Source organism: Panicum virgatum, chromosome 8K, assembly GCF_016808335.1.
Source record: "Panicum virgatum strain AP13 chromosome 8K, P.virgatum_v5, whole genome shotgun sequence".
Classification (NCBI taxonomy): Eukaryota; Viridiplantae; Streptophyta; class Magnoliopsida; order Poales; family Poaceae; genus Panicum; species Panicum virgatum.
The window spans coordinates 10,968,683-11,039,894 of NC_053143.1; the positions used below are offsets into that span (position 1 = coordinate 10,968,683).

The 71,212-nt window shown below is 45.0% G+C and overlaps 4 protein-coding genes across 6 annotated transcripts; 3 read left to right on the forward strand and 1 right to left on the reverse strand.

Annotated features, from left to right (window-relative positions):
* Positions 1–935: 935 nt before the first annotated feature.
* LOC120646150 (translation initiation factor IF-2-like) lies at positions 936–1,963 on the forward strand. Its single transcript, XM_039922850.1, has 2 exons — positions 936–1,595; positions 1,678–1,963. Exons 1-2 carry the CDS (start codon positions 1,080–1,082, stop codon positions 1,864–1,866), a joined length of 705 nt encoding a protein of 234 aa, XP_039778784.1. The 5' UTR covers positions 936–1,079; the 3' UTR covers positions 1,867–1,963.
* A 1,421-nt stretch (positions 1,964–3,384) lies between these two features.
* On the forward strand, positions 3,385–12,411 carry LOC120643917 (transcriptional corepressor SEUSS-like). The gene is made up of 9 exons (XM_039920431.1): positions 3,385–4,936; positions 5,037–5,156; positions 5,298–5,346; positions 5,559–5,773; positions 5,872–5,940; positions 6,062–6,156; positions 8,202–8,295; positions 8,605–8,674; positions 10,534–12,411. The coding sequence occupies exons 1-9, from the start codon at positions 3,761–3,763 to the stop codon at positions 11,454–11,456; spliced, it is 2,811 nt and encodes a 936-aa protein (XP_039776365.1). The 5' UTR covers positions 3,385–3,760; the 3' UTR covers positions 11,457–12,411.
* Positions 12,412–18,425: 6,014 nt separating this feature from the next.
* LOC120643918 (probable serine/threonine-protein kinase At1g01540) lies at positions 18,426–29,650 on the forward strand. 3 transcript variants are annotated; one of them, XM_039920432.1, is made up of 9 exons: positions 18,426–18,569; positions 19,967–20,121; positions 20,235–20,490; positions 20,853–21,075; positions 21,182–21,305; positions 24,760–24,930; positions 26,149–26,319; positions 27,291–27,836; positions 29,210–29,650. In XM_039920432.1, exons 2-9 carry the CDS (start codon positions 19,969–19,971, stop codon positions 29,390–29,392), a joined length of 1,827 nt encoding a protein of 608 aa, XP_039776366.1. In that variant the 5' UTR covers positions 18,426–18,569; positions 19,967–19,968; the 3' UTR covers positions 29,393–29,650. The 3 variants fall into 3 exon arrangements, with proteins under 3 accessions (XP_039776366.1, XP_039776367.1, XP_039776368.1); XM_039920433.1 differs by lacking the exon at positions 26,149–26,319; XM_039920434.1 differs by lacking the exons at positions 19,967–20,121; positions 20,235–20,490.
* A 1,248-nt stretch (positions 29,651–30,898) lies between these two features.
* LOC120643919 (F-box/LRR-repeat protein 12-like) lies at positions 30,899–34,520 on the reverse strand. The gene is made up of 2 exons (XM_039920435.1): positions 34,260–34,520; positions 30,899–32,667 (listed from the first exon to the last, which is right to left on the reverse strand). The coding sequence occupies exon 2, from the start codon at positions 32,300–32,302 to the stop codon at positions 31,142–31,144; it is 1,161 nt and encodes a 386-aa protein (XP_039776369.1). The 5' UTR covers positions 32,303–32,667; positions 34,260–34,520; the 3' UTR covers positions 30,899–31,141.
* Positions 34,521–71,212: the final 36,692 nt, after the last annotated feature.

A 71,212-nucleotide genomic window follows, 5' to 3' on the forward strand; every position in this document is an offset into this window, starting at 1 on the left:
CACTCTTTGTGCTAAGAGATGGAAAATATATAAACACTAGTTACATGTATCGTTATGACATTAAGACCTTCAAATAGAAGATCACACATAACAAAAGATAGAAACACAACAAGATGCAGACAAAACAAATTACCAACGAACACAGGTGTAAAACTTCTCTACAATAGCGAGAGAAAAAAAAGGAAAACTTTGGCTATGGCACGATGTCTTCTAGATTTTTTTTTCATGTGTCATGTGAGAAGGGAGTGTAACTCTATTTTGTTCATAAACTGGCACAGTTTGCTCGGCATGTAGTAGTGTCGACACTTTTTTTCACGTGTCCGTGTGTATTTTTCTTCTTAATTTGCTGCTCATGATATAAATAAACTTAATTTCTATGTAATCAATAAAGCACCTTTCCCGTTGCAAAAGGTCTTCTCTAGAAACCTTTTTGGATCTACCCACAAAAAAAGAAACCTTTTTGGATCTAGTTAGTCGAATCCACCAATCAACACAGCTCTACTACCCCAGAGTTTACAACCGCTTCTTCCTCTTACACGCCTTTATATTGTCGCGACGCATCCTTGCTGCGTGCGCGCACACCTCCACCAACACCAATCCCACGCCTAACCACAAGCTTGTAAACAGCTGGATCCGTAGCTAGCTTATCGTCGCGCTACGCCTGCCCGCTCATTCGCTACACATCTTAGCCATCTTATCACCCCCTTCCGCGCCGAGTACCTTTCCTCGCTATCTTTTGCTCGCCGTCACGGTTAAACACTAATATATATATATATATAACCTAAAATATACATACTCGGTGATGTCTAAACCTCAAGGCTCTACCAACTCGCTCTTTACAGGCAAAAGAATTTTCTTTCCAAGTTTGTCAAAACCCACATCGAGTCGAAAAAACTTGAGAGAAACAAGCCACAAAACCCCCCTTGAAAGTATAGATGGCCATTTGGCCCGATACCCATGGGGGCCCGAAGCCCGGCCCATATTAGCCCGACCCGAGCACGGCACGGGCCCGAATATTATTGGGCTCGGGCCGGCACGAGCACGATAGACGGGCCGTGCCTGGGCCTCAATCCCGGCCCATGGACACATCCAAGCACGGCCCGAAAAAAGCCGGCCCGATCGGCCCGATGGGCAGCACGGTGGCCCAGGCCCGGCCCACGGCCCGCTCCCAGGCCAGGCCAGCAAAAGAGCCGTTGGAGGCCTGCTGCCGGCCCTGCCCAGCGGAGCGGGTATATAAGGGGCGCCGGCCGCTGCCCCCGGCCACCCCCCGGCCTCCATTCGCTCGCCCCGCCCCCGACCCCTCTCCGCTCCCCTCGCATAACCCTAACCCTAGATCGAGCCTCGACCCCTCTACAGCTCCGCTCCCCTCCCGTCTTCGTCTCGATCTGACCGTCTTCTCCAACTCCAATCGCCGGCTCGCCGCCGTTGGCCGTCCACTCTACCCTCTTCTCTTTGTTTTCCTCCCTACTTTTGCATCTTCACCGGTCGACTCGCTTCCTCAACTCAAATCCGTCCCCAAACCCGGTCATCCCTCTATAAATCTCGTAGATCCGGCCATCCTCGATCTCGCCGGCGTCCTTGGTGCTCCGGATCTGGTAAGTCCCTAAACCCTAACGTGTTTTTTTCAGTTTTTTTATTTCTTTCTCCTGTTCTGATCTTTTTGACCTCTCTGCGCAGTTGCTCGGCCGATGCAAAGCCGTTGGGGTACCTGGGGGGCTGGATCTGGGGTCTTTGGACCCTAACCGGCAGCTCGGTTCCCTCGGTTTTGCCGGCCGACGCGAAGCCATGACGTGCCGAAGGCCTGACCTGCCCTCCAGGCCATGGACGACGACGAGGGCCACACCATCAACGATGAGTTGCGGATGATGGGCCTGGAGGGGGACGACGAGGACGGTATGGAGGAGGAACGGGAGGAGCTTTTTGGTCGGCGTGGTAATGTGGAAGTAATCATGCCCCCTCCCCTCTCGTTGGTGGTGCCGGTGCGGGTGCTGATGCTGGTGTAGATGCCGGTGCTGGTGCCGGTGCTGATACTGGCGCTGGTGGTGCAGCTGACGGTGCCGCGCCGGACTCTGTCAGCCACGCCTGCGAGAAGCGGGGACGGCCCTGCAGCTCCAAGGTGTGGGACGAGGACGAGCCTCGTGACTCGTGCCTGGGCACTTGGGCGGCACGAGCACAGCGGGTGGCATGGCACGGCACGGCCCGAAAGGGTTTAGTACCGTGCCTGGGCCTCAAGTGCACGCTGGGCGGCACAGCATGGCACGAAAGTCTTTTCGTGCCCAAACGTGCCGTGTCTAGTCGTGCCGTGACTAAGCGTGTCTGGACCGGGCCGTGCCGTGCCGCCTATTTAGCCATCTCTACTTGAAAGTGCCTGGATGCTGGAAAACAAGCAGGAGATCCGGCGGCCGTTGTGCCCTTGTCCCGGAAGAAGCAGCCTCTCTCCTCTTCCTAGCGTTGGCCACGGCCCCCTCCCTTCCTTTCTGACTTCTTTTCGCATCCCCCGGCACACACCAGAATACAATAATGAATAAACTAACCGCCGCGGAACCAAAACAAAAAAAATCCAGCGGCACCGTGATCCGACCCCTCCCTCCCCCCACCGCGCCCCCTCTCGCCTCCACGCGGGCCCCGCTCCCCCGGCCCCACGCGTCAGTAACCGGGGGCGGGGCTACGGCGGGTGGGCGGGCCGCCGCTCTTAATCAAATCCAATGGAATTCTGACGTCCGCAAGGACAAAGTCGCAGCGTTTTCTCCCCCCTTCCCTCATCTCTCTCTCTCTCCTTCGCTTTCTCTCTCCTCTCTCTCTCTCTCTACTCCGCCTTCTTCCCCACAGCGCAGCAGCACAGCGGGGAGAAGCCCCCACCGGGCCGAGACCCAATCCCATCCGCCAGCCGGATAACAAACCGGGCCAACGGATTTTTTTGGCCGCGGCCGTCGCGGGCGCGTGGTGTGGTGTCCTCCCCAACCCTGTTGCTGCGACGCCGAGGCCCGGCTCGCGCGCCCCGGCGGCGGCGTGGATAAACCCTAGCCGGAGCTCGGCGCCCGCTTGCTCGCGAAGGGAGCTCGCCGCCGCCGCTTTCTCGGGCCAGTGCGGGGGGCCCGGCCGCGATTGGCGCGCGGGGCGAGCAGCGGATCGCCCGGATTCGAGCTCCGGCGCTACGGGGGGGGGGGGGGGGGGGGGGACACGAGCTCCGCGCCGCGGAGGTAAGTGTGTGTGTGTGTGTGTGTGTCTGTGGAGTTGCTGCGGGGCGTCTCGTCGGGATGGCTGCCGCTTAATTCCGCTCGGTCGCGTGCTAATTTTGCGGCCGCGGGGGGAGTTCGTGGGCTCGCGCTGGCTGTAATTTGGTCGATTTTCTCGTGCCCGCCGGGGTGGGAGTTCTCGCCTTCTCGGGGGAAGGATTTGGTGCTCGCGCTCTTGCTTGGTCGCGGGTGGGTGGATTTGAGGAGGACAAGTTCGCTTTCGCCGCCTTGCTCCGCTGTTTCGTGCTCGCTGCCTGTTGTGTTGCGTGGTTTGCGTGGCGGTTCTCTTGCAGATTCGCGCGGGGGGCTAATGGCGCAGATCCCACACTCGCGTCGCTGACTCGTTGTGTGTCTCCGGTTGTTCACAGGGGGGTTGTCGCTCGGCGGTTCCCGCTCGATTCCCGCGGATCTCGCCGGCGTGCCGGGGGGCTGAGGCGATGGCGAGGTGAGTTGCTGAGCAAAGGCCGCCCGCGATCTCGGCAGCGGTTGGTGGTGCGGGGTGGAGGAGGAGGTGTGTCCTCAGGATGATGCCGTCGGGCCCGCCCAACCCGATGGGGCCCGGGCAGCCGGTGGGCGGCGCGGCAGCGTCGCTGCTCCGGACGAGCTCCAGCTTGCTCAGTGGCGGCGGCGGCCAGCTGGGGATGGGCGGAGGCGGCGGGGGCATGCTTTCTGCTCAGTCGCCCTTCTCGTCCCTGGTCTCGCAGCGCACGCAGTTTGGCGGCAATGGGCTGCTTGGGGGTGCCTCGAGCATGTCCTCCTTGCTCAACCGGCAGTCGTTTGGGAATGGGGGCCATATGCATGGTCCAGGATCGATGATGCAAGGTGGTGGGATGCCGATGAACACTCTCCAGCAGAGAGGGGGGATGGATGGTGGTGGTGATTCCATTGGTGCGGGAGGGTCGGATCCTCTGTCGTTCGCGTCCTCCTCACAAGTTAGTCTGGGCAATCAGATGGGTTCAGAGAACCTGCAGTCGACTTCACATCAGCAGCAGATGGATACTGTGCAGGATATGCAGCAGCAGCAGCAACTGCCAATGTCTTACAACCAGCAGCAGCTGCCACCGCAATCTTCGCAGCAGCTCCAGCAGCCACAGGCTACAGTGAAGTTGGAGATTGGAGGAAGCATGGTTGGCATCAAAGCAGAACAGCAGATGGGGCAAGCTGACCAGAATGGTCCAGCCCAGATGATGCGAAGTGCTGGTGGTGTGAAACTTGAGCCGCAGCAGTTGCAGGCCCAGATGATGAGGAGTTTGAGTTCGGTCAAGATGGAGCAACAGAGTTCAGACTCATCAGCTTTCTTGCAGCAGCAGCAACAGCAGCAGCAGCAGCAGCAACAACAGCATTTGTTGCAGCTGACAAAGCAGATTCGAAATTGTCCAGATCTTGTATCAATGGGTGGACCAAACACAATGGCAAACCCTCAAGCTGCTGCGGCTGCTCAACTTAGCCTCTTGCAACAACAACGGCTCCTGCATATGCAACAGCAGCAGCAGCAACAGCAACAACAGATTCTAAAAAACTTGCCTTTACAGAGAAATCATTTGCAGCAACAGCAGCAGCAGCAGCAACAACAACAGCAGCAGTTACTTCGACAACAAAGTCTAAACATGAGAACTCCAGGAAAATCACCTCCTTACGAGCCAGGAACCTGTGCAAAGAGATTGACTCATTACATGTATCATCAACAGAACAGACCACAAGTAAGTTTTTTAGTGTTGCTTGTTGGAATGAGTAATTCAGAGCTCCAAATTAAGGCCAGGTGCTTACAACATGGTATATCAACTTGTTCCTCTGATGCAGGATAACAATATTGAGTACTGGAGAAACTTTGTCAATGAGTATTTTGCTCCAAATGCTAAAAAAAGGTGGTGTGTCTCGCTGTATGGAAGTGGTCGTCAAACGACTGGAGTTTTCCCTCAGGTATAGTGCATGTCTGCTATGGAAACTCGGGACTTTATTTTCTTTAAAAATTGAACCTTGACTACGAAATTTGAGAATGGTCTAGCATCTAATATGTTTTGCTTGTGAAATTGGATTTGTCATATGGCTCTTCTCTTGCAGGATGTCTGGCACTGTGAGATTTGCAATCGGAAACCTGGCCGTGGTTTCGGTAAGCATCATTTTCTTTTTTTTATACAACAACAACAACAACAACAACATAGCTTTTTTTCCCAAGCAAGTTGGGGTAGGCTAGAGATGAAACCCGAAAGAAATAAGTTCAAGGTTCAGGCACTCTTTTTTTATATATATAATATAAATATATAAATCAATCCTTTATTCTCTTTCTCATGCTTTCATTTGATCTTGTGTTACTTTTTATAGAAACAACAGTTGAGGTACTACCACGATTATGTCAAATAAAGTATGCCAGTGGTACATTGGAGGAACTTTTGTACATCGACATGCCACGTGAGTCCCAGAATCCATCTGGTCAGATTATTTTGGACTACACGAAAGCAATACAGGAAAGTGTCTTTGAGCAATTGCGTGTGGTTCGTGAGGGGCATCTAAGGATAGTCTTTAATCCAGACCTCAAGGTAATGTGATTTAATTTTCCAATTGTTCATTTTACATTATTCTTTGATACCTTTTGGGCTAAAACACAAATCTTTGCTCTCTTATTTTTCTTTTCAAGATTGCATCTTGGGAGTTCTGTGCTAGGCGTCATGAGGAACTTATTCCACGGAGATCTATAATACCACAGGTATGAGGCGTTTCCAGTAAAAATAGACAGCTCAGTTAACAGGTCATAAACCATATTTGCAATTTTGAATCTTGTGACAAGAATTTTCATATACCTCGGCATCCTTGATGTGTATATGCAGGTTAGTAATCTTGGCGCGGTTGTACAGAAGTACCAGGCTGCAGCCCAAAATTCAACGAGTGTGTCGGCTCAGGAAATGCAGAATAATTGCAACTCGTAAGGACATAGGCCCTTGATGTGCTACATTCTTCTATTTCATTTTCAGATCTTTGCTATCATCAAATGGCTAATGGCTGTCCACCCTTCCCAACATGCATATCTTTGTTTTGTTTTGAAACTTGCTATCTGCCTTGGTACAGAAGTCATTTTAAAGGTGGACCCACTTGTTGACTTCTTATATGTGTGCAGTTCTTGAATCTTGATGCATTAGCGTACAACAACACATGATTCAAGTTTACTTCAGCTTGATTCTAGGATAGATTAGTGATACAGGTTCCAGTGAGTTCAAACCATCAACTTGCACATGTGGAGACAAACCAAATGGGCTACCGAGTCCATTGATCATTTTGGTGGGTGTTGGCTATCCTTGTGCTGTCACCCACAAAGTCACAAACTATCCGCAAACATAAGGAATCATTGTGGTTTTCATCTTGAAGTATTACAAGATATGATATTTCCATTTGGAAACCTTAATTATCAACAAGATACCAGATTTTAGCAAATGCCTATGTGTCACATATGAATTGGTTGTAGATTATGGTCCTTATCAAGTGGCTGTAGTGATACAGAGGGTAACTATGCGTCGTGTGGAAACTTTACCTAGGTGGCTCTCAACAGTCTAGCACAATTCTCAGATATGTGAAATGGATTTGTCCTAGAAGAGGTCTAAGTGACTGCAGCTGCGGTTGGAGTATTTTTGTGACTGCATATGAGTAGTCACCGTACATGAAGTTTGTTAGTTGTCAGTGTGCAACTGATGAGCTTACAATTGGACATCAATTATACTGTAAGTGTTCCAAATAGTCTTACCCTGCATTATCGGGTAATATCACCTTGTGCTTCATATAGGATAAGACACCCTTAACACGATTCAAGGTCAATAGGCTCACCATATGTGCCTAATTAACAATGCTTACGACTGTCAATGTCTGGTTAAGCTGGTACCGCTTTAACGCACACTAGAAAGTAATTACAATATGCCTTCATTTTTAGTCTGTTGAATGGAGTGAACATTGAATATACAAGTATTTACTTGAATGAAAGGAAATGTGCAGAAGTAGCCACTGGATTTAAATGAGAACATTCTATTTGACAACATAAATGGTGTATGGAGCTTGACACCTAGCAAAATGGACTAATACAGTGAGATTTAAGATTTAATATGGTGCTGAAATTGTGAGCAGACTCCAAGTCACCAACTTTAATCTCAGAAGAATAACATAGTTGATCGAGGCCAAAAGGAACTTTATGTAATGCAATTATTTATGACTTACCAACTCACCTAAAAGCTTATGCTGTTTGGTGAAGAGTAGTAACTTATTAATTCAACGGTTGTGCTTTTGTTCCATAGAAAAATGGAAAATGCTACTCTGAATCACTGATTATGTGCCCCATTTTGAAGCATCTTGCATTCCTGGCATGATTTTCATTGTTGATTTGTGGTATTTTGCTGGGCTGTAAATGTAATGGATCCGAACTAAATTAATACATTGGTCATTTGATTCTGGGAAGTAGCAAATTGAGTAATGGGATTCTGGTTGAATATCAAGGTGTTTCTAGAAGAGTGGAGCAAAGGGACTAGTTTTGCGATGATAATGATAGCATTTTAATTGAATATGAGGTTGGGGCTGCATGGAGAATACTAGATATTATAATGGTGTTAAACTGATGCAGATGCTCTTATGCATGTGGCCTTGTGTTGGCAAATAATATTTCTATATTATCTAGCACTGCATGCCAGTTGCTGCCAGTTAACATGAAAAGGAGTTGCTAAAACATATTTGGACAATATTTTGCTTATATGTGCAGATACACTGCTTTAAATAGTTTATGATCTAATTTTGGGCACATTATCTTCTGCTTCAATGTTCATAACATCTGTTACCTAAAAGAACTTATCACGGTTGAGGTATAATGATTCTTAGCTTAGGTCATAATTACATCCATATTCATGTTGCTAACTAACGCTTCACTATCTCATCAACTTTTTCATACTTTTGAAGTTCATACAAATTATATTTTAACGTCATTTTATATTTTAGGTTTGTTACGTGTGCCCGTCAGTTGGCTAAAGCCCTGGAGGTGCCTTTGGTAAATGATTTAGGATACACTAAACGATATGTTCGCTGCCTTCAGGTAATCTCTAATCTTACATTGTAGAATCTCATTGCATTTGTTGTTGTTGTTGTTGTTGTTATTATTATTACTCCCTCCATTCCAAATTATTGGTCGTTTTGGCTTTTCTAGATACATAATTTTTACCATGTATCTAGATATAGCGTATATCTTGGCGCATAGAAAAAAACTATGTACCTAGAAAGCCAAAACAACATATAATTTGTGACAGGGAGTATTTTGAAGGCTATAAACTTATCCGATCTTATTGAAGCTCATTATCCCATGCTGATTATTGTATTCTTATAATCCGAATACTTATTCTTCCAGATTGCTGAGGTTGTAAACTGTATGAAAGATTTGATCGATCACAGCAGGAATACTGGATGTGGACCCATTGGTATGGTATTTTAATCTTTTTTTGTGGGGTCATGTCATCCTACACTTTCACAATACTTTCATTAAATTCTTTTAGGCCCTATTTGACAGCCTCATTGCTTTGCTTCTATTAGGAAAGTACAACCAGAGTAAGGTCCCTGTTTGGTTTGTCGTTGCATTTCTTGGAAGGTTTTTGTTCTGACAATCTAGCTTCGTGTGCCTGTCTGCTAAAACTGCCATAAGATTCTCCTAATCAAGCCATATTGTAGCAACGGATTTAATAATTTAACCTCAGGCAATGTTTGTTAAACAATATGACATGTGTTAGCATCCACCATAATCTGTCATCTTTGCATGCTGAATTTATGACCGTGCCCTACATACACTAGGCAATTTAGTAAAAATAAGAGTACATGTGATCAATCCGATAGCACAGTAGTGTGATTCCATGATCTATCGCATCGAGATCTATGATTTCGAACATTCCTGACCCCTCCCAGAACCAGGAACTAGGCAGCTTATGATGTAAAGAACCTGTGTGGTGTGCATGCCCAGACCTACTATCAACTGAGTGAGGGCCCCTTTGTTCATATGCCCCTTCTCTTCAATTTTCATATTTTACTGTGTTAGCTTATAAATGTTTGAAACAAACGTGCTGCATTCCGTCCGTCGTTGGTATCACCTTGGAACTGGCAGGTTTCACTGGTAATATCACCCACACACTCCAAAACGCTGGTGCTGTCCTCACTATTGTAGCTTGGATCTAGGCAGCTTCACACCCTGGCTGGAAATTTCAAATTCTGAACGTATCACAATTGTATCTGTAAGCATACTTCATTGTAAGCCTCAAGACACAGAGTGGTTGTGGCCTGGGATTTCAAACACCCAGTTTCCCACCTTAAAAATTTGGGCTTAAGATCAGATAAAGTCTTTCGTAAAGCTTGGCACTCTGAACCTATGTTACATGGATACGTTTGGGGAGTGGAGTATCCGTATCCGATACGTATCGGATACGGATACACCTTGGATACTCAAATACGTTTTCAGCCGTATCCCAACCAAAAATATGGATACGCATTGGTTTAGATACGTCTATCCAATACGTATGGGACATGTATTTGAGAGGGAAACCATGGGGAGGGAGAGACGAGAGAGTGAGAGGAGGCGGTGCGGCCGCGCGCGAGCCGGAGGCGAGCGGCTGGGCAGCCTCGACGGCGGCGGGATGCGGCCGGAGGGTGCGTTGGAGATAGGGCATGGCGTGGGGGTAGGGGCCAGAGGCGGGACGACGACGCATGAGCCGGAGGCGGGCAGTTGGGTGGGCCTCCTTGGCGGCGGGGTGCGGATGGAGAGCAGCTGGAGGCGTGGCGCATCGCACGAGCCAGAGGTGGTTGCCGGCAGCGGGAGCTGGGCGACAGAGGGATAGAGAGGAGGAGAGCAGAGAGAGCAGAAAAGCAGAGAGGGAGCACAGAGATAAGGTTACTTTTTTTTTTATTTCACTTCAGTGTGGCAGCCTGCTTCACGTGATGTGGGGACAGGTGGTTTTCTCTCCGGTTGAGTAGGACTCTAGCTACTGCAATACTACTAGTTTGATGTAAATGCTACTCTCATGACTCATGAGTGTGATATTTTATATAAAAATTATTAATATTAAATTATTCTAGACATATCCCTGTATCAGTGTTTTTTGAGGAAGTGCGTATCCGCGTATCCGATACGTATCGTATCCGATACCCATCCGATACCCGTACCAGTATCCGAGTAACATAGCTCCGAACCCCCTCCCAAGTAACGAAGCAGCAGCGTTATAATATCTAGTTATTTGAAATGTTGCATGCTATTCTTTCCTGCCTATTTTAACATCCACTGTTATTGTTTGTTCAGATAGCTTGCATAACTTTCCCCGGAGGACTGCTTCAGGGGTCAACCCTCTTCAACCACAGCAGCAACAGCCTGAGGACCAGCAGGCTATTCCCCAGAGTTCAAATCAGAGTGGTCAAAATTCTGCTCCTATGACTGGTGTGCAGCCTTCGGCATCTGCCAATGGTGACGTGACATCAAATAATTCTCTCAGTTGTGCACCCTCTACATCTGCACCTTCACCTTCTGTTGCTGGGCTCTTGCAAAGTTCAATGAATTCTAGACAAGATCATCCGATGAGCAGCACAAATGGTGTTCCATACAACGGTGGAGGAAATGCAACGATTCCCAAGGTGAACTCAACAAGCTCACTGCAGTCAAATCCATCTACCTCTTTCCCTTCCCCAGTACCTACAACATCCAACAACATGATGCCTGCTCCTCAAAATACAAACCAACTAAGCTCCCCGACTACATCGTCAAGCATACCTCCGATGCAGCCACCTGCTAGTCGATCTCAGGAGGCTGAGCCAAGTGAGTCCCAAAGCTCAGTTCAGAAAATCTTGCAAGATTTGATGTCATCACAGATGAACGGAGTTGGTCAGCCAGGGAATGATATGAAGAGACCAAATGGACTAACCCCTGGTGTTAACGGGGTTAATTGCTTTGGCAATGCTGTCACAAATAACTCAGGAATGGGAGGAATGGGGTTTGGGGACATGAGCGGTTTCGGTCATGGGATGAGAACAGCAATGACGAACAACCCAATGGCCATGGGTGCAAGGATGGGAATGAATCACAGTGCACATGATCTATCACAATTGGGTCAACTACATCAGCAGCAACAGCATCATCAGCAGCATGACATAGGAAACCAGCTATTGGGTGGACTTAGGTCAGCAAACAGCTTCAATAACATGCAGTATGACTGGAAACCCTCACAATAGAGTAACCAGGAATGTTACAGTTCCAACGTGATGCTGCATTTGCCCTCCTTGGGCAGATTGCTTATGCAGCATCAGTTATGGTGCCATAACCTCCCCTGGGTCAGAAGCATTTGTTGTTCTCACTGATGCTCTATAAAAAGGGTACCATAAGCGATAGCAAGCATGCCACAGCTGGTAAATGCAAGTCTGTAACTGTCCCTTTAGCTACCTCTGTGTGTGCTACTCCCCCAGTTTTACAATGATTGTCGATTTTACTGGGAGTTGCAGTTTCACAATGTGTCACAATGCTTGTCCACTCTGTACCCCCTCTGTTAATGCTGTGAAAAAGCTGAGTAGATGTAGATTCTAAGGTTGTGGGCATTCCTATCACTCTTAGATTGAGTGCTCCTTAGTCTATGCGTACATGGATGAATATTCATAGACAGATATTGCGGTATGGAGGGACAAGATGCAAGAATGGGGTTGGAACCCACCTGATTTGGGTTCCTGGTGCTGCCTGCTTAGATACCATGCCAGAAGCATCTTTTGGCACCTGCTACCGCCTGTGATAGTGCTTGGTGGTATTTCCTACCTGGAAAAGAAGTTTTCCCAGTCTGTTTTCCTTATTGGATGGCATGTATTACATCTCTGTAATTTATCATCCTGCGCGCCTTTCGAAACCACCTGAGCTGATAGCCTGATATACGGTCTGAGGATTCTGTCTTTGTAGCTTTACTCTCTGTGATTGCCATACTGACTAGAGAAAGAGTACCATTGTTTTGTTAGTCCTTGTGCGCGAGAGACTGGCAAAGTTGTTTTGTTATGAAGCCCTCAGTTCGACGTGCTGTTCGTGCTTGTGGTAAGCAGGTTAATGATGTTTTAGGATGGAGCTGCCTATTGCAACAGTTAAAACTGTATTTGAACATTTGTCATGCATTACGCATCTTGGATATCTATTGCACAGTTTCTGAGTTGATCTGCAGAATTTGGGCTGTGTTTGGATGAGTGGATGAGATCGTGAATTTTTTTCACAAGAAGACAATGTATGCATGGAGTACTAAATGAAGTTTATTTGCGAATTTTTTTTACAAATGGATGTAATTTTTTAGACGAATCTAATGAGTAAAGTTTCATTATGATTGACTATAGTGATGCTACAATAACCGTGCCTAATCATCCCCTAATCATATAGTTAAAGGTCTCGTTAGCTACAGTTTTTATTAGGACGAGTTTTTTCTACACTTGCGTGTAACTACTCTCATCATTAGTATACCGTGAACAAGAATATTTTGTTCATGATGCAATCGTATCTGTTCTTTATGTAGAATTTACTTGTTCGGTATGTGGTGCTATTTTGTTCATATTTGCAGACTAATTTGTTCGCTATGTTAAAATTTGTTTAGTTTGCATAACAAAATATTGGACTAAGAATAATTTGGTTGCAGTTTATTCATGTGTTGATCTATTCTCATCACTTTGTAAACTACTTTGTTGGTGTTGTTAAAAACATAGTTAAGTGTGAATCTTGTTTTGAAGATCTTATCATAAGAAATATAATAGTATAAATTTAATCCGGATTTTTGGTTCAAGAATTATAGTTTTTTAGTTTCATATTTGCATGCATGTAGGCCTCAAGCTACTAATGGTGTTGGTGTTTTACTGGCAAGCCTACCTAGGGATACCTTAAGGTAGTAGAATGTAGGTAGGGAGTCGTCGTGATCAAGAACTCGATGGTGCAAGTAACAAAAGGTTTAGATAGGTTCGAGCCACGAGTTGCGTAATACCCAACGTCCTGTTTGGTGAACCTATTGCTTGAGGGTTGTACATGATTTGGAGCGGTCCCTACTCACTCTTATATAGCATATGGGGACAGGGCCACATGAAATCCTAGATCAATATGAGTTTAGGAGTCTCACGGAGTACTACTCGAATAGTTTTCTTATATACCGACTAGTTCTAAATCTACATGAATAGTTTACATAACGTGTGGGTATAGGACATGCCCATCCCATATTTCTTACAAATTTGTGCCGCATGATGTATCCATGGCCTCGGGTCTGTCAAGCCCCTGAGCTCTTCGTAGCCAAACAGTGCAAGCTCTCGAGTACTTCTGAAGCTGTTTTCGAGTCACTTGAACTTTGCGTAGAACCTTTCGGGGACTTCTTTGGCTGCACCGAGGCTGCATGGTGCTCTTGCTCAAGTAGTCTTGAAGCTTTCATAAATAATTCTTCACATATAGGGTGCGATGGAAAATCACACTCCATATGGAATAGCCCCGAGCCTTAGGTTGAATCAAAGCATTCAGGGCGAAGGCCCATCTTGAATCTTGAACTTTAATCCTCTTTCTTCCAAACAAATTTGAGAAACAAATCTCAGATGACACATACCTAGTATAGCCCCCGAGCCTTAAATCAGAATTCCATTATTTGGAGAAAAGATCCAAGATATTGTGGCATACTTAAAATAATGTGTGTTTATTGTGAAGATGTAATTTGGTTAGAAATTTGAATGCCCTTTTTTTCGGAGTAACATCTCGAAAAAATGGCTAAAATCAAACAACCTTCCAAAAAACTTCTAGAATGACTATTTTGGAAATGAAGAGAATACTGTAAAAAAATGTTTCAACTTCCGTGAATTTATAACATTGCCACCCCATTGATTATTTAACCACGAGGGTGACCTTGGGTAATTCCACACTTTCACTGTTTTCTCTACTCTTCCGTCGCTGCCATTCGCATTGATTTCCCTCCACTTCCCAAAATCTAATCCCCCCCAGCGCGTCTCTTGTCTACTCACTCCTTCCAGCCCCCGAGCGCATGCGTTCAAAGCTGCCTGTGACATTTAGGATGGGGAGGAGCAAGGATAGCAGCGCGGGGAGAACTGGAAGCGTGATGGTCAAGAAGCAGCGAAAGATTTGTCCGCATGGATGGAAAGTAAGTGCTCCGAAGCTGACCTGCTCGACTTGGTAGAGGAAGGCATTATGCAACCATGGAGTTGGTTCAGTGGCGACGGGCGACCTGCAGGGGCAGAATTAGTTCCGTCCGTAGTAGATTCAGAAATTGTTCCTTTCCATCATTTTGTCGAGCGGGGCTTGGCTTTGCCTTCCAGTGATTTCCTGCAGGATCTCTTGCATTATTATGGGATCCAAATCCATCACCTGGACCCGCAATCTATATATCTTGCACATATCTGTATTTGTTCATCTCTGTGAGGCTTTCCTTGCATCGAGCCACATTTCGATCTTTTTCGCCATTTCTCTACTTGGTTCCCCGCCCTTCCCAGTGAACACATCGATTCCATTGGAGGTGCCAGCCTGCAGTTAAGGTCCGGCATGGAGAGTAGCTACATCGAGTGCCTGCCTTATCTTGCAGTCCAGATTGGAAGGAACATTAGTTTTATATTGGAAATCCAGCTCCAGCTCTTCCAAAGACGAAAGGTGAAGCCCCCACGTATGTACTCGAGTGGGTGAGCCAAGGTTCTTCCAGGACGAAGGATCAAATAGATGAGTTGATCAAATTGATCTGGTGTCTGAAAGAAATGAATATGAATGTGTCTTTAACTTGATTCAGCGAAGGATTCAGCCTCTGCACAGGAAAGATCACTTTGGCTTCTTGTACTTTGGAATTGAAGATCGTCCCGATTCTCTATAGAGCCAATGGAGCACACAGAGGCAATGAGGAGGACTTGGACCATCTACTCGGACCTTTACGGTGTGCCATATGTGCCTTCTCTCTTCCGCGCTACCATCAGTCCTTCTGCTTGTGCTGTAAAATCCTTTATCGAGTTCCTCTCACTATTACAGAAATTTTTACGGAGACAGACAAAAAGCATTAACCGAGGTGGTTTTTGCAATCGCCTCGGAGCGAGGATCACAGTTAATCGGACCCTTTATCGATGCAGGTACCTACCCGGTTAATAGAATAAAAAAAAGAAAAAGCCTGTCGAAACCCATCTACAGACCTGCCAAGCCCATTGAGGCTGCGCCGGCTGCCACGCCTGCTGCCCACGGGGCCTGCTGAGCTCTCCCTAAGTCACTCCTCCATGATCTTCAATGATTTCTCTCCCCCTTTGGCTTCAATTTCCAAAAACTTTAGTCATCCAGCGATGACGGAGGTGGTGGTGGAGGGTATAAAGGCTTATGCGGATAGAATGGAGGAGGAGGCACTGAATCTTGATACACTGAGTAGAAATGATTTGTGCGGCCCCGTGAAGGTAGTCTCGAATGTCTCAAAATCCTGCTGCAACTTCTGTTGTCGCTCCATAAGCTACTGGTGGTCCTCTGAGGGTGTCAAGTCATCAAATTTAGAGTCCAAAGCTGCAATATCAGTATGCAAGCGTTCTTGCTAATTGTGCAACCTGGTAATTATGGGCTGATACATGTTATCATGAAGCTACTGCCCAAAAGCCTGAAACCTTGCATTCATCTGACTTTGAAATTACTCTGTATATTTTGAAACCCTAAAGTCAACTGATTTTTCATATAAGTTGCTAAGCCTTCAAACTGAGTGTTGATGCCTAGCTGCATTGCAGCAAAATGTGGATCAAAGTATCTAGCTGGAGGCATCCACTGTGGATGCATAAGAGGAGGTGAAGGAGGCATAGCTTGCTGATCGACATTTTTGGAGCTTGATCTCTAGCAGCGCCGCCATTTTTGTTTTCTTTTCATCACCTTCAACTTGGGCAGCCCGCCAACTCTCTTCCCTCTTTTCTTTCTTCCCCGTCTGCTGGATCTTTCCTCTTTCCCTTTCGTCTTTGTTTCGGCCCGACGATGTCTCCCTTTCCTTCCTTATCTTTTTTAGCCCAGTCGGCAACCCCCCTCTCCCTTTCTTTCTTTCTTTCTTTCACTGATGGGTGGGGCCCGCTTGTCAGCTCCTTCCTCCACCTCAAGTTGAGCTCGACTCGGACTCAACGCCCTAGGCCCACAGTTGCGCGCCGAGACCGGCCTGGATGCGCCCCCTTTTCTCCCCCATGTCTGCTAGCCCTAGCCTAGCACGTGTCGCCTTTCCCCTTGATCTCGCGCCTCGCATACATGCCCGCCGCAACCAACCACATGAGGCGCAGCAGTAGGGCCACAAGACTCAATGTCCTAGGACGGCTAATGAGCACTCTCATAGCAGAAAGGCATGGAGCCAATCAGATGCTTAAGCAGATGTTATTTTTCTAGTTTCAATGCATTTGCATTTATTGAGTATCTAGGGAACAGTTTTCAATTGCAAATGTTGTAGTTAATTAAGGGTAGCATCAATATTAGTAATGTCTCTTCAATTTTCTAAATGAACATTGTGTGGAGTAATGCCCCAATCATCTCTCTCCTTTTTTTAGCATCACTCAAGTAAGATAGATGATTGGGGCATTACTCTACACAATGTGGAAGACTATACTTATTTCAAGCGATGCTAAGAAAATATGGAGCAGGACAGAACTTGCGTCGGTGCCCATTCCATTAAAAAATTATTTCATTGTCCTTGTTAGCTCTCCTCGTAAACTGCTGCTCACAACTTGTCTCATGTCCTGAAAGAGAGAAAAACTAAAAGCAATGCTATTTTATTTGATATGGGTTCCAAGCATATTTGATAGGTTCGATGCCCATTCATCTACACACTGTAGCTCTAGAAAGGTTGATGCATATTCATTCATTTCTGAGACTTTTTTTTTTCAAATCACGACAACATTGTGGAGGGCCTAAAGGGCCCATAGTCTGGCTCGCCCTGGAGCCCTTGAAAACCATGAGCCGGCCTTGATAGTTGACTAGTTCTGTATTGTAGTACTCCTACTATACTATCTAGTGCTTGTGCAAGTTTAATAATGAACAGCAATATATTATTGCGAGCTTGTGCTATCAATTTTATATGCAAGTTTAATAATGAACACCGATATATTATTGCGGGATTCTTTTTCTAAAAAATTCGGAGCCCACCGAATTGGACGAAATTTGGAAAATTCAGACCAGTATCCACTCAAAATTTGAATGAAATTTGAGCAAATTTGAACAAAATTTCTCACTTGAAAATGGATGATTTGTTGTCTGCTATATATAGCTAGTACAAAAGTGTTTTTTGCAAATATACATGTCTAACGTACTCTAAAAAGGCTAGATACTACTTTGCAGATGATCGAGTGTCTAGCATGTAAATTAACAAAAAATAATTGTAATATTAGGGCCCCATTTCTCGTTTTCGCCCCGGGCCACCAAATTCTCGGGACCGGCCTGGTCATACATTTGAAGGTACTGTAGCGCTAAAATATTTTTTATCCAAACACATCCTAAATTATCTAACGTGCAACTGTCAATGTCCAAGGTCATAATGACATGCATTGATGAGTACAGCTGTCGCCGTTTGTTGCAATGTCACATTCTCGCCCCCAACAACCGTCACATGGGATGGGACACTTGACCAGATAACGCTGGACGCCCCTTCGATCGAAGCCAGAGTCTCACATGATCATAGTCTAGTTCGGAAGGCCAGCCAAGTTAAGAACTTGGAGTTGAGCTTAGTTTTTCAGATGTTGTTTACGTCGTCCAACGCACGAAGATCCGAAACGTTTAACTTTGTTAGGTCGTTTTACTGTAGATTCCAACAAAGGCCACATCACCTTTTTAGATTTTGAACCTTAGGCTCCGGCAAAGAAATGTTCTTGAATCTTAGAAGAAGAGTTTGTTTTGCTTGTATCTAATTGTTTCTCACATACACAAAGAGGACTTAGGGAAAAACTGGGATTGTTTTTCACTTTCGGCTGTTATCTCCTAGTTTCACTATACTCGTCAGAATTTCAGATAAGGTCGCAGAATTTATATGAAAAAAATATCCTGAGAAACAAGAATGGTCGTCTAGATCCCGTTCTGGTTGTTACTAGTGGTTAATTATGAATTGAGCATGACGTCAACACAAGCATGGAAATATAGTCAATGGGTGCCTTGGTCAACTCCTCCGCTGCCAGTTTAGTGAAACTTTTTTTAGGGTAAACTTGTAATTTAATACTCCGTACGGTTCCATCTCGATGTACTCTGGGTTGGTTGTCGTCTCCTTCCACTTGCGGCTGCTTCAACTACTTACGCAAGTCATCGTTCCCTTCTCTGGACGGAAGCACCGAGCCGAGGCGCCTGCGTGCAGGTCTTCGTCTCCCAGCATTCAGGTTAGAAACCTAACGATTTTGCTAATGCTTCCCTACGTTCTGCTTTTATTTAAGAACATACTGGTGTCTTTATGCTTGAATATCTGATGGATCTGTGCATGTTTGATTTCTTGAAAAATCGATCACACATGTATATGTATAAATTTCTGGACAAATCGTAGCAGCTATGGATGTGGTGAGCTGATCCTATATATGTGCATGTCAATAAGCTGATGGATCCTAAAGGATAATAGAAGACTATTTTTCCTCTTTGCATTTGGTGATACAAGTATAAACGTTTCCAGCACGTAGATGTCTAAGATTGCAAACTTTATCATGTAATTTACAGTGCCATAAAGATGTCCAGAAAATCAAGTAAGGCTCGAGTCCAAAGCAGTTACTTTGCATCGAAAGTGCATACATGCCTAAGGTCGGAATACATCTAGTTATCCGATTGGTAATCTGCAGTAAAAAAATTCCAGGAAACCTGAATTCTTTGTGCAGTAATCCTACTTACACATAACCAAACTCGAATTCGTACAGCTAGGAACATCTCCAGCCATAGCCCAACAATCAAAAATTTGGGACCCTATTTCTTGAGTATGGGCGTCCCCTACTAGCTCAAAACTCCGGCAACAGCCCTTAAATATAGACATCTACTTTCTTTATGATAGATGGGGCCCATCAGCAGCTCTTCTTTTATTTTTCTCTTGTTTCTTTTATTTTCTCCCTTCCACGATTGCTGCACACCAGCAAGGCTGTGTGATGGTACAGTACCGATCCTCTTTGGTGAACCATGCATGGTTTTTGTTCCTCACAGCCCAAAGTTTGTGAAAGGTGTGGTACCCTACCTTTAGGGTGCAGAAAACGACTCCCTCGATTCGAGGCAAAATCCTTTGGGAAAATTTCATTTTACATCTTTAAAGTTTAAACTATCATAAAAGTTCAAATTTCAATCTTGAATTACAAAATCATATAACAGAGACCATCCAACTACCGAAACCGGAGATATTTGATAGATCCTTGGGGGTGGTTTCAAAGGTATTATTGTAACATTTTTTATGCATCATTCGTTGTTGGTATTGTAATATTTTGTTTGTTATGCATCACAACCTGTCTTTGGGGCAATATCCAATTCACACTAGAAACACCTTTGTCCACCTTAAAATTGTAAAAGAAAATGAAACTGTACGTTACTGTACTCTGTAAAGGAAAATCAGAGAACAATCAGAGAAAGTCGGAAGTACTACTGTATTGTAACAGTAGTTTATTTGATATTTCGTGGAAGTACATAGCATCAACTCGACAGGTCTTCTGCTAATCCTGACCTTTCTTGCTTGTTGGAATAACATGCAGCACTAGTTCATCGAACAAAAATATATGGAAGAAAATTATACAGTACACATTTTGTTTTGCAGAAATGGGTCATCAAGAACATGAAGAGCTGGAGCGTATCTTGATTGAGAAGGATGCAAATGCAATCCCCCTATCATACACATTTTTAGAATATATTACAAATAATTTCTCTAATGATAGAGAGATCGGTCGTGGTGGGTTTGGAATTGTCTACAAGGTAGAATTTAATTTTGTGGGTAGCAATGCTAAAATCATCTTTTGGAAATAGAGCCGGTGAAAACTCACTACTAATGTAAATGCTACTAATATATGGTGGTGTTTTTTAAATAGGGAGTTCTTCGAAATGGGAATGTAGCTGTGAAGAAACTTTTGAGAACAGATGACACTTCTGATAAACAGTTCGAGGATGAACTTTTTTGCTTGATAAGGGTTAAACACAAAAATATAGTGAGGTTTTTAGGATATTGCTCTAATATATCAAGAGAAGTGGTACATCACAATGGGAGAGATATTTTAGCAGATGTCCAACAGAGGTTCCTGTGCTTTGAGTACATACCTAATAAAAACCTACAACAGTATCTCGAAGGTATCACTACAACATTTTTATGTACTGGTTGCTCTATCGTTTATATTTTTATGCTGCTAAAACCGGTGCCAAGTCTTCTATTTTCAGGTGGCTATCGAGTTAGCAAGCTTATTTGACAATCTTTGTTGAAATTTTGAGTATTTTCGTTAGGAATCATTGTCATTCCTTTGGAAGTAATTTTATTACTGAACTAATGAACAGCTTCACACTGAGAAACAGTGTAGTGGAAAATAATTCAGTTGACATGTTTTTTCTGTGGAGCAGAAAACAAGCTTGTTGGATCAATCTTGAAACAAGCTCTGCATTACAGTTTCTTCATTAATTTCTTAAGAGCACTTTACTTAATTATATTACTTGAACAGATAAATCAACTTGTGGACGTGAATGGGAGACACGTTATCACTTGATCGAAGGAATTTGTCATGGTTTGCAATATCTTCACAAAGAACGCATCAATCATTTGGATCTTAAACCGGCAAACATTTTGCTAGACTATGGGATGGTTCCAAAAATAACAGATTTTGGCTTGTCTAGACGCTTTGGAGAACAATCAAGAATCATTACTAGAAATATCTATGGAACACTGTACGAAAAAACCTATTGAGAACTCTAGATCTGTTCATATTTGCGGCATCAAACCTATTGGATTGCTTTATGTGAAGGTGCTTAAAACTATCATTCTGTGATACAGGGGATATCTTGCACCGGAATATTTGAAAAATGGGGAAATATCATTCAAGTCGGACATATATAGTCTGGGCATCATAATCGGAAAAATATTAAGGGGAAATGATGATTACCCTGATTTTGAAAACGTAAGTATTATTTGCGTAACCACTTTTGTACCTTCCATTATATAGGGTTACATTGTTTTTTTATTTTACATTGTAATTGTCTTGAAAACATCCATTAGAAACATTGTCTGCTACACATTTTTGTGGCTGCCACTTTCAAGTCTACTTTAGTCCACAATAGAACTTGTCATTTTTTATTTGTGTTCAACATTTTGGTCACCTATGAGTTGTTATTCTTTGTCACACTCGGTTTTGAAAGAATAAACCGAGCAATAAATTATATATGCGCTAGGATTAAAATTACACAGATATGACGACAATAGTGAATAACATTAGCAATGCCATAAAGTACTGAAGTTAAATTTATTACAAACCAAGCCGAAAGTCATTAACATAAATAAATAAGCGCTTCAGTTCACATTTATTCTAGCAGCGGATACTCCAACTCCGCAGGTAGCTGACTGGGGGAATGTACGCCTAGAAGTCCTGAATATACTCTGGGTACTCCTCAAACTGGCCTTGCTCTGAGTATTGTGGTAATAGCAAGGGTGAGCACATGTCGTACTTAGCAAGTATCTTGGAAAGTAAATGACATGAAAGGCTTATAACAAGGAATAAAGGATGGCTGAATAAAACCGTAAGCATTTTAATTAAATCATTAGCAGCTAATTACTAAGTATGTATGAACCAACCCACATTTATGAAAAGAGGTAGTAAATTTGAATAAACAAAATAACTTGGAACATTTGAATAATTGAATTAAAGCAGTGATTTTCATTAAGTAGAAATGTGAGGGTCCGAGCCGCTCTTGACCGTGAGCACGGCTGATATATCAATTTTCACTCTATATAAGTTGCACACTTTCACCACAAGTCATATCTCCCTTTGTGCCTGAGGTAACTAGCCTCTTAAACACTTTCTTAGGTGTATAGCAGGGATTTACTACAAGGCCTTTACAAAAACTCCCTAACAGTAGTAGCCCGCTGAGGTTTTAACCACTAGGCGAGTGCATCCTCCCCCAAAGTGAGCGTACCATGTAGGCGTACCAAACCCATTTGGCAGGCCGAGTACCCCTCTTGAATGTAGTCCCCCTTGTGACTTTCAGTAAGCTACTAACAAGCTAGAGAAATCTAATTAATCAGTCAAGACCCGAGCCATATAGTCCTTTCGGTTGCGCTGTTTTCCCGGATGGTTCTCCATGGTTGATTTTAATCAAGTTACCAAAACATGATATTACTCCAATGAATATATATTGAAGTCTCAAAAGTAATGTTGTAAACTCACCCATAACCATTGTTCAACGGCTAACAAAACTACCCAAAAGACTTTTATAACAAAAACTCGACTAATGAAGGACAAGGATAATCACATCAATATTAATGCATGCAAGATTAAGTAAATGTTATTTGAGCCAAAAATGATCAAGGAATACACTTGTTTTCCTCAGTCTCTTGCTGCTGGTCAAACTCTTCAAAGTCTTGATCTTGGAAGTTCTCGAACGGCTCCTTGTCTTCTCGTCACAAACAAGCCAAACAATACAAGTACATACAAGAAAACAATGGAAACAAATTAAAACAATACACCAATCACTGAAAACAAAGATAAAAGGCTTAAAAACTGGTCCTACGCGTTACAATGATCATAATGGTACCAAGAACGCTTAAAACAGAGTTAAAACGGTAAAAATACGCTAAAAATAGTGCTGCAAGTACTTGTTTGCGAGAAAAACTATAAAAATGGATTAAAAAGAGATATTTTTGAATAAAGGTGGACGGCTTGTTGATTTTGGGAAACTTCAGGACCTAAATTGCAAAAGAGCCATGGTTGACCGGCGGTTTGGGTTATGCGGTGGCAAGTAAGGGGATCGGCGGCGGCACAACAGAGCTCGAGCGACGGCGGCAGCACACGTGAGCGTGCAGCATACACTAGGGCAAAAATTGGCTAGGGCATGCAGGGGGAAAGGGATCCGAGCCGCGCAGGGGTGACGGGGCGCCGAGTCACGCGGAGGTGAAAAGGGGGCACGATGCGGGCCGTGGAGGCTGAGTTGGCCCCTAGGTGCCCACTCCCGTGGGCCCAGACAGAGGGGGGCGTGTTCAAGCCAGATTCGGTTGGAGGTGAGGGATGACGGGGCACAGACGTCGGTGAGAGGAGGGAAAGGAGAATTGAAAAGAAAAGAAAAGACAAGAGACACTACTAGAAAATGGCTCATTCGTCCCTGGCTGTTTGTACCGGTCATACTTTGGTTCGGTACTAAACTTACCCCGATGCCATTTTAGTACCGGGTCCAATTTTCAAAGCCCACGGAGCCAATTTCGTACCAGGCCAAGCCACCGGCCGGCACTAAATATCGCATTTTAGTACCGGCCGGTGGCTTGGCCCGGTACTAAATGGTTCTCTATGGGTTACTTTAAAAGGAATGCATCTCCCATCCAGTCATAAGTGATGCATAGGTGGGCTGGTAAGGAAGGCTCGCGCAAGGCTGGAAGTTGTGAGTTCGATTTCCACGGACCGCACATGCACATATTACGCGTGAAATTCACGTGAAATGTACCGGTCAAGCGGTACCGGTCAGCCGCCCGGTACTAAACGGGAGTTGCTGACCAGTACAAATGTTAGATTTTATAGCAGTGAGAGGAGGGCGGATGGGCCGGCGTGGGCCGAAAGGAGGAGAAGGGAAGGGAGTTCGGGCTGGTGGAAAAGAAAAGGGGGCCGACGGGCCAGGAAGGAAAATAGAAGAGAAAAGGAAAGTAAAAAGGGAAAGTAAAAGAAAAAGGGATTTTTCTTTGTCCAGAAAATCAGAATCCTTTGTAAAAAATAGAAAAAAGCACAAAAAATTCTAGAAAAGCTTTTTGGAGCTTTAGAAACTCGAGCACAAGTATAGAAAAATAAAATATGCACCAGCATGACTGCAACAAATCAAATTAGAGCCTATGGTGAGTTTTCAAAAGTGTAAAAATAATTCCTTTTTAAGATAGAAAATTGTGGAACTAAGCTAGACTCTTCTAATTTAAAAATTAGGGTGTTACATTCTTTGGCACACAAATGCAAAAAAATTATTATTGCCAATTATATACTCCCTTTATCCCAAATTCATTCTAACTTAATTTTTTTATCTTTGACAAAATTTGTAGAGAAAACAATCAACAATCATGACATTAAGAAACTATATTATGAAAGTATATTTCATGATATATGAATCTAATGATACTTATTTGGTATCAGAATGTAGATACCTTTTTTTATATAAACATGATCAAGTCTCTCAAAATACTGAAGTAAAATTACAAAGTTACTGAACAATGTTCAGTAATAGCTCGCACATTACTAAACTACTGAAAATTTGTTTAGTAAGTCTTCTCATTTTAGCTATTGGTGTGTGTGTGCGCGCTGTGTTTTATTGGATTTATGATTGTCTATTGTGAGCATGGAGAAATATGACACTATTAGTTCCTTAGTTTGAGTCTGAATCTTGCAGTGGCATAAATCACAAGTTATAGAGAATCCACAAGAGAAGAGATGCATCAAAATAGCCCAACTCTGTGTGGACGCCGACGAACATAAAAGACCTACTGTAGATGAAATCATTGGCATGCTGAATAATGAGAGCCACAGGTCAAGAAGTAACTCAGTGACTTCACTAGAAAAGGTAAATTGACTAATGAATTCTTGCTATTACAAATGATATCGTAGCTTAAATGTTACAAGTAAGCTCTGACTCAAGTCAGTACATATTTTTTTTTTGTAGCTAGTAAAATACATGCATGTTTACACTTCTTCTAATTACAAAATAACTCATCCGAAACAAAATTAAGTGCACAACAAAATGCTGCTATATATTCTTATGATGACAGTCTATCAAGGTTCTTTCTAACAATACATGCACAGGTATATTTTAATACATATACTTTACATGCAACTTTAGAATGGTATGTTACACTTTGCCCCCTATCTTTTACTCTTATCTTAACTTAATTACATACTTAGCTACCTTCTTTCTGTATACGGGCACACTTTAGAGAATACTGATATGGATAAGATGGCTGTTTTATTTATCTACCTAATTGGCAATTCTTTTGCCAAATTATGAACAAACAAGTAGACTTCTGACCATTATTAGAATATTATATGGAAAATATGGTTAAAGATTGATTTTTCACTGGCAAACTACATCCTGTAAAATCTAACATAGTGAGGATATATAATAATGCTCTTTATTTGATTAAGTGGTGAATTCATATGTTCCACATTTATTCACCATGTATTTATTCCCTGCTCCCACCACTTATTCAAATCTCACCTGTTGCCTCTCGGGGTCAACCCCCATTAACTGCACAGGAGTAAATTCACACCTCGGAAAATACCGCAATATTTTGACTTCACGTGCTTGTGGATAAAAACTGGCTACATGCAGGAGGGATCGTTTCTTTCCAATATGGAAGCCTAATTTACAATATGGAAACACTAATTGTTGTTTATAACTTATGGAAAACTATGACCTACTCTTAAAATTTGCGTTTCCTTATTAACTGTATAAAGGTGGTATGGTCCTATGTGTGCGTGTGAGAGCAGAGCGAGAATGGCTCGTACTTGTTCAAAAGTTAGTAGAAAACGAGGCTATGATCACTAGTTTGCTAATATATATACAACCATCAATCAATAATAATAACAATCATATAGGTAGGCCGCAGAGCTAGCCCTATTTCCATTGCAATTGTTTTTGAGCCTGGATCCGCCCCCGCACACGGGAAAGCTTACTTTTGTATGCACTGGCCTATAGATGAGATTTGAACAGGAAGGAGTAAGCCTTCAAGCGTAGGAGGAGCACTTAATCTTGCATATTTCCATTTTTTACATTGACCTACAGACGGAAGGCCGGCATACAAAGCCACCACACGTGGCACCAAAGGAGCGTTCGTCCGCTGAACCCATATCAGAGGCAAGGATAGGAACAGAGTGGGATCAAGAGTCAACAAGTGCATCAAGTCAGTCCCAGCCAGTACGTGCAAACAAGGAAGCACAATACACTACCACTCAGGTAGACTCAGTTGTGACTTAACATCCATACTACTTCTTCATACATTTTGTATGTAAAGTCTGACTATTACACACACGAACCTCCATTCACAGATGATAACCTTATTTCAAAATCTGAAAATTTCAAGATTGATAGTCTTATTTGAGCCCACCCACTTGTTGCCTCTCGGGCCCAACCCTCATTAACTGCGTAGCAGTAAATTCGTACCTCCGAAAATAATGCAATATTTTGACTTCGTGTGCTTGTGGATAAAAACTGGCTACATGCAGGAGGGATCGTTTCTTTCCACTAGGTAAATAATGAGGGGATAAGTAGGATTGATAAGCAACATTTTTGCCTTGATCATTGTGCCCATCTCAAATAAGACTATCATCTATGAATGGAAAGAGTAATACACAATTTTACCTCAAGTGAGATGCTATGCCTTCGCCACTTCAAAACTATACTTTATATCATTCCAATTTTATTGGATGCCTACTAAGAAACTTCAAAACTACACTTTGCTATTGAAGTTTTATATATCTTGTTGAGTAAAAGCAATAGCCAGCATGCTGACCACTTAAGACTAATTCAAGTGAACAGTAATTGTATTATGGTGTTATATCCAAGACGACTGACACGTCACTTGAATAATATTTAATAGAAATATAGAAGAAATTACTCTGGAAGACCTCATACTCAAAACTAAACATGTTTTTATACATTTTTCTAGTTTTGGATATCGAATCTCTGAAGTTTTTATATTCATGATATGGTGCAGCCAGAAAGTCAAAATGATTAATAATTTGGACATAAGGATTATCATCTTATAGTTGCCACATTTATTATCTTTGTACATGCCCTCTAAAATAACCTATATATATATGTGGCAAGTAAGATTAATTTTGGTTAGAAGCATAGCTTGTATACATTTTCATAACAGATGTACTTTAGTTGATTTAACCATTCTTTGATAATATTTTTTTATTTAGAAATCCTTTTCCCCAAGAGATGAAAGTGGGTCGTCGTCCCACCGATCATTTGAACCGAAACAAACGGAGAGGGTGGGAGCAAAGGAGACGGCGGAGAACTGCTTTGGTGAAGTAGTGGACGATTACAAGCTGAATGAACTGGTGAGGTACGCGGGCAAGCCCAAGACGCAGGAAGACCGAGCACGGCAGGCCTGGCGTCTTATGAACGAGGATGACAAGAGGAGCAAGGCGCTCAGGTATGTGGACGTCCTAAAAAAAGTGTACGGCAACGGGCAGTCCACGTTGTGCTTAGTCTACAACGCGACCGGCGACACGCTCCACCACGTCGCCAACCACGACTGGTACGGCTACATCAACGACAGCAAACTCGGGTACCCTGCCGAGATAGGCAACGGCCAGTGGGGAGCCTTCCATCACATCCACAGGCAGGGCGAACCGTCAGGATCAATGGGAGCCGTCGTGTACCGCGGCAAGAAGAAAGATGGCCAAGACCAGGACTACCTGCTCGGATGGAGTACCCCATGGGGTATCTGGTACCGCAACAAGGTAAAGCAAAAAAAAAATAAAAAACTTACCTTTGTCGTTAATCATTTTCGTTCAAGTTTATTACTCGCCTGCCTGTTTGATGACAATTAAATATTTTGAAATGTGTTATCCGCTATCTGTACAACATGCACAATATGACGATCTTGACTAAAATACAACAAGGTGCATTTTCTGTTCAAAATATACAAACCTGCGTGGGGAGAGTGGACCAATAATTACAGCTAGATGCTAACCGGTTACACCAAGATTATTGCGAATTGGTTTGAAAATTAGAACCGACACTACTAGAGAAAGGACCAATATTCAAGCTATAACCAGAACTAAGGGGGGTTGGAGACTGGGACAAATGGTGTTTCTATAGTACTGTGAGCAAGTTAGTTGCAACTAGCAACAAACCAGTTGCAATTGATTGCAACTGTGAGTCTAATTAAGACAATTGCAACTTGAGTGGTGGATGCACTATGTATACAAAATGTGTCATGGTTCATTATTATAAATATACAGTGTGTGTGTGTTCGGGTTTATCAAGAAAGCTAAATTGGTACTAATATAGAGTACGTATGTTATTGCATTTTACAAACATTTAGTTAATAGGGTTAGGAGACTTTCAATATGCTTTAGATGAACAATCACTACTACAAAATAGGCCTTTTGTTCCGGTTCCAAACTGCCTTTTGTCCCGGTTTTGGAACCGGGACAAGGCTTCCGGGACAAAAGCCTCGAGGCTTTTGTCCCGGGTGGCAGAACCGGGACAAAAGGTGCCTGCCGTTAAAAATTTTTTTGCACACCACGGGATTCGATCCCAAGACCTCTTGCCTAGTGCATGGTTTCCTTACCAACTCACCTAAGTAGTACACGTGACTCAGTATAGAATAACTTCCTTTTGAACTATCACGTGGAGGGGCCTTTTGTCCGGGTTGGTAACACCAACCGGGACAAAAGGGGTCTTTTGTCCCGGGTGGTAACACCAACCGGGACAAAAGGGTCACCCTTTTGTCCCGGTTGGTGTTACCACCCGGGATAAAAGGGTTGGGCCTTTTTGTCCCGGGTGGAGCCACCAACCGGGACAAAAGGGGGGCCTTTTGTCCGGGTTGGTGGCTCCACCCGGGACAAAAAGCCCCTGTCCCCCGCGTTGGCCCGGCTAGCCGTTGGACTCGGGATAAAAGCCACCTTTTGTCCCGGGCCCAAAGGTAACCGGGACAAATGGCCTGGAAGAAAGGCCTATTTTGTAGTAGTGAATGGAACTATTATGTTGTTTTATGATAATACATGCATGCACATACAGTCAAGTGTTTTTTTAGATTAAACAGTCAAGTGTTTGCATGACATCGTTTATATGTAACAAAGATGTACGAATACGCGCTTGCATGCAGGCTTACGGTGAGATTGGTGGCGTCAACTACTTCCAACGACGGTGGGACGAAATATATGTGAAACTGGAGAACGCCGATTATTCTTCGCATACCAAGTCCGGTGGTTGTGAGATTGAAGCAACCATTGACAAAGGCGACAGTCCAAAGTTTACTGTTACAATAAAAACAGAGCACAGTCCATGAGCGCATGTCACCTCTCTCCAGCCCTTTTGCTGCAGCATCTATATGCACGGTCACCCTGCTGTTTCTGTTCTTCTTTGCTTGTCTAGTTGATCAGTTTATGTTAGTTGCGCCTGTGCATGGATTTGCCGAGCGGCTCAGATCCAATTCAGGGGATCGTATGAGCTTGGTGTTGATCAGACATTGCATTCAAGTGCCTGCGAACATGATGTGAATAATGACTTTGATCTACCAATTTAATCTCTCTCTCTCTCTCTCTCTCTCTCTCTCTCTCTCTCTAGGCCAAAGGTTTACCATATGAGCGCTACCTGTACTTGTACAAAGTGCCTTTCTGTTTGGGAAGAGTCCATACTGTGCACTGTAGAAACTCCGGTGGCCGGTGCTGGTCCATAATTTCTCCTGGCAGACTGATGCTACTTGCTAGAGTTGAAAGATGTTCAGAGTTCAGTACCCGTATTGAATATATGATTATATGTCCCAAATTGTAGATCGTTTTGACAAATCTTAATACATAAATTTTGCTATACAACTAGATATATATACGCTATGTTTAGATACATAGCACAAACTATGTATCTAGATTTGTCAAAACGACCTATACAATTTGGAATGGAGGGAGTATCAACGAAATTATATGGTATGGCCATCCGACTATTGCTCCGATATCTGGTAAATAATGATGTGAACAGTGGCGGATCCAAGAATTGAGCATTGGGGGGGGGGGTCTTATTTCTCCTTCTGCTTTCTGCTTCCTCCTTCCTCTCTTTTTCTTCTTCTTCCTCTACCTCATCCATGGCCAAAAATGTTGGGGGGGGGGGGAGGGAGGGTTCCATGCGATACATGGGGGTAGGGGGCTCCAGCCCCCCTGCCCCCACGCGGGATCTGCCCCTGGATGTGAACCAATGCGTTTTTGCAGTTCTTTGGTAGGAAATACAAATAATATCAGGTTTGGTCAAAAAATTGTGTATATATATTGTTTAGCTTTGGGATTATGGTGATATTTCTTTGGGAAATAGCGGAGATTATTGCTTTTGAGAACAGATACAGCATGACTCAGCTGCCGTCATACGACCATAATATCATATGAAAAAGTGCTGAAATCGTAGCTGTAACAATAGAACACGACCATCATATTCATCTTTAGTATTCTAGCAGTTGACTTAGATATTGTGTAGATTGATGAAGTGCAGAAATTGCGGCATGAACCGAATGACTGCAACTAAAGAATTTCCAGACAAACAGGACTCCATTTTGGTCGTCATTCCTGACAAGGAACAGAACAAAAAGATGATACAATTGCCATGGCAAACGGGCTTTTAGGGATCAGCTAAGCACAACTCATCTTTTGCAGGTTCTGCTACAAGAGCTTGCTCAGCTAGGCCTGACAGTTTTCAGGTTCTCATTCTCATCAACATTGCATTTCTCACCTAAAAATATCAAGCCTGTGTACCAGACTTAATTGATAGGGCAGAACCATTCCATTACAAAAACAGAAACACAAGTAATCGATTTCACCAGAAAACTGGAGTCAGAGCACATTAATAACCAAAGTACACCTTACATAAGTTCAACTCATTTGCATCTATATATTGTTCAGACCACAGCATCCTTCAATATGATATCTTACAATGAAGAAATAAGTATGCAGCAGAGCAATCACAATCTGCAGCATAATTGCTGAAGAACCAATCACCTGTAATGAGATGGGCTAGAACTTGTAAGCCCAAACTTAAATCTAACTACAATCTCTTATCATTGCATCCGGAACAAATTCTCAATGGAAGGACCAATGGACATAACTTCATCCACTCTTATGTTCACCAGGGGCCTGGAAATGGCAAATAAAGCCAGGCCATTATTGGTAATCTTGACACAGCTATTTATGTGCAGAACTTCAAGGTGGGGACAACCATTGCCAAGGGCCACCAAACTCTGGTCACAGATGTTTCGGCAGCGGTTCACATGCAGAACTCTCAGCTTGTTGCAATGCAACCTGATCGCAGACCCACCAGGTAAATGGACCCCATGGCAGACAGCAAGGTTCCACTCCTCAAGAAATGGGCACCCACTGGCTATTGCCGTCACAGAGTCATCTGTGAGGTAGCGACACATCCTGAGGTTCAGGGTGCGGAGGCTTCTAGCAAAAGCAAGGCCACCCAAGCCATCCAGCCCAGTTGAGCTTCCTAACTTGTGCAAGTTTAGGTACTCAAGTCCACCACCACTAACTACGTCCAACAAACCATCTGGAGAAAGCATGCAAGATTCAGCTTCAAGATAATGAAGTGTACTGGGACAACCTCTGAATCCAATACCAGACAGACGCCTGCAACCAGTAATGATCAGTGTGCAGATGTTTGAGCAATTGCTAAAGATTGCAGAGACCCCTCGGTCTGAAATGCCTGTGCAAGAACCAAGGTTTAGACTCTTCAAAGCATGGCAGCCCTTTGAAAGGCTTTCCAAACCAGCATCTGTAATATTAAAGCAGCTTTGAAGTTCAACAACCACCAAATTTGGGCATCCAATCGCCACCTGTGCTAGACCATCATCTGTTATAGCAGAACAGCAATACAATGAAAGGGATCGCATAGATGATCCAGACATTCTAAGAGCGTTCATAGCAGAGTCAGGTAGCTCTGTGAGCCCAGCAAGGGATATCCTCTTAAGACTAGGTGAGCAAGCCAAAAACTTTGGGATGCACTTGGCATGCTCCTTATCTATTTTAGGGTTAAAAGAACAATGGAATGTTAATGATTTCCGACCAATGTTTCGAACCTTCAGCCAATTCCTGCAAGTTAAACCAAAAGCATTCCTGTCCAACTCACTTTCAAGCCTGTTAAATATAGAAAGCAAGCAATCATCAGATAGGCAACTGGTGTAGTTTTCCAAGCTGACATCCATCGTCTCTCTTTCCATAGTAGACTGAAATTACAGGTTACTCAGTTCCATCTGAAGGTTGGAGAGCCTGGATCTTTATTAAATACTTCTGGGATATACTTGAGGATGAACTTGCTGGATCAAAACTACACAAAACAGCTGGCTCACCATATCCATAGCCTATAGATGCTCCACATTTTCGGCAAAGAAGCTTAGTTTTCGGTCTGTAACCACGCCAGGTGAGGGGAAAGCAAGATATCTCGTCTACCTGAGTAAATCGGCTGAGATCAACAGAAACGAACGAGATCAACCCTTTCTTCAGAGACTTCTTATATGAGGAGCCTACTTCAGATGTGCTTCGGTTAGAGGATGAAAGATTTAGAGGGTATCCGCAAGATCCACAGCTGTCAATATACATGTAATTGTGGTCAGAAAAACACAAAAAGAAAGAAAACAAAAACTTGATGAATAGAAAGAGTAGTGCACACAGGCATAATATGGCATCCACAACACAAGATGTTATATTGGTATTGCATTCATAAAATGTTTTGCCAATCAAGCTGATAATTAACAGTCAATGGAATCGGATATCTTCCATTAGTAATAATTGAAGTAAATTAAAAACTTGGTACCATTCTACGTTTTCAAAGCGGTAAGGCGAGGTAAGGTGAGCCACCACCGCCTTATCGCCTAGGCGACAGTAAATTAAAAACTTGGTACCATTCTACGTTTTCAAAGCGGTAAGGCGAGGTAAGGTGAGCCACCACCGCCTTATCGCCTAGGCGATGCCTAAGCGGGCTAAGGCGGACTAAGGCGACACCTTAGGCAAGGCGAGCCACCACCGCCTTGTTGCCTAGGCGACACCATGAAAACACAGGTACCATTAAGTGCCGCATTGGAGAAGACTTTATCAAATACTTATTAATCTATTGAAATTTCATTCCTCTTCAAGATGTTCTTGCTGCTGGTTAAGAAAACAGAAATGAATGCTTTTTATCATCTTTACATATTATAGACAGCAACTACAGTGTCATTTATGATTGCAAATGTTTCCAATGGTTGCAGTCTAACAAGTTATGTTAATACAAGCTGGAAACTGTCAAGACTACCAATATAGAAATTATAATCAATTATGTAAACAAACTAAATAACTGGAGTTATCGGTAAGCACTTAAACCAAAACATGTAATGCCAACACAAAACTCGTGCAATCTCCCTTTACTATTACACGAAAAATTTCCATTTGCTAACTGTAACCCGACAATGGACAGCATCTACGTTGCAACTGCAGCCGCTTTTTACTCGGTTGGAAGCAGCAGCTCCGCGACAACACAATGCTCTGTTTCACACCGTCACGTCAGCAAGCCCATGTGTAGCATGCTCACATGCCTGTCCACGAAATAGGAACTCGTAAGGCGAATTCCGACATGTCCCGATAACGCACGAAACCGTTGAAAGGATGAGCTCACTACAACATATGGAAATTAGTGTTGCTCCCCAAATTCCAGCAGCATGACTCACACTACTAAATAGATGGACACCCAGCTAGACATTCTAGTAACAAATACCGATAGTACATCACTCAAACAACTTTTATCCTGGATTGCAAACAAAGCTCACTTAAACTAAGGATTCTTTCATCAGGCAGAGACTAGAGCCAATTACCAACCAGGCAAGCAACGCAGAATAGATTATAGAGTAGCCGGATGAGCCAATCGCACACCAATCAACATAGCACAACGGGTACTGGATTCCAGATGCCCGGTTCTTTCTTGGTTCCAAAACCAACAGGACACCAAGATTCCCACTCCAAAAGCAAGGAATCCCCAGGACAACACACGGATTTCAATCATCCAACAGCATCCATGTCCCGCCGGATTCACCAGGAACCGCAGACAAGAACCGGGTCCCGGACTCCCCCGCCTCCATCCATACCACGACAACCAAACAATTGATTAATTGACCGCGGAAACGAGGGAGGGGGCGCCGAAATCACCTGTAGTCGACGTCGCGCTGGGACATCCTCGGGCCGCAGCAAGATCGGGAAGTCTCATGGATCGAGGCGGGCGGTGGGGTCAGAGGGAGGAGGCGGCCATGGTCCGATGGTCGCCGAGGCTCGGTTCGCAGGGGAGGGGAAAGGAATTGGGGGCAATGACTTGGCAAATCTGGCTTTGGGGGCGGGCGGACGGGCGCGCGGGGGCGGCCGGGCGGCGGCAGACGTGCGGGCGACTCGGCTTCTTGGCCGGCCGGGCGGCTGTTTTTTGTTTGACCCTGACGTTTCCGTTTCAGGTTCTTATAAAAAGTGGCTGACGCTTGCAAGGGATTTGTTTTCAGAAAGGTGCTTTTGCTATGATATGGTATTTCGATGGATAGCTGACAACACCCTTAGCACGTTGATTCTGGGGTGAAACAGTGGGTGTTGCAAAAAAGTTTGAAGTTTTGAGGCTGTTTTTGTTGTCGAGTTGGAGACTAGGCAGGTGAAAGATGTGGAATCGATGGTATAGATAACATTGATGGCATTGGAGAGTTATCAAGCGAAAGTCAGGAGAGTAATGGTGAGGGATAAGAGCTGCTATAAGTGATTTGTATTTTTTTACTGATATAAATTTTTTTTAACAAACCTCACGAGATAGTGCGAGTTTTTATTGATATAGCAGAAAAAATACAAGATTGTAGTTCTAAGAGGCCATAATTAGAAAAAAAAAGAAAAGAAAAACAAAACTCGCTCGATTGGATTGGGACATTAACGTGAATAAGCCCTCAACTCAAAACCAGCCTGTTAGATTGGAACATCAACATGGCCACACCACTCCAGTCAAACAGCAGCAGAAATGCGCTGCAACACACGGCTCGCAGCGACGCCAAGCCATTCCCACATCACCTCCCGACAATCCCACACCCATGCAGTCGTTGGTACCTCCACGCGTGACTCCGCATCGACAGGAAACCAAGAGAAACATTCGGCATCACACCGGACCTAAAGCCTCAGTGCCGTTGCAACACCATGCACCACCTAATAGAGTGATATCACAAGATCCAGACCTCTTGCAGGAAGCCTTGCAGTCAACACCACGACAACACAACACGCTGCGGCCTCACCGCATCTGCCGTTGGAGTCCACTGTTAGAACCAGTGAGGGTTCTAGGATCGACTAGACACGGATCAAGAGGGGTATCTTCCATCTTTTCCTTTTCACGAGTGCAAAAGGGTTCCTAGATCTAGAACATAGAGTACATTGGAGTACAGAGAGAGAAGGAGAGAGAGACCATCACCACCGGAGGAGCTTGAGGCGGCCATCACAGGTTCGCTGATGAAGATCTGCTCTAGGGCAGCGGCGAGCGATGCAGCGGCTTCACGGTCGTGGCGGCGTTGTCGTGGACGACGGCGCCAATGACGACGAACTAGGGTTGATGGTGGCGGCTGTGTGACTTCCCACTGCTCCAGCGCCTCTCTCTAGATCGGCTAGGGTTAGGGAATGTGGGTTAGGGTGCTGGCGGCGCGACGATCCTCGTGTCGTGTGCCCCGGCCCCTCACCCCCTTTTTATTTTGGCGCTGTGCAGCGGGGGCCCACCAACCATTAAGGGTTGGGCGCCCCCGATCAGGGCACGGATTAAGGCCCTAATAGACCGTTGGGTCTATTAGGAAGGAGATCAATCCAACATCCACCTCACTCTCATCGCCTCGAAGAAACACCGCATGTGGCGGTCTTGCCACGTCCGCCTCAGCACTCCATGTCACAGATTTGTTCCTTTTGTTGCCATCAGAATGGTGGGCAGTGCCTCCCCCTTCCAAGGTCCCCATCAAACCGCCAAGCCACCACCGCTGGTCGACTTCATCTCGTTGATAAACCCATGCACATGGCTGCCACTACCATGGCGGTGAGTCGAGGATGTCGCTTGCGCCGTCTTCCGATGATGTACTACACCGGAGTGACTCCAGCATAGCTCAGCCACCCGCCGCCATCCGCGGGAAGCCTGGTCGTCCCACCTTGTCGTTACCGCGAGCACCGCCTTCCAACACAGTCCCACGGCGCACTGACAGTCGCTATGTAGTGCTTCCGTGGTCCGCTGCAAGGACCCAACCCGACAAGCATGCGGCAACCCCCTGGCCCACACCACAACTGCGAACGCTACCACATGAGTTTGGCAACCCCATCGAACTCTCCCTCCTGCACCAAGCCACCACCACCTCCTCCATGAGTTTTGCGTTAAGCTTAGCAGTGGTATTGTGTTCCCAATTTCCTCCTAAACTGTATTTCTGAAAACTGAATTCATTTCCTTTATTCATGGTATTGGGAACAGCCTAAACAAAACAAATCTGTATGAAAATGAAATATTAATTTTGCACTCTAATGTCCTTATTTCCTCCTCCTGATCACTCAGTCTAAATTTAATGCTATATCGATTGAAGTCTCTGAAACTAACCAATAACGTGTTTTGCCGAGGTGTAGGAAGCTGAGGTGGAGGCCAATAATAACCCAGTGGAGGGTAATAGTACCGAGGACACAAAGTATATGGAGCTGGGGGACCGGCCATCATCTGAACTGTGCCACGAGGAGCACCAACAGTAGGAGCTGAACCTCTTGAACTAGCAACTGAGGTGGATCCAGCCAAAGAAGAACCTGAACGTTGCCACTTGATGATACAATTTGGGTTTCTCTTGCAAACCACATTAATATGCATCTCCTTGCCACACTTGATGATACAATTTGGGTTTCTCTTGCAAACCACATTAATATGCATAGTTGCCACAAGTGTTGCATGTACCCTAAAAACTACACTCTGAAGCACGATGCGACTCCCACACTTGAAACAAATTAAACCTTGTCCTGAAACAGGACACATTGTTGACATTGTTTTTTGACACGTGTCAAGAAAGATGATATTGTGAAGAAGAGGTTGGCGACTTGAAAGAAACCAAAACATGCACAGTGTTAGGGTCTGCCGATTGAGTTGCAGCCGATGGGCCAGAGGAATATTCTAAGAAGATGCTGATCTGCACGTGTTTTGGTAACCGGCCGATGGAAGCCTTGCCGATGAATCAGAGAAAAGGAAAGAGGTTGATTCAATCATGATGCTGATGATTCGATTGTAATGTTAAATAGTTTATTTTAGAAAGTTTTTACTTTTTAGTCAAGTAATATGTTTGCCGTAATCGACTAGGATTTGTTAGCATATGCTATATATATATATCAGTTGTACGGGACCGAAAAAAGTTGATACACATCCAATACAACAACTCTTTACAATTTCCTTGCACTTTACTTTTCCTGATGGCGACTTCGCTAATTTCTTTTTCGGCGAGTTCTTTCAAGCTGATCAAGGACGTCTCACATTCGAGCGACTTGATTTGCTGGTAAGTTTTCGTTTTACCGAGTATATCTGAGCTTTAGCTTCTTGTCACACCCCAAAATTTTCATTTTGGGTTGTGAATATCTTTCTAAATAAAATTATCTATCTTCTGCATATTTCGAGAATTTTTCAGAATTTTCTGACAATCATTCTCATTTCCCCCTAGAGCTCAAATCCATTTAATGGACAATTCCATAATCTTTTTCACGAGATTCAAGTATTTAATTTGAACTCATCGGGCCCCAAACTATTTTCAGATTTTTTCTTGGAATATTTGGGAATTTTTAGGATATATTTTTTTATGGATTAAAACATTTATCTAGACTTTTCTAGATTTGTTTTAAGCCCCCCAAAAAAAAAACTGAGCTATCGTCCTTTATCTTTTCACTCCTCACTAGATTTAACTTGTTCTGCTCTATAGAGTTTTAATTCTCTATAGTCCTTTATCTTGTTTCGCAATCAAATCACGCTCGAACGGTGCCGTAACGCGTTTTCTGACGTCGACGATGCTTCGCTGTCATCGCCGTTAACTCCAATGAGTAGCACCGTTCCTCTAAAATCCTAAGCTAATTAGCTTGATCCCTCTCTTGCTCTCTTTCTCATGCGTTTGTGCTCCAATCAATTTGGGGTGCACCTTGCTAGCAGGCAGCGCTACCCAATGTTTCTAGAAGAAGCACGCCTGTGCTCCCGCCGCCAGGACTTCGTGTCCACCACGAACGTCAGGTGAGCTGCGCCCAAAAAGAAAAGACGCGAAGCCCTCGGTCCTACGTGCCCTACCCCTGCAGCCTGCACCGAACCCGTTGCGCCCTTCTGCCGTGCTTCCCCTGCGCCGAGCCCTAGCCTGCGTCTACTACCCGCCGCCACCTCCTCCCCTGGTCACCGTGAGATCAAGACCTCAAGTCTTCTGCCGCCAGCCATGCACAGCCCTGTGCCTGCCCTATCAACGAGCGCACGCCCCTGCTGCTGCCTCGCGCAGTACCCCGACGCCCGGAAGCCAGCGCCGCCGCCAGCTCTGCCTCGCCCTCTGCTGCCGGCACCCCTGCTGTTTCCTGCGATCTTTCCGCAGGTGCCGCACGCCATGGATTCCGTGCGCCCACATCACCGCCACCAGGAAGTCGCTGGGACAGAAGGCCACCACCAGGAAGTCGCCAACGGAAACAGAACGACGTCGCCCCTCTCGCGCAGCGCCGCCGTGTGCTCTCCCGTGCGCGCTCCCCTCGCTTCCGCGTGGCACATGTCGAAGTCGGCTGCCGACCGATGCTCGATGCCGATTCGCCGCGTCTGTTGGCCGCCGGACCGATCCAGCAGCATGGACAAACAAAATTGGCACCAACCGGTCGGTCTGATCGAGCAGTCTGACCGGTCGAGGCACTGTGGCCTATCTGGCAGGGACCGACCGGTTTGGCTGGTCCAGGTAGAGTCCGAGTACAACTAGGGTTTTTCATAGATTTAGATATGTAAACAGGATTTCTTGCGGGATAAGTCCACCCCACCCTATAAATATAAACGGACACATCAATACATTACTTTTCTTTATGTTTATTGCCTTTACTTTTGTTTCTAAACCCTAGCTTTTCCAATCTCCTATCTGCTGTTCTTCCTTCGTCTCCGCGACGTCTGAAGGCGTTATAGGTGGCCTGCCGATCCTAGAACAACCCTACGCGCGCTTGCCATGACGGGGTCCCTCCCGGGCAAGCGTTCGTCGGATTTTGCCGTTCTGCACCGGCGAACCGGTCTGACCGGTTACCTCGACCTTTCTGACCGGTCTGAGCATCGACGCTGCAATTTGCCGTCGTTCACCGCGCGATCAAGCGCATTCGTGTGTTGGCCCTAAATTGGCGCCAACATATTTTGGCGACTCCGCTGGGGAAGAAAGATCTTGGTTATTTAAACTGATCTAATCTACTCCACATACTACCATGGTGAAGCTGTGTTATCGCCATAATTTTACAGGTTAATTAATGGGCCGCGAGTGAGTTGGGCTTAATGAAGAAGTTGAAAGAGGCTTACGAATCGACTCCTGCGTGAGCATTTGGGCCATGTATCTTTAGACTTAGTTCAGATTGAGTTAGAGATAGAGTCCGATATGGACACATTAGTTTAGATTGTTTCCCAAGTCTCCGGACTATAAATATGTACCCTATGATATTTGTCTAAAAAAACATCATCACGTTTGCAATCAACAACTCTTGGCGCACCGCCACCCCTATTCCTAGGATTTCATTCAAGTAAGCGCCATGCTGCCCTTATCGTTTCTTGCGATCACAGTAGCGTTGTTCTTGCTTATACCTTGGTATTACTCGTACTGAAGCGTTTTTGATGGCGAGTAGTGCTAGTTATCCTGATGTTCGTAGCATGACTTTTAGTAGATTCATCGTGCTTTTGTTGCTTACCATCTACGAATATCATGTTGTTTCTGTGCAGCCATGTTTTAATCTTATGCTAATTCTTGTTGCATAGAATTAGTTGCATGGAGACAATACCCTGCTTCTTTTCCATCTAGTAGATCTAATCTGTTACGGTTTGTTCTTATACTTAAGAATTGGCGTAATATCTGCTGGGTTAGGCCTTGCAAACAGGTTGGATGATCCGGTGACGTATTAGATGCTTTGCCTTAGTCTTAACAGGGAATTGATACGTGAATCGACTTTAGCTTGTTCTTAGGCCTCTATTCTGGTTAGGGTTTAGTTATTCATTACGCTCATTAGGCCCAATTACGTGTAGGATGTTCCGATCTACCATTGAAGCTTTTACCGTCGTGGATTAGATTAGCTAGATTTAACTGAAGCAGCTTTACAGTTATTTGCTTTATTTACCAATATCCGGATACAAGCAGATCCAATTTGACACTGGGACTCGATCGGCTCTTTAAAGCCGATGCAAGAGTCGTCCCGGGGAGCCGACCACGGCTCGGACTTACGTTTCCACGTGTTTGTGTATGTAGGCAGATCGTTGCAAGCACGTTCGCACCTTCCTGATGGGGTATAGGTCAGGTGGCACGCCCTGCGTCTTATAAAGCCGCGGCGTGTGCCAGGATTGTGGGCCGTTGACGAGGGAGCAGTGCTTGCCAGCGCCCCGGCGACCTCCCGGCTCTTTGTGTTGCCTGTCGCTACTCGCCGGTGGGTTTTGACCGACAACACATTCTGGCACGCCTAGTGGGACCTTCATCAGCAACTACGCCCGCCGTAGAGATGATAGGACTTCAGGACCAAGCACCGGTTCCGCCGGTCACTAAACCTGTCACGTATGAAGAGCTGACTCCAGAACACAAGCAGAAATACGATGAGGTCAAAGCTTAGTTCGAAGCCGATCTCATCGGCTCTTTCGAGAGGACCCGCAACCACGGCATCAGGTGGAAGGGGTTCTCACCTGAAGGCACTATCGACAACGTTGACCTATCCGTACCATCAGAAGAGCGCACCAGAGCCCTACGCCAGGAGTTGAACTACATGGTGGCTCACACGTTTCATCGGCACTCAGAAAGGCTGGTGAATGAGCTCGAGCGTGTGGCACATCGTGTTGTCCAGGAGGTGATCAAGAACCAGTACTCCCCATCAGGACCAGTCCTGGGGAGCCATAGGGGGGAAGCTGCATTGCAATCTGGGCCGCCAGTATCGTACTTGCTTGCGGCAGCAGGACCGCAGAGTTCGCCGATCTACGTCGTCTACAAGATCAGCGGTGATCCCGGGGAGGGACAGTTCCTGAGTGAGCCGTCCAAAGAGATCCCGCACGGCTACACGTGCGTGTACATACCTGACAATATCAACCCAACACGCACGGGACATCTGGTGGGTACTGGAGCTTCAGGAGCAGATGCGGAGAAGCAGGCATGGCTAGCGAAGTATGCTACCGGGCCGAGTGCTGAGCTCTCGGCACCAGGAGTTCTTAGTGTGGAGCAGGTCAGTGCAATACTAAGGGACCAGTTCGGCATCCTGCCCAAGAGAAAGGCGATTGGCTATTCTAAGCCGTATCCAAGTGATTACGACTTGATCCCGTTGCCACCCAAGTATCAGCTCCCAGAGTTCACCAAGTTCAGCGGGTCAGAAGGGGCCAGCTCTATCGAGCACGTGAGCCGATACCTAACGCAGCTTGGGATGATCTCAGTGTCGGATCCTCTAAGGGTCCGTTTCTTCTCCCAGTCTCTCACGGGTGCAGCCTTTGGATGGTATACATCACTGCCCGCAGATTCGATCCGGACTTGGAGGCAGCTGGAAGATCAGTTCCACACCTAGTCTCATTCAGAAGCTGCTGAAGCCAGGATTGCTGACCTCGCCCAAGTCAAGCAGAAGTGAGGGGAAAGTGTGTATGAGTACGTCCAGCGCTTCAGAGAAGTTAAGAATCGATGCTACTCATCGTTCATCACAGAGAAAGAGGCAGTCGATTTGGCTGTTCTGGGGCTCGCTAAGCCGATCGAGGATCTGGCTTTTCAGCTGAAATTCACCTCGCTAGCACACATGGTGCAGAAGCTTACGGCGTATGAACACTATCACCCTGAGCTGTATCAGGAAAAATTCAAGCGCCATGTCAATATGGCCCAAGTAGGTGATTCCGATAATTCTGGCGAGGAACAAGAAGTGGCTGTGGCAGAGTGGACACGGGGGGCAAACCCCGTCCCGTGCAAGTGGGTCAAACAGAAGGGGCTTGTGAAGGGTTTTGACTTTGACGTGGCCATGGCAGAGCAGATATTCGACTTACTGCTCAAGGAGAAGCAGTTGAAGCTCCCAGAGAATCACAAGCTGCTAACGCCGCAAGAGCTGCAGGGGAGGCTGTACTGCAAGTGGCACCACTCGTTCACCCATGCCACAAATGATTGCAAGGAGCTACGTCGACAGATCCAATCGGCTATCGAGCAAGGCCAATTAATTCTATCCCAACACACGATGAAGGTGGACAGTCAACCGTTTTCACAAGCTAACATGGTGGAGCTGTCAGATTTCGGACCCAAGGGCCAGAACTTAGCATTCCAAATTAACATGGCGGGACCCATGCACCGCCGTGACGAGCAGAGGAGAGAGGCCGCTTCTGGCAAATGGCCCCAGGATGAAGACGAGCCGAAGCAGCAACATGTTACTGAAGAACAAGTGTGTCACATCCGCAATCAGCTCCCAACTTCCAATCGGCTTCTGGAAAAGTACCAGTATCTGTACAAGTTGCACTGCCGGTTTGAATCAGAAGAGGAGTATGAGCACCGCACAGGGAGGATGCCGGGGAGGCGCCAGGCTATACGCGACCACTGGCATTGCCTGTTCTTCAGGTACTGTTGGAATTCCGGCATGAGCCGATTGCCTACTATAGATGATTGCTTGGAGTGCAGGCCTCGGGGATGCCAGCCGGGCGAGACATCGGTGTTCCAACGCTTGGGGCCCAGAACACGTCACGACGACCATGTTAGGCGGCCATCTAGGGATGATCTTGAACCAGAGGAGGAAGATAAGTATCATCGTCCACGATGGTGTCCTGACGGGCTCAGCCGCTCACAAAAGCGCAGGGTGCAGCGCCTACGCAATCTCGAAGAGGCGGAGGCAAGGTACCTTGACGTGCTGAGGAAAGCACGTCCAGATCTCGCAGAGCAAGTCAGGCGCCCGGAAAGGGTGGAAAGGTGCCCTCCAAGGAGGGAGTGGCGCCCCAAGCAGCCAAGAGCAGATGACAAGCCATCGGCTTATGTGAACATGGTGTTCGTGCTCCCGTCGGAGTTTCGGGCGCCCCAATCGGAGGAATTGGCCATCACACAGCTGGATCTCGTCCCACAGCCGATCATCTTCGAGAAGCCCAAGGAGAAAAGCTACAAGCACCTGAAGGGATTGTATCTCAAGGGCCTCATCGATGGCAAGCCTGTGAACAGGATGTTGGTCGACACTGGCGCTGCAGTCAATCTGATGCCGTACTCAGTGCTGCGCCGATTGGGTCGTTCCGCTGCTGATCTTATCAAGACCAATGTGATGCTCAATGATTTCAACGGCCAACCGTCAAAGGCGCAGGGCGTCCTCAGTGTGGAGTTGACAGTTGGCCGCAAGACTGTTCCAACCTCGTTCTTCATCGTCAACAGTAAGAGTACATACACAGTGCTGCTTGGGAGGGATTGGATTCACGCCAATTGTTGTGTTCCTTCCACGATGCACCAGTGTTTGGTCTAGTGGGATGGTGATGAAGTGGAGGTGGTCCGTGCAGATGACTCCAGCGAGGTTTCGCTCACAGACATGAACACCTGGGACGCGGAAGGGCAAGAGCCGATCTCAGGGATCGCGCTGGAAGACTGTGATCGGATTGAAGCGACAAAAAACAGGCTGCAGCTGGTCTTATCCACTGGCCTCACAGAGTAAAAACATCCTGGCAAGCTACGCAATCCAGCAAGATTAGAGAAGCCGGTCCCAGCGACATGCCCCAAAAAAGGAGTAATATATGTTTGAAGTTAAAGTTGTTACATTATGTACAAACAATGGCCTGCTCCGGTAGCTGGTCAGTTAATGAGCATTCAGTTTCAAGGAGTAATATAGAAACGGTCGGCCCGTGCGGTCGGCCGAAAATTTTCTTTTGTCATCTCCCCGTGTTTGCTGTCGACGTGACAGATGATGACGAGTCGCCTGCGTCTACAGTCGATTTAACAGGCGACGGCAAGTTGGGGTACGGGTTTACATCAGCTAACGATTTGTTGGAAGTTGATATTGGTCCCGGGGATAAGCCGCGACCAACATTTATCAGCAAGAAGCTAGACCCGAGTCTGCGTGAACCGATGATAGCACTGTTGAGGGAATACCGGGATTGTTTCGCATGGGATTATACTAAAATGCCTGGTCTAGATAGAAGCATCGTTGAACATCGGCTCCCGCTTAAGAAAGGATTTCGGCCGTTTCAACAACGAGCAAGGCAGATGAAGGATGAAGTCCTAGAGGAGGTCAAGAAAGTGGTGCAAAAGATGTTGGACGCAGGGTTCATCAGGCCATGCAGGTACGCAGAATGGATCTCTAGTGTGGTCCGTGTATAGAAGAAGGTTGGCCGATGGAGAGTCTACATGGATTTCAGAGACCTCAACAGAGCGACGCCAAAGGACGAATATCCGATGCCCGTAGTAGAAATATTGATCAACGCCGCTGCCGGTCACAAAATGCTGAGCTTTATGGACGGTAACGCTGGCTACAACCAGATTTTCATGGCCCTAGAAGACATAAGCAAGACCGCATTCAGAGTACCAGGCGCGGTTGGCTTGTTCGAGTACTTGGTTATGACCTTTGGATTAAAAAATGCCGGTGCAACGTATCAACGCGCCATGAATTACATTTTTCATGATCTCATCGGCAAGCTGGTAGAAATCTATATTGATGATATTGTGGTCAAGTCCATGTCAGCTGGGGGGCATCTGGAAGATTTGCGTAAAGTTTTGGAACGGACTCGGAAGTTTGGGCTCAAAATGAACCCAAAGAAATGTGCCTTTGCCGTGTCAGCCAGTCAGTTCTTAGGATTCCTGGTGCATGAGCGGGGAATCGAGATCGGCTGGAAGAGTCAAGAGGCGGTAAAGACAATGAAGCCGCCTACTACAAAGAAGGAGTTACAAAAGCTCATCGGCAAAATCAACTTTGTCAGACGATTTATCTCCAATCTGTCTGGGCGTATCGAGCCGTTCATGGGTCTGGTGAAGATCAAGTGCGAGGATGAATTTCACTGGGGGGCAGAACAGCAGCAAGCTTTCGACGAAATCAAGGAATACTTGTCGAAGCCTCTAGTTTTGGTTCCTCCACGACAGGATAGGCCTTTTTATGTGTATCTGTCCGTGGATGACACTTCCATCGCCTCGGTTCTGATTCAGAAATATGACGACCAGGAGAGGGTTGTCTTCTACCTCAGCAGGCGCATGTTGGACGCCGAGACTAGGTATCCTGAGATCGAAAAGCTTTGTCTTTGTTTATTCTTTACATGTACAAAGCTTCGACATATTTTGCTCTCGGCAGAGATGATCATTATATGTAAATCGGATGTCATCAAACATATGTTGTCGGCTCCTATTCTGAAAGGCCGACTGGGAAAATGGATGTTTGCATTGTCATTATTCGATATCCGATATCAACCTGCAAAGGCAGTCAAGGGGCAGGCACTGGCGGATCTCATTGCAGACAGAGTCAACACTGACGTATCTGCACTTTTTGTACGTGCCTGGGCCATGTTCTTTGACGGATCGGCTTGTGATGATGGGTGCGGCGTAGGAATTCTGTTGGTATCACCTCGTGGGGCGACATATTCTTTTTCCATCAGGATGGCTACTCCATGCACCAATAATTTAGTAGAGTATGAGGCCGTTCGCAAGGGAATGGAATTACTCTTGGAAGCTAGTGCAGAAGCAGTGGAAATTTTTGGGGATTCGAAGCTGGTGATTTCTCAGCTCACGGAAGAATATAAATGTGAGAGTGAGGCTCTTTTTCCAATATGGATGCAGTGTCATGAGTTGATGTTACGATTCAGGTTCATTAATTTCCACTGGATACGAATGACTTTGAACAGTGAAGCCAATGATTGGGCACAGATGGCTTATGGATACAAGGAAACAGCCGATGGAGTCGACGTAGAGGTTCAGTTTCTAGAACCTGGAGACTGGAGAGCCGATATATTCAATTATTTGAAGGATTCGGCTCGGGGGGCACCCAGAAGGATAAGACTCAAAGCTATGAAGTATGTTCTGATAGGAGACGACATATTCTACAGGACTTTGGAAGGATTGCTGCTTAAATGTTTAGGGCCTTCGGAGTCGAATCGGCTCTTGCATGAGGTTCATGAAGGAGCCTGCGGTACTCATCAATCGGCTCACAAGATGAAATGGCTGATCAGACGATTGGGATATTATTGGCCTACCATGCTTGAGGATTGCTTTAAATATTACAAGGGATGTCAGGCATGTCAGAGATTCGGCAAAATTCAGATGGTACCGGCATCAGTAATGAATCCTATCATTAAGCCATGGCCGTTCAGGGGTTGTGCCATGGATATGATTGGCCAGATTAACCCACCGTCTAGCAAAGGTCACCAATGGGTGTTAGCTATCACGGATTATTTCACAAAATGGGTGGAGGAGGTACCCATGAGGTCGGTGGCATCAAAAGATGTGATCAATTTCGTTAAAGAGCACATCATTCATAGGTTCGGGATCCCTCAGACCGTCACGACCGATGGAGGATCAGTCTTTATATCGGAGGAATTTAGAAAGTTTGCCGATGACACGGGGTTCAAGCTGATCAGATCATCCCCATATTATGCCCAGGCTAATGGACAGGCTGAAGCATCCAACCAGGGGCCTTGTCAAACTGATCAAAAGGAAGATCGATGAATATCCTAGGCGCTGGCATGAGGTGTTGTCAGAGGCTTTGTGGGCATATCGTATTTCGTGTCTGTTGACGCTCCTTAGCGCCCCGATTTGTATACCGCAAGCACACGGTTCGTGTAGCTTTTCCCTTAGAGTATTCCCCCAAGGTTTATCAATCTGTGGATCGACAAAGAACTACCTAAGGTTTTCCATCTAATCTAATGGATCTATCCTAACATGAAGCATTGATTGCATATAAAGGGTAAACCTTTAATAGATATGAGTGATATGTAAAGGTTGATTTCATCCATAAATATAGGCTTAATCATAGCAAAACCAAAGATATGACTAGGCCTATCGTCATCTAGTTGTAGTTCAAGCTAACGAGCAAATAAATCATGCATCTCAATCAAAAGCATCGTTAAACTCAAAATCTCCAATCCGATCCCTCGATACTCCACCTACTTAGTGGCAACGGCCTGTCACGACGCCACCCCTTTCGATAAAAGTACCCTGAAGCAAGTCGAACCCCCTTTGGTAGTTCCGCCATGAACCTCTAGCCACCATGACTATAAGATCATGCTAAGCGATCTATCTCGATAATAGATCTAGGATGAAGCAAACCCAAAGAGAAGAACGAAATCGAAAAAGAGAACATGATCGCTAATAGATTCGGAAGACATGATTACCATTACTCACATAATAGATTCGTTTGGATCATCACCGCCATGTGCACACCATCGATGAATCCAACTAGCTCATGAACTCCGCCATGGCACACCATGCAGGGAGGCCCCGGCAGCTAGGGTCGGCTTAAGCCATCTCCTAGACAACTTCGAAGACTTGCGGCGGCCGTCGTCTCCCTCCGGTCTTGGCCCTAGGTTTTCGTCGAGTTCTGGGTGGATGGATGCCACGAGTTGAATAAGGTGCGAGCTATTTATAAGCCGAGGAAGCCACCGGTGGAAGGGGAGGCCAAACTGCCTCGAAAACGGGCTGGGCCGGCCGGCCTACCCCCTTTCGGGCTCGCCTCGGTCTCATCTTTCGCGTGTAGACTCCTCGCATCTTTTAGAGTTTATGTCCTTCACGATTGCACCCCTTTGGACATCGTTATCTTGGAGATATCTTCGAGGAAAGGATAGGATAGGGAATCCTTCCTTAAATCTTCATTTGCTTTGCTTAATCCCAAAGTATCTTGATCTCATCTTCGTGGGCTCGGTCCTTTGGGCTCTCTTGGAGGATGGATGTGCGTGAATGGGCTTCGAATCAACATGGGCTTTGGTCCTTCCTTTGGGCTTTGGCCTTCGTCTTTCTTCGTGTTAGCGCTCGATCACGGGCCTCGTCATTTCATACTTCAAAATAGGCCAAAAACATACAAAAATGAAGTTCCTGCAAAATATATGTGCAAGACGCTGTGTTACCATGGGAGATCACGGCCGGATCAAGGCGTGTTGAGTTTCAGAATGATCTATCGGCTGAAGAGTATGCAGCCTTGATGAGCGATAATGTGGAGGATCTTACAGAGCTAAGACTTTGGTCACTTGAGAAGATCAAGGAAAACAAGGGTAAAGTTGCTCGTGCATAAAATAAAAAGGTCAAGCTGAAAGAATTCCAGGTTGGAGACCTAGTTTGGGAGGCAGTGCTACCATTGGGAACTAAAGACAGGAAGTATGGTAAGTGGTCTCCTACTTGGCATGGACCGTACAAGGTTGATCAGGTCCTACCTGGGAATGCATACATGCTTGAAGAATTAGATGGTATCAATTTTCCTGTAGCTGTCAGTGGCCAACACCTCAAGAAGTATTTTCCGAGTATGTGGGAAGGCGACTAACAAAGAGCCAGTGAGATCCATCTGGCTGCATTGTAATAGGCCAACACGTTGAGTTGGCCAGTAAAAAAAAAGAGGCAAAAAAGTGAGAGAGGCCAACACGTTGAGTTAGCCAGCAAAAAAAAATTATATGAGATGCAAGGCAGCCGATGTGTCACCATCGACTTAAGATGTTTTTAATGAGTACAAGTTTCAGGTTTAACAGGCAACATTAAATGTTTTCTGAATATTTCTACTAGCTCAGGAACCCTTCTATGGTATGGATGGCTTCTGCGCGTACGGTGTCGGCTCTTGCGATGATTGCTTCGTCGTTCTTGTCATCGTCTGTTACTATCTGTTGACTCAAGAAGGGAAGATGGCCGGCTGGCCAAAGCTTGACCCGAAGTGACTCTGGGAGTTGGGATTCTATCTGCTCTAGGATTTTCTGTATTTCTCTGGAGTCATCGACCAGGGTACTGATTGGAGCAGAGAGCAGACCCTTGATGAGTTGAAGCTGATCTGCCAGGTTAGCCGATTGCTGTGGAGTTGGTACGTTTGCTCCAAGGGCAGTCAGACCCATTGTTGCCGGGTCAAAGGAGAGCAAGTCTAAAATATCAAAGCCCTGTGAAAATATTGGAGTTAGTTGGGGGCAAAGTGCATTAATGGAGTTATCGACTGATTTAGAAGTGGCTCTTGTAGTGTTACCTGTTGTAAGGAAGAAGCAATGGTCGATCCGAGTGTGATCGGCTCAATTGGGGTAGTGACAGTAGCATCGGCTATGTCGGCTTGTTCGTCACGCGTCTCTATCGGAGCTTCGGGAGTTCTGGGTTGGTCTTCCATCGTCACATCCTCTGTTGCAGTTTCTTCACTGCGAATTTCTACTTGGACGATGGTTGCTTCTTGCTGTTTAGGGATTTCAGTTGTTCCAGTATCGACTTCATGAACAACGGTTCTCTGTTGTGATGGGCTTCCAGTGCTAAGGATTTCTTCAGTTGTGTCCTGGAGAAAGGATTATAATCAACCAAAGTATATGTGCATATAAAAGGGGAGAACGTTCAGGAGAATTCAGAGAGATGGATTACCTGGTTGGTGTTGGAGTCTGATGGACTTGGAGAAGGTTGTGCTGTCTTCTTGATGACCCGTCTCGTGAAGATCTTCCTTTTCTTAGTTGGCACTCGGGGGGCAGCACTTCCAGAGAATTGTCTCCACTTGGAGGCCGACTGGGGTGAGTCTGGCCGAATAGTCATTATCACTTTCTTCATTGGCGGTGAACCCTTGCAAAAGAGAACATCAGGGGCGGATGGAAGAAAGTGGAATGGTTCCCCGTTATTGGCTACAGGTTCTGGACCATCTTGTTGCTGTAAGCAATGTGAGTAAGGATTAGCCAAGAGAAATTGGGAGAGGGGTTAGAAAGAATGAGAGCGCGGATTCAGTACCTCTTCCTCGGGGATTGCATATTCATGATCAATTTGCGGCAGTAGAGGGCCCAAAGCTCTTCTGAATACGTGAGTTTTCCACATTTCCCACCAAGTGTTAAAACCGATTGACGAGGAAGTAAAAGATAGATCGGCTGGTATTAGAATGTAGAGGTTGTCAAATATGCTGTAGCATCTTGAACTGGTAAGACCGTCAGGTAGATTGGCTCTACTCTCCACCAAGTGGTGAATATGGAAGTGGGGAGGGACTTGTCCTAGGCCGAACTGCCGAGCTGCTATGACTGGTTGATAGGTTTCATAACCTGGTTTGATGATTCTATTGGAAGTGCTTATGCCGATAGGAAGAAAGCCAGGTTGGATTATTAGAGAATATAGATGCCGAGTGCTGTTGTCATCGGCGAAGCTGTCCAGTCTGAAGGTAGTTGGGTTCTCCAAGACTTCAGATTCAGTGAATGGAAAGAAGAGGGGATTCCCTAGTCCTTTGTAGAAAATTCTGAACCATTTTGCTGCATTTGTTGAGTTCAGTTTACTGCTAGGGAGGCTGAATAAGGCTTGGCCATAGCTGGTGCATCTAATTGGTCTGCCATTCTCGTCAGGGAAGGAATTCTTGGCTAAGTTTTGGAAGTTTGGGATCTGATGCTGGAAGTAGAGTTGTGCCCATAACTGAATGAACCACCAGGGGCCTCCAGTTCTGAGTTTTCTTTGGCTGAGCAAGCTAGTTGTCATTAAGTGGAGACATCTGTATGTTTCTCCAAGGAAAAGCTTGCCTAGGCTGGTGTGGTTGCCATGGGCTAGATGGGAAGCCAAAGGAAGATAATTCTTGGTTGGGGCTAAGGAAGGACCACAGAAGATGAAATGTTCTAACCAAAGATTTAGAAAGGCTGTGTGTTCCTTTTTACTTACTGGAGCTTTCGTTTTCATGTGCTGGTTCATATAAGTGCTCCAGTTTGTGCAGTCTGTTTTAGATGAAAGTTTGAAGGGGACTTCTACCATTCTGTGAGCTGCAGGATCAGGAGACTTAATGTTTAGGCCAGTAACCATGGTAACATCCAGCAGAGTAGGGGTCATGGGTCCATGACCAAAGAGGAAACAGTTTAGAGCATCGGACCAGAAATAGCCGATGGTCTTCAGAAGGTTTTCATTTTTGTCCAAGGGAGATAATGATAGACTGAGTGCATCAGCTATGTTCAGTTCTTGCCACAAGGGCATGTAGGCTTTTCCTACTCTGCTGTACCTTGTAGTCCAGCTTTCGGGTGGATTGGGCCAGGCTCTTAAGCAGTCGGCCCGGAATTCAAATCAATGTTTTGACTTACGAACGGGATCCTATTTGCTTCACATGAGATTAAATCTTTGAGATTTTCATAAGTTCGTGGGCCAAGACAAAAGGATTTTGGATTTGAAGGATGCCGCAGGAGGATGTCTGACACCTGAAGTTCAGAGATTCAGAAATTTACATGTGGTGTCATATTTCAGAGTTTAATTTGTTGGAGGCTTAACGAGATGAAGAAAGTTTAAAGGGGCAGGCTGAATATTACCTTCAGGCCGCAGATTGCCGCGTCATCGATTGCAGAATTCGTTGTCTGAGCTGCAGAGTCTGCCATGGTTTAGATCTGCTGACTTAGGGTTTGGTTGTTATGCTGGTTCTGATTCGAATTCTGGATGCTTTAGGATCTTTGCTTGAACTTATGGAGTGGGATTTTCGAATTGCCCTCGGATTTGGAGTATCTATTTCGAGTTGGGTTCAAAGTGGAAGTGGTGTTCTGTTCTTATGCGGGTTGCTTCCAGTTTGAATTTTATCGGCTCTTGTATATTAATAAAGCCTGATGCGATGCCATCGGCTTTTTGGGGATGATTCAAACAAATGAGATTAAGGGATAATAAACTTCATTAAAAGTTGGATTTTTACAGAAAAGCCGATTTGACAAAGTAAGAATCCTTCGGCTTTACAATACTACTTCTACACTACTACCTACATCTACCGCTTGTAGGTACCTAGTACCTACGGCTCTTGGGGCTTCGAGCCGGCACATCTCTGCCGTCGCTGTCGTCGTCGTCGTCGTCGCTGGCGCCGTCAAAGGCGCTGCCGCCGCCGCCGGTCTCGGCGTCGCTGCTCCGGCCGCCGCTGCCGCTGCTTTCTTCCTCGCTGTCCTCCTCGGAGGACCCGAGGAATTGGAAGGGCTTTCCTCCCATCGGTTCGTCGCTGCTGGAGGAGGAGCCGATCTCCTCTTCCGAGGAGGAATCGGCTCCATCCAGGGAGGAGTCTTCTTCGCTGCTGCCCTCCAACTCCTCCTGGAACAGGAGTTGGAGGTATTCGCCTTCAGTTTGGGGCTCGTCGTCTTCGGAGGCGATCCCGAAGTCGAACTCCTCTGCATCCCAGTGCAGAGGAGCGAGCGCCTCGTGCACCGCCGCTGGGTCGTACTCCGGTGTCGGATCCCGACTCTCAGGAATGGAGTCGAGGGAGGAGGCAGAGAAGTTTGAAGAAGAAGGGGAAGAAGGAGGAGAAGAAGAGTAGCCGATGGAGTTGGAGCCGGAGGAGGAGGAAATCGCCATGGCTACAGGCTAATGAAAGTTGGGGTTTTCTGTGCTACTTGGCTTTGGGAGGAGAGAGTCGATTCGGGATGAGATTAAATAGTAAAAAAATGGAAGATGGATCGGCAGTTTCACATTCTACGAGGAGCCCGTTGCAGAGACGTTGCGTCTTCCTTGGTGGTTGCAGCAGTTTTTAATGAGCATTAACAGGAAGATGAAGCGACGGAGTGGTTTTGGAATTATCATTGCCAAAACCAGGGGGGCATGTGTTATCGCCATAATTTAACAGGTTAATTAATGGGCCGCGAGTGAGTTGGGCTTAATGAAAAAGTTGAAGGAGGCTTACGAATCGGCTCCTGCGTGAGCATTTGGGCCATGTGGGCCATGTATCTTTAGACTTGGTTCAGATTGAGTTAGAGATAGAGTCCGATATGGACACATTAGTTTAGATTATTTCCCAAGTCTCCGGACTATAAATATGTACCCTATGGTATTTGTCTAAAAAAACATCATCACGTTTGCAATCAACAACTCTTGGCGCACCGCCACCCCTATTCTTAGGGTTTCATCCAAGTAAGCGCCATGCTGCCCTGATCGCTTCTTGCGATTAGGGCAGCGTTGTTCTTGCTTATACCTTGGTATTACTCGTACTGAAGCGTTTTTGATGGCGAGTAGTGCTAGTTATCCTGATGTTCGTAGCATGGCTTTTAGTAGATTCATCGTGCTTTTGTTGCGTACCATCTACGAATATCATGTTGTTTCTGTGCAGCCACGTTTTAATCTTATGCTAATTCTTGTTGCATAGAATTAGTTGCATGGAGACAATACCCTGCTTCTTTTCCATCTAGTAGATCTAATATGTTACGGTTTGTTCTTATACTTAAGAATTGGCGTAATATCTGTTGGGTTAGGCTTTGCAAACGGGTTGGATGATCCGGTGACGTATTAGATGCTTTGCCTTAGTCTTAATAGGGAATTGATCCGGGAATCGGCTTTAGCTTGTTCTTAGGCCTCTATTCTGGTTAAGGTTTGTAAGGATCACCGGGTGTCCGACCCTAGAGGGGGAGGGGGTGAATAGGGTCGCTAATCGCTTTTTAACCTAGGGCTCAATCTAATTGCATAAGATAAACCTAACACGCCCTACACATGCTAGTGATGACTAAGGTTTATCTATGGTACCCTCTACTTACCTCAAAAGACTTGCAACCTATAGCCAATCCTAATCAAACTTAACTAGGAAGGTAAAGGGAAGCAAGTAAGAGTAAATGCGGAAACGTAATGCGGTAAGTAAAGTGGTAAGGGAGAGGATATGCAAACTCCCGTGAAGACACCAAGACACACGATTTAACGTGGTTCGGTTAGGACACCAAAGTCCCTCCCTACGTCCACGGCCACTTGTCCAACACGAACAAGCGTGATGCCGAGTCTCTTCGCTTGATCACCGTCTTGCCACGCCTCCAAGGCTCCCGACAAGCAAAGGCTAAGTGACGCCAAGTCACAAAGACGAGGTCACCGCCACCGTCTATCTCGAAGCGTCACCACGGCACCGTCTTCACTATCTTGGAGCTTTAACACCAAGTAGGGGCCTCATTCCCCGCACAAAGTGTCGTTGCCACTCCACACCAAGTCGGAGGGTCACACGACGAGTACACAAGGTGCTTGCCGCAGCAAGGCTTTCTCTCAAGCTAGTTCTCTCAAGAACTAAGCCTAAACAAGCACTAAGCACTCTCACAAGTGTGCTTAAGCCTATATGATGTACAATGAAGCTCTATGGTGGTTGGAGATGATCTTTAGCTCTTGTATACTTCCTTGAACTCCAGCTGTTTCAAATGACCCGGCCTTGGGGGTATATATAGGCAGCCCAAGCAAATGTAGCCGTTGGAGAAAAGCTGCCAGAAAAACACTTAACGCCGGTTAATCCAACGTACCTCCAAAGCCATCGTCGGTTTAACCGGTGATACTAAAACTGCCTGCCTCAAAAACTAGCCATTACATGTACAGGCAATCAACTGATGCTACGTCGGTTTAACCGGTGAATGTAGTTGCCATTTGAACTCTAAAAACCAACTCTCTGGACAACTGCACCGACGTTCACCAAGACCCAATCGTCGGTTCATCCGGTGTATAGAATTTCTTCTGTCTTCATCTGTCAATGCACCGACGTATACAAATTTCCTAACGTCGGTTCAACCGGTGAAACCAAACTTCCAGACGTGCTCCAAGTCAATGCACCGACGAGTGTAAAATACCCAACGCCGGTTAATCCGGTGCCAAACCCTAGCTCGCAGGCCTTCTCTGTGATTGCACCGATGAGTTCATTTTGCCCTACGTCGGTTTAACCGATGATAGCAAAATGCCTCAATCCTTGTTCCTTGGACCGCAGAGCTTTCAGGGCGGAACCCCCGTAGGGGTGGCCCTTCGGGTCTTGCTACGCCTATCTTCTCTTTGTCATCACTTGAACCTAAAAGCCTGAGAATGGTTTTCTTTAACAATCATATTAGTCCAGGTGTTGTGTTGTCTATATCAATCACCAAAACATTATATTGAAATATGGCATGAGAGGCCATTTTCGCTACAAGGTTTAGTTATTCATTACGCTCATTAGGCCCAATTACGTGTAGGATGTTCCGATCTAGCAGTGAAGCTTTTACCGTCATGGATTAGATTAGCTAGATTTAATTAAAGCAGCTTTACAGTTATTTGCTTTATTTACCAATATCCGGATACAAGCAGATCCAATCTGACACCGAGACTCGATCGACTCTTTAAAGCCGATGCAAGAGTCATCCCGGGGAGCCGACAACGGCTTGGACTTACGTTTCCACGTGTTTGTGTATGCAGGAAGATCGTTGCAAGCACGTTCGCACCTTCCTGATCGGGTATAGGTCAGGTGGCACGCCCTGTGTCTTATAAAGCCGTGGCGTGTGCCAGGATTGCGGGCCGTTGACGAGGGAGCAGTGCTTGCCAGCGCCCCGGCGACCTCCCAGCTCTTCGTGTTGCCTGTCGCTACTCGCCGGTGGGTTTTGACCGACAACAAGCTGTCAAGTAGTGATGTTGATGCCAGCAACATCGTTAGGCCGACTCCTGATGAACTATCGGCTGAAGATCGTCAAGCTTATGAAGCCTTCATCATGGAGTGCGAAGAGGAGAACACACGGCGCAAAGAGAAAGAAATTGAAGAGAAGCGTGAGTGGTTCTTGTATCACTTTTCCAGAAACCGGAAGGGTGAAGTCTTCAAGGATAAGGAGGTGGTCATTCTTTCGGATGAAGAAGAACAAGCCAAAGCAAATAATAATGTAAGTACTTCAGCATCGCCTGATATTTCGGAGCAATTTACTCAATTAATGGTTGATGGTCAAGAAAAGGTGCTTGCTACTGTTCAAATTATGATTGATAAGTCTTTAGGAAAGCAACCCTTGGCCAATGATAGTAGTGCTCCTATGTCTAGTGTTGTTGGTACTTTTCAAAATCACTCTATGCCTCCTGAATCATCGATGATACCTGCACCACAGTACGGCATGCCGATGAATTTTTATGATAGTCAGAAACCTCTAGAGCAGTACGCGAATGGAATGGTCAGACCGGTTGCACAAACTGGTCAGACCAGTTTCCCGATCGGTCAGACCGGTCCTGGTGCTCTGGTGGCGTATCAGTCGTCTCCTGAACCTATTACTAGTATGCCTCCTGTTCAGGCTGATTTTAGCCGAACAAATGGGTTTACTGGTTATGGTGTTCCTCCATATGACACTATGACTTATAATCCGTATACTATGCCTCCCCAAAGTTTGGGCTATTCATATGGTGCAATGCCAAACCATGGTTATTCGTAGCAAACACCATATACACAGCCGAATCATGCACCACAAATGCCGAATAGTTCTAGCGCCAATGTTCAGAGGCCAAATGATTCTTATTTTAATCAAATACTTGAGAAATATAAGAAAGATTTGGCTGTTATTTTTAAAGAGTCTTTCGGCATAGAACTTAAGGATAAAACACTTGTTTGTCAAAAACCATATCATGAGAGTTTTGATTCCATACCATATCCTCAGAATTTCAAAGTGCCTGAATTTATTAAATTCACTGGAGAGGATAGTAGAACTACATGGGAGCATGTTAGTCAGTTTAATGCACAAATGGGAATTTATGGGAGTCTTGATCATTTGAAAATTAGAATGTTCCCTTTGTCTTTATCTGGCACTGCTTTTTCATGGTTTTCGGCATTAGCTCCTAATTCTGTGCAAACTTGGTCTCAATTAGAGTATAAATTTCATGAGCATTTTTTCAATGGTGATAATGAATTGAGGCTATGTCATTTAACATCGGTTAAGCAAAAACATGATGAATCTGTTGCTGAATTTGTTAGAAGGTTTAGAGATACAAAAAATCGATGTTATAGTTTGGTTATTTATAAAAAGGATCTTGCCGAATTAGCTATTAATGGTTTGAGATCTCATATTAAAGAAAAATTAGAAGGATATGAGTTTCTAACCGTTAATCAAGTGTTGCAAAGGGCTTTGGCTCAAGAAAACCAAAGTAAAGATGCAAAATTTAAACCCGATCGTCTTAGTATACTGTTGACGCTCCTTAGCGCCCCCGATTTATATACCGCAAGCGCACGGTTTCGTGTTGCTTTTCCCTTAGAGTATTCCCCCAAGGTTTATCAATCCATGGAACCAAAGAGACAAGAAACAATCTACTAGCATGGAGATTCCTTTGTGTTGAGATGGTGAAAACGAATCTAATCTACTAAAAACACGACAAACACCGAAGGTAGCAAGAGAAAGTTAGAGATAACCAATCTAGATCACCTAGACCATGCATATGTTGTAGTTCCAGCTAGATAAAGTGAAGTAAGATAGATGTGAATCTCATTGAAAAGCCTCCTTAACTCCAAAATCTCCAATCCGATCCCTCGATACCCAACCTACTAAGTGGCAACGGCCTGTCACGACGCCACCCCTTTCAACGGGATACCCTGAAGCAAGTCGAACCCCCTTTGGTAGTTCCGCCATGAACCTCTAGCCACCATGACTACAAGATCATGCTAAGTGATCTATCTCGATAATAGATCTAGGATGAAGCGACCCCAAAGAAAAGAACGAAATCGAAAGAGGAGAACATGGTCGCTAAACATTCGGAAACACAAATAACTTCACCATGAATGATTGTACATCACAAGATCACAACCTGGGCCCTACCTTGATCTTGATGGTCTTCCTTGCAAGGTTCCCACGTCGGCTAGGGCGAACCCTAGACAACTAGCACGACCGTCGGCTCTCCGAGAGGTGTCCCTCTATCTTCTCTGCTCCTTGACGTCATCTCCCGAATTGATCTCTGCGTGAACCTTGGGGAAGGGTCTTTAAATAGCCTTAGGGAACCCTCGGTCAAAGGGGAGGTCGAACCGACCTAAAAATAGGCTGGGCCGGCCGGCCCAATGAGCCTAGGCCGGCCGGCCTGGGTCTTTCCTTCGCCGGCTGGTGCCCAACTTTCTCCCCAAGTCTCCTGGAGTCTTCTAGAATTTATTTCTTTCACGATTGCACCCCTTTAGACGTCGTTATCTTCGAGATTTCTTCGAGGAGAAGGATAGGATGGAAAATCCTTCCTTAAATATCTCTTTGCTTTGCTTAGCCCCGAAGTATCTCGATCTTATCTTGTGGGCTTTGTCTTTTGAGCTTCATTGGAGGGTGGATGTGCATGAATGGGCCTCTAATCATCATGGCCTTCGATCCTTTGTTCGGGCTTTGGCCTTCGTCATTCTTTGTGTCATCGCGTGGTCGTGGGCCTCGCCATTTCATGCTCCAAAATTGGTCAAAAACCTGCAAAAACGAAGTACCTCCAAAATATATGTGCAAACGCGAAAACGACCAATAATTGGGCCGAGGTTAGGATGGTTAGTGATTCTGATATTAAATTCATGCCATTATCAAAGTTAAACAGGGGATAAAATGGATACTTAAGGAGCGCCAACATATACATATGCTACAAGGAGAATCTTCAGACGATGAGGGTAATGAAGTATATGCTGCTGAATTTGTATGGTCATCTAGTGATAAGCCCAGCACTTGTACTTCTTTAAAGCCGATTTCTAAAAATCGGCAAGATGAGATTAAATTCACTTTTGATGTGACAAAGTGTGATAGAATTTTTGATGAATTGGCAAAGTTTGGGAAGATTAAGTTCTCTCACACTATTCCATCAACGGAGGAATTGAAGCGGCGTGCATATTGTAAGTTACACAATACTTTTTCTCATGCCACTAATTATTTTAATGTTCTTCGTAGACAAATACAATCGGCTATAAATGAAGGACGATTGGTTGTTCCTGCGATGCAAATTGATCAAAATCTTTTTCCCATTCATACACTTGAGTTGTCAAATCCAAAAGTATTGATTCGGCCGCATCAAGCCGAATCGACTAAAGGGAAAAATGTGGTGGTTGGTGAGGAAAGGCATGAGAAAAAGGTGCTGCAAAGCAAGACTCCTCGAGTTGCAACAGATGCTTCAACACTCGGGGGGCAGGACAAGGAAAAAGGGGCCGACAACAAGTCGACCGGTTTGACCGGCCACAGCGGCGGTCTGACCAGTCGTGGGACCGGTCTGACCGGTGCACCCAATAAATTTGGGAACTCCTCCAAAATCAAGGCAAGGCCGAGTTTTAAGGAACTCTTGGCCAAATATGAGAAGGAAGGGAGTGCTCTGAGACAGAAGGGGCAACCAAGCGAAGTCAAGGATATGAGATCATCGTCAAAACATCTAGAGCAATCGAGTCAAGGTAATTGTACTTCATCTAGTGGACCGATTTCTCCATGGTATTACTGGTATTCTTACTTTTATGCACCAATGGATTATAGTAGGATGCATATGCAATCATATTATATTCAATATCCTCCTATGTATCCAAATCATTCATTACTACAAAGACCGATTGTTGCTAGGAATAATCCGGTCAAGCAAGATGTTGATTGCAGCAAAGAGAATGAGAAGAGCAAGGAGCAAGATTCAAAGTATTTACTGCCGAGGTGGTGTCCCTCAGGCTTGTCTCATACTCAGAAGTGAAGGCTGCAACGTATGCGCAAAAAGTAGGCAATGGAACAGCAAGTGGAGGCCGTGCCAAAGACGTCAGTGACAATGAAGAAGGTGTGGCGGCCCAAACAAGTTGTTTCAACATCGACTTGAGCAAAACATGGCCAATAATTATTTATCGTCTTTAGTACAAAAAATGGCTGATGTAGTGTTAATCATCGCCCTTAGACAATTTTGGCTCAGAAGAATGTTTTTTGGCAAGCAAGCTTTATCAAAAAACATGGGGGCATATGTTGACAGCCAAAATTGGTACCAACCGGTCTGACCGGTCCAGGTAGAGTCTGAGTACAACTAGGGTTTTTCATAGATTTAGATCTATAAACAGAATTTCTTGCGGGATAAGCCCACCCCACCCTATAAATATAAAGGGTCACGGCCGATTAGAAAATCCAATCGATCAAAAAACACATCAATACATTACTTTTCTTTATGTTTATTGCCTTTACTTTTGTTTCTAAACCCTACCTTTTCCAATCTCCTATCTGCTGTTCTTCCTTCGTCTCCGCGATGTCTGAAGGCGTTCTAGGTGGCTTGCCGATCCTAGAACAACCCTACGCACGCTTGCCCTGACGGGGTCCCTCTCGGGCAAGCGTTCGTCGGATTTCGCCGTTCTGCACCAGCGAACCGGTCTGACCGGTTACCCCGACCGGTCTGACCGGTCTGAGCATCGGCGCTGCAATTGTGCTGTCGCTCACTGCGCGATCAAGCGCATTCGTGTGTTGGCCCTAGATTGGCACCAACACACCACCATGACGACTGCCTCGTCGTGCCAAACCCGTTTTTCCAGTCTTCATCGCTCCTTCATCGCCGGACGCCGCTCCTACAGTGACGCCGCGCCACCCTGAGAGCAGAGCCGAGCAACTTAGGCCGGCGCCCATGTCCTCGGCTCGCGGGACACACCCCCTGCTGTCCCCGATCCCATCTGCTCATGCTCCTGCATCATCACCTCCACGACATGCAACACCGCTGCCAAGAGAACAAGCCATGAACGAAATTGGCCGCTGCCTCGAGCAGACTACCGGCGCCTCCTTCTCTGCGGGATTCCGGCCGCTACGGTGACTCCCAGCAGCCGCAAAGGAAAGCTCCAGGAGCACCGTCCGCCATGCATGGCCATGAGCCATCTCTGCTATTTGCAGGATACTAAGACCCCCGAGGTATCTTCTTTTGTTTCAGCTAATTCTTGTGTCATGTCATTTTTATTACCCGATAACCACCTAGATCTATTCAATGCCTGCACACGTCCAAATCAGTTCTTTTACATATCTGATCCTACTCATGATCAATTCACGAGCATTGCTTAGTGTGTCTTGGAAATCCCTTTTGCTAACCTTGAATGTCTTGTTTAATCGCGATAAGGTCCTCTAGTATTGTTTAGCCCATAGGTTTCACCGTTGAGCCCCAGTTTGACCCCTTGTTGCTCTGTTTTAATTGTTTCTTGTGTTTTTGCGATCGTAGCTTCGAGCCCTATCCTTTAATATGCTCTTTTATTGCTTTTCTTCTATTTAGTGCTCTTTTCTTAGTGGTGCTTATTTTGCTTGTTTCTTGTATGTTTGTCCCGATGCTTGTCGCGAGTAGAAGGAACGCAATTCGAGAGCTATGAAGATGAAGAGTTTGAAGAACAAGAGTTGAAGACTCTGGGCAGTTATTATTTGGATTTAAGGCAAGTATATTCCTTGATCATACTTTGTCCTAATAATATTTATTTTATGCTTGCATGCATTAATATTGATGGGTACCTATTATATCTTATTTGATTATCCATGTCCTTGATTAGCCGGGTTCTTTTATAAAATCTTTTGGGTAGTTTGCTTAGTTCCTGAACAATAGTTATGGGTGGTTTATAATAATGATACTTGAGACATGATGCTCTACTTGATACATTTTTGGAACAATATGATGAATTGGTGAACTTGATTAAAATCAACCATGGAGAACCACCCGGAAAAACAGCGCAACCACAAGGACTGCATGGCTCTAGTCTTGGCTGATTAATTAGATGTCTCTAGCTTGTTAGTAGCCGACCGAAAGACGCATGAGGGGGGCCTGTGATGAGGGGTTTGCTTCCTGCCAAGGGTGCATTTTGTTTGGTTTTGGTCACGCCTTGGGGGAGGTTCACTCACGCAGATGCTGAAATCTTAGCGGGCTACTACTAGTTAGGGAGTCTTTGTAAAGGCCTCGTAGCGTCCCTATGCAGCCATACCTAAGAAAGTGTGGTATTGTGCGTGATCAGCACATGCGTGGTTGGGTTCTTTGGAACTTTTACGCGCTTGTGGTGAAAGTGTGCAATCTCTGCAGAGTAAAAATAGATATATCAGCCGTGCTCACGGTCAAGAGCGGCTCGAACCCTCACATGTCTACTTAATGGAAATCAATGTTTAATTCAATTATTTAATTGTTCCAAGCTACTTGTTTATTCAAATATCTATTCCTTTTTTATAAATGTGGGATGGTTCATACATGATTTAGTAAATAGCCTTTAATGTTCACCGCTAATTAAAATGCTTACCGCTTGATTCAGCCAACCTTAATTCCTTGCTTTAAGCCTTGCATGTCATTTATTTCCAATATACTTGCTGAGTATGACATGTGCTCACCCTTGCTATACCAATACTGCTCTGAGAAGAAAGTTGCAATGAAGCTGAAGATGCTACTGAATTCTAGGCATACGCAACCCCCGGTAGATTTCCTGTGAAGTGTGGAGCCGTCGTTTCCAAGATGAGCTGTGTATCTCTGATAGACTTTTATTCATTGTAAGTCTCTTTTACATGACATTGTTGCTCAATATTCCATTAAGACGTCACTATATGTATGGAACTTGATCCTGGAATACATATAGTTATGCATTCGGTTTTCATTTTAAAACCGGGTGTGACACTTTTGGGCGTATTACTGTGGCTTCGTTCAGATCTATTCAAAAGTTATCGAATTTGTCTAGGCTTTGATTTCAGGTGTATCGCTGTTTTCTCATCTAGATTTATTCACAATTTATCGATATCGGCTAGATTTATAGGGTTTTCTTGTGTTTTTGGCCATTATCATATCCATCTGCTTTGAAACATATTAGATCGGCTATAAAACTTGTGATATCATCATATTATCATAAAGGCTGATTTAGATCTGTTTCAAGCAATATCGAGTAACATTATCCAAGTTGCACATTCGTAGCTTTGATCTTGTTACTCACGTGCAATCGGCTCCCTCGAGACGGTTTTGTCATTTCTTGCATCGGCTGATCTGCCGATGCACTCATTTATCCCGCACCTGCATTTAATATTCTTTCATCGTTTTCCCTATCGGCAGAGTTTGCCGATACTCCTATACGAGAGATATTCAGAATTCCAGCCGATACGCTCTCAGATTTAACTTTTGTATATCCCTTGTCAATTGCAAGTCAAATTGACGGGCAAGCTTAGTTGACTTTCCGAAGCTGGGCAAACATTTGCCTTCGGATTTCAGTGTGTTGATTTTTGCGTCAACATATCTTTTGGCACGCCCGGTGGGACTAGAAGCTTCAACATGACGAAACCCGTAGATGGATCTGAAGTCGACGAAGGCAACTATGTCCCTGTTGATGAGAACAAGCTCAAAAGAAGATCAGCAAAAGGACTTAAATGTTTCCTTAGAAAGATATAAGGGTGAATGTCTCAAATCATACAGCGCTACCAGATCTGGTGAAGTAGTCAAGAAGTTTGACTTTCCAGCTCTTCAACTGTTGACAGAGGCACAACGCGAAAACAAGATGACAGACACGATTTATCAGGCCGTGGGGCAAGCTTTCATGAAGAGTGCAATATTCATGGGCAATACAGTACACATGTAGTGGCCAAAACCTTTGCAGATGGTACATTCCTAGGATGTGTGGGCCCAAGTTACATATAGCCAAATCAGATAAATTTTTCTCCCTTGGAATCGGATGTAGCAGCAGCTCTGTCGGCTCCAGATAGCCAACCAGAAGCAAGTAACAGTCAGGCGTCAACACAAGCCACTGTCGTGACATCACCAGCTCGAGCAGATCCTATCTATTCAACTCCTCCACGTGTTCCTACAATGGTACAAGGAGGATCTGCATCCGGATTCCCAAGAGGATGGGATCCAGCTACTGGACTTGGTATGCCGCCTGAATTCTTTACTGCATCATCCGCGGCACAATTTAATGCATCGGCTACTCAGCCGATGACTCCACAACAGAATGCGTCGGCAACATAGCCAACTGCTTGGAGCGCATGGAACCCGCAAACGGCTGCACAATTCAATTCATCGGCGCCACCACCGATGACCCCACAACAGCATCTTGTGAGTCTTCTCCAGCCCAAGACTCCTTCAGAGATTTTGGTTTCAAGATCCCCTCATCGGGGTGGAGTTAACTGGATATTCCATGACCAGATGACAAGAGCATTGCGACAGGTCAACGTGCCATACATGGATCCTTCAGCTCAGCAGTCAGCTAGTCCATCGGCTCCACAGCCGGCACTTCTGTGTTGACAATGTACCAACAGCCAGCTAATCAGATGACTCAACAGTCACCCAATCAGATAGCTCAGCAGACACAACAGATGGCATCGGCAGGACGGCCGATGACCCCTACGTCACCACAACCTGCAGCAGTTGTAAATCTAACGAATGTGGTTTCTACTCCGCAAACACCAGCAGTTGGTCAGTAGATTGATTGGGCTTTCAAGATAGCTGAAGTGATGAGGGCGCAGTTTGGATTAAGGCTAAAGCAACAGTCTGTCATGTACAGAACTCCCTATCCTTTGGCTTATGATCAGATTCCTCTCCCACACAAGTACAAGATCCCTTATTTCACCAAGTTTTCATGGCAAAGGGATGTTTCTACAGTAGAACATGTCAACAGGTTCATCTTAAGGTGTGGAGAAGCAGCCAATCAGGACCCACTTTGAGTCCGGTTGTTCTCTTTGTCTTTATCTGGATCGGCCTTTGCATAGTTTACTTCTTTGCCAGCAAATTCCATATTATATTGTGCCAATTTGGAAAAGCAGTTCCATCAGTTCTTCTTCTATGGAATTACTGAATTGAAGTTGACAAATTTGACTAGCTTGAGGCAAAGGAATGATGAATCAGTGGCTGCCTTCATTCAGAGGTTCAGAGATGTCAAGAACCAATGCTACAGTTTAGTTCTGTCAGACCAGCAGTTGGTTGATGCAACCTTCAATGGACTCTTGCCACACATCAAGGAGAAATACGTGTCGCAGGAGTTTGAAAGCATTAGCCAGATTGCCAGTCGGATGACAGGAGAGACTCGATCATACAAGTCAAAGAAGCCTTTTCAGAAGAAGATAAACTTTGTTGAATATTCTGCTGATCCTGATTCTGATGAAGAGCAAGAAACGGTCGCATCGGCTGAGTGGATTCAAAACAATAAGAAGCCGGTGACGTGTCCGTTTGGAAAGAAAGAACCCGAGTCATATGGGTTTGACGTCACAAAAGCCGACAAGATATTTGACTTGTTATTATCGGAAGAGTTGATCAAGCTGAAGCCATACCACAAGATCCCGTCAGAAAACGAACTCAAGAACATGAAGTACTGTAAGTGGCACAATGTCACGTCTCATGATACAAACGAGTGCAAGGTCTTCCGACAGCAGATTCCGTTGTTTTTCAAGTAAGGGAAGCTGAAGTTTGAGACTCCTAAAATGACGATGAAAATTGATCAGCATCCATTTGCCACCAACATGGTAGACATGACCAAAGAGAAGAGTCCTCTACAAGCCAAGATCCTGACATCATCATCGGCTAAGAAACCTGGGGCTGTTGATCCCATGGTACAGATAACAGCCGATAAAGTTCGCAGGAAGAGGCCGAACGCTCTTCGGCACCGCGGAGGCGTGTCACGTCTCAGATGTTGCTGAATAAATTTCAACGTGACCGCGAGAGGTAGCAGCGCAGAGAAGAGGAGGCACGTCGTGAAAAGGAACATTGGAAGTGTCCTTTCTTTGTCTACTACTGGGAAGAAGGGTTGACATTGCCATCGACAGATAATTGTCCCGAATGCAATGGTCAAGGCAGCCGATCATATAAGAAGCCACGTCGTGATGATGAGTTACACCAACGTGAGTGCGTTCCCATGCATGATCGGCTGGGAAAATGGGTATCTGTACACAATCGACTGGGGGGCAGGACCATGATCCGTGATCCTGCTAGAAGGAGAGTATCTATTCATGATCGGCTAGAGAAGATGGCCGATGATAGGGTATAGGATGATCAACCGATGCGCAAAGATCCAGAGAGAGAGAGAGAGAGAGAGCCATACACGCATCACACTGGTCAACAGCAATGGTGTCTAGGAGGTTTGACTAGATCACAATAGAGGCGTGTTCAGAGGCTGCGTCAATTGGAAATCATAGACGAAGAACAAGAGCAGACACTGAACAAGAAATGAGTCAAGTCACAAGTTTGGCGTGTTAAGCCAAAGATTGATGACGAACTAGATTCTGGATCATCGGCTGCGCCAGTTAACATGGTGTTCATAATTCCAAAGGAATTTATGGCACCTGATGATAAAGATGAAGAACCAGAATTAGAAGAAGCTATGGCTCAGCTAAATTTGAAACCAGTACCGGCAACATTTGAGAAGCCAGAGGATGATAAAAGTCAGCATCTCAAAGCTTTATATTTTTGAAGGGATTCATTGATGGCAAACCAGTTACAAAGATGCTTGTAGATGGAGGTGCAGCTGTGAATATAATGCCCTACGTGATGCTAAGAAAGTTGGGGAAGAGTCAAGATGATTTAACAAGGACTGACATGATGCTCAAGGATTTAGAAGTGGTTATATCTCCTGCATTGGGAGCATTGTGCGTTGACTTGACAATTGGCAGTAAGACCCTTCCTACTACTTTCTTCGTTATTAATGGCAAGGGTTCATACAATTTACTTTTGGGATGAGATTGGATTCATGTCAATTGTTGCATTCTGTCTACTATGCATCAATGTCTTATACAATGGATTGATGATTCTATTGAGATAGTATCTGCCGATTCGTCATTCAGCGTGGCGTCGGCTGAAGCTCATATAGTAAGCTATGACAACATGAGTTGCCTTTCTGGTCAAGCATGGGAAAAGGATTTCTTGCGAATAGCTGATTATGAGTCTATATCAACACAAGCCAGTAATTCTTCGGACGAATCTTGATTGGTGAAAGACATGGCCGGTTGTGATATCGGCCAAGAATGTTAGTTATAGCCAATACAAAGAAGTATTGCCTTTAGTGCAAAAATATGTAAAGCCGATTGTAATTTGAATACATTGGTTGTGATATGGCCGGCGCGATATGAGTCGCCCTTAGAGCAATAAAAATTCAAAGAAAGTATATTTCTGTTGATATTCACATTGTTCGAGAATTCATGTTATGAGTGACCAGATCATTTGCGGCTTCCAAAAGTTATAGTGCAGAACATTGGTGAAAGTTTTTACAATGATCCAAGAGCTTCTTGAATCACTTTTATCGCACGCAGACGAATTTCATCAATTGTTTGAATTGTTCTGTTGTCGTCATCAACGAAACCAGGAATCGGTCGCAGACTCTTATCAAGTTGATATGCTTGATGAGTTTGTTCCTGATTCTCTCCTTCGAGTCTGGTGATGGTTGATGGGATTTGTGAAAGATCATTATCTACAGTATCTATTGCTTGATTGACTTGATTGAGTTCCTGTAGAAGATGATCGCGTTTGGCCTTCAATTCAGCTTTGTTTCTTTGGAGAGCAGCTTGAGCATCATTTAGAGATTTGACTTCAGCACAAGTTGATTCCGCGCGAGCTTTGAAGTCGTCCCTTTGGTTGGCAATTTGTTCTTGTTGGAGACGATAAGCCAGATGTTTCTGGGCTCAGAGGAATTGCACACGATGGCTCTCGATATAGGCTGCAGGAGTCAAAGCTTCCTCGATTGATTCTGGGAGTTGTCCTTCCAAGTTCTCCAGAATGGCGCGAATCGGCTTAGCATTTCTAACTAGTTGGCCAATGTCTTGGTGCAGAAGTTGAAGTGTTTCCTGAAGCTTGGCCTTAACGTCGTCAGACAATGCAGTTGATTTAGCCGATGCTTCTCCTTCTTCCTCTTGAGAGATAACTCCGATCTGGAAGGAAAACATGATGTTGTCTGGTGATTCTTGTACCTAAAAAGAAAACATGGAATCAGGATAGCCGATGAAAGTAATGGTGTTAAAGAATCGGCTAGATAAGGGATGTTCACCTACTTCAAGTTTATTTCATCAAAATTGGAGCCGGAAGGAGCAATAAGCAGTGGTGAAGAAGCCGGGATCATGATGTCTGACGTGTTTGGTTGATTGGGTGATCTAGCCAGTGCATGCTGAACAAGCTGAAGACAATTGTTAGAAACTGTGAAGTAAATCTGCAAATACGTCATGGATTTTACCTGAATCAATGGAGAAGTTGTTCTGGGCTTCTTGGGAATTGAAGACTGATGTTGTGCCTAATGCAGTCCATAAAGGGAAATTAAGTTTTAGAATTATGGAGGATTATGAACATTTGCTAGCAGATAGATACCTGAATAGTTGGAGGTGTACGAAGAGTTGTGTTTTGGGAGTCCTCTTCCTCCCCTCCTGTTTGATCTTCAGGTATATCTTGGTAACAAGAGTTGGTGGTATGATTAGTGCCGGGATAAATACAGTCATGAGAAAATTTAGAGGGTTACCTTCCGCAGGAGAGGAAGGGAGATTTGTCAAATCATCTATCTGTGATGCTAACGTTGCTGTTGGAGGTTGGCTTGAGGAACTTTTCTTCTGGTGAATTGGTACCTTGGTGCTGGAAAATTTGCGTTTACTTCCAGTAGCAACATCTGTGAGGGATGGTGCACCATAGCTGATATTGGGCTTGTCGGTTGGCAAAGCATAGTTGATCAGCTGGCCACTTTTGCTGACAGTTGGAGGATTGTTACTATCATCCTGTCAAAAATAATGGTTAGAAGATGCAGATCAGAAGTGTTATTGGTTGTCATGGAAGATCAGTTTGAGTTCATACCTCATCATTGGCTGCCTAATAATTCTCATTCAGAGCAATGTAGTAAAGGTTTATAGTTCTGCAGAAGAGGTGCTCTTGCCATTCTGACCACGATCGGCTAAAATGGGTAGTGGTAAAAGGAGCAATCTGCCAGTCGGCTAAGAGTGTCATGTCAATGTTGGGCTCTAAGTCCTTCAGCCGACTGTAGGAGAGGGCATCACCGATGGCTTCTCTAAACTAGACTTTGTTTGCAAAGAAAGGAAGGGGTGGCACTTGGCCAAATCCCAATTGTTTAGCTGCTACTGATGGGTAGTAGAACTTGAAAGTGGGTGCATCTTTGCTAGATGTGAAGTTGGCCGGTAAAATCCATGGGGAGATTATTTCCTTCATGCTATTTGTGGCATATTCATCATCTTTCCAAGAGTTGAGCTGAAGCTTGAAGGGATTCTCATAATTGGCATCATCATCATGATATCCAAACCAGATAGTAGAACTTTCAGAGAATCCATTATAAAAGCACATGAAAAAGTCAGTTATGCCAAGGAAATTAGGATCATTGGCAATCATTATGGCGGCTTCACCAAATGATGTGCATCGGCGAGTGACTATATCTTCTTCTTCTTCAGAGAATTCTTCTGATGGGAATTTCAACTCTTTCAAATCAACTCCCATAGTTTTGTGCATATACATGTGCAGCCATAGCTGAATAAACCACCAAGGACCTCCGAGATTGGTGATCGGTTGATCGTTTCTAAGACGAACCGATACTTGGTGAAGCAGATGATAGACTGACCCAAGAAGATGCTTGCCAAGCGGAATCAGATTACCATTGGCTATGTCTTCAGCCATTTTGAGAGTATTAGTTGTTGGGCCGACAGCTTTACCACAAAAGATAAATTTTTCAAGCCACATGTTAAGGTAGGCAGCATGTTCTCTGATCGATACTGAACCAGTCTTCACGTTCCTGGCAACGTAACCCTTCCATCCACCGATGCTCCTAGTTTCTATCTTGAAGGAGGCTTTTTCTGCGAAGTGGAATGGTTTATCGGAAGCAGATATATTCAGGCCGGTCAGCATCATGACATCGAGCAGAGTAGGCGTCATTGGACCTTGACCAAATAGGAAGGCATTAATAGCATCGGACCAGAAAAAGGAAGCCAATATAAGCATCGCCTTTTTTTGACCATCTCAGATAATGATAGATTCAAACATTGGCTGATATCATATTGTTCCCAATCTGCTCTGTAAGAATTGGCTACTCTAAGGAACCAATTCCTCCATCCAGGGGTGGTGTTCGGCCAAGATCTGAAAGCCTGGGACCAATCCAGATTCATATTTGATGATTTGAAGAGGATTCTGCTGGTCTCTAGATTGATTATATTAGTAGGATCCAGATTGCCCATGGGACCTAGGCATATCATGCTGGGTTGGTTTTTTAGAGGGATGATTACGTTGCTCCAAAGATTCTGAAGAGAAAAGAGTGGAAATAAGGGCATGCAGGTGAAAAATCGAAGAAGAAATTGGAGTGATAATGTGGATGAGAAGGGGAATGTACCTCTGGGATCTCAGAAATGGATGCCATTGTCGAGGTGCATGATTCTTGAGTCTGAGTCTTCAAACCCTAGGTATGCTTCGATTACAACTCTGAAAATGGTGGCGGAGCAGATGTGTTCTTGAAAAGAATGGGAGGCAAGGAGATGCTATAGGGGAACTACTGATGAAGGAGAAGGGAGAGATATTTATAGTCTTGGTTCATAGGGCAAAATGGGAATTTGATGTTCCGCTTGCGTAAAGGACAAAGATCTATTCGAATGTTGGCAATCATGAATAGAGATAATTTCGGAGCAACAGATAAATTACTCTGAAATTGGGGGGCATGCGTTGACACCGTTTTTTGACACGTGTCAAGAAAGATGCTATTGTGAAGAAGAGATTGCCGACTTGAAAGAAACCAAAACATGCACAGTGTCAGGGTCTGCCGATTGAGTTGCAGCCGATGGGCCAGAGGAATATTCCAAGAAGATACTGATCTTCACGTTTTGGTAACCGGCCGATGGAAGCCTTGCCGATGAATCAGAGGAAAGGAAAGAGTTTGATTCAATCAGGATTCTGATGATTCGGCTGTAATTTTAAGTAGTTTATTTCAGGAATACTTTTTAGTCAAGTAATGTGTTTGCCGTAATCGGCTAGAATTTATTAGCATAGGCTATATCCAATACAACCCTTTACAATTTCCTTGCACTATACTTTTCCTGTCGACGACTTCACTATTTTCTTTTTCGGCGAGTTCTTTCAAGCTGATCAAGGACGTCTCACATTTGAGCGACTTGATTTGTTGGTTAGTTTTTGTTTTACCGAGTATATCTGAGCTTTAGCTTCCGGGTGTATTGCTGTGGCTTCGTTCAGATCTATTCAAAAGTTATTGAATTTATCTAGGCTTTGAATTCGGGCGCATCACTGTTTTCTCGTCTAGATTTATTCGCA

Excerpts from the sequence above, each read along its gene's own strand:
- LOC120646150 (XM_039922850.1), top strand. The coding sequence starts at position 1,080 with ATGGACACATCCAAGCACGGCCCGAAAAAAGCCGGCCCGATCGGCCCG. Across the intron at positions 1,596-1,677 it reads TCCTTGGTGCTCCGGATCTG|TTGCTCGGCCGATGCAAAGC; the intron begins GTAAGTCCCTAA and ends CTCTCTGCGCAG.
- LOC120643917 (XM_039920431.1), top strand. The coding sequence starts at position 3,761 with ATGATGCCGTCGGGCCCGCCCAACCCGATGGGGCCCGGGCAGCCGGTG. Across the intron at positions 4,937-5,036 it reads ATCAACAGAACAGACCACAA|GATAACAATATTGAGTACTG; the intron begins GTAAGTTTTTTA and ends CCTCTGATGCAG. Across the intron at positions 8,296-8,604 it reads GATATGTTCGCTGCCTTCAG|ATTGCTGAGGTTGTAAACTG; the intron begins GTAATCTCTAAT and ends TTATTCTTCCAG.
- LOC120643918 (XM_039920432.1), top strand. The coding sequence starts at position 19,969 with ATGGGTCATCAAGAACATGAAGAGCTGGAGCGTATCTTGATTGAGAAG. Across the intron at positions 21,306-24,759 it reads ATTACCCTGATTTTGAAAAC|TGGCATAAATCACAAGTTAT; the intron begins GTAAGTATTATT and ends TGAATCTTGCAG. Across the intron at positions 24,931-26,148 it reads CAGTGACTTCACTAGAAAAG|ACGGAAGGCCGGCATACAAA; the intron begins GTAAATTGACTA and ends ATTGACCTACAG.
- LOC120643919 (XM_039920435.1), bottom strand. The coding sequence starts at position 32,302 with ATGGAAAGAGAGACGATGGATGTCAGCTTGGAAAACTACACCAGTTGC.